This window comes from Ambystoma mexicanum, chromosome 8, assembly GCF_040938575.1.
Source record: "Ambystoma mexicanum isolate Mex_15411 chromosome 8, UKY_AmexF1_1, whole genome shotgun sequence".
NCBI classification, from domain to species: Eukaryota; Metazoa; Chordata; class Amphibia; order Caudata; family Ambystomatidae; genus Ambystoma; species Ambystoma mexicanum.
Window position 1 is genome coordinate 566,589,732 of NC_090929.1, and position 72,089 is coordinate 566,661,820.

General features: G+C 45.6%; 1 pseudogene; it reads left to right on the forward strand.

The window, feature by feature from the left end:
* Nucleotides 1-3,230: 3,230 nt before the first annotated feature.
* On the forward strand, nt 3,231-54,787 carry LOC138472209 (RAD51-associated protein 1-like; annotated as a pseudogene).
* The last annotated feature ends 17,302 nt before the right edge of the window (nt 54,788-72,089 follow it).

The window sequence follows — 72,089 nt, forward strand, 5'->3', positions numbered from 1 at the left end:
TGCTTCTGACCTGCCCCTCAACGACAGACATTCGACGCATCTACTTGAAAGACATTTTTACAAACTTTACCCTGCTAGACGAAGAATCGTGCTGGAACAAACTGATAGACGGTGACAAACAGTCATGGCAGCTCGCAACAATAAATATTATGACCCACATTTTCAACGTGCTTCTTCCGCTGCAGGCTTCACGAAACGCTCCACCAACCTGATCGCCAAATACGTAGGGCAGTTTTCGTTGCCGTTTCTAGACGACTTAGACGTTCTAGAAGTTTTAAGAGACATCACCTCGAAATCTTTGTTAAAAAATCTTTTAGATTAAAATAAATAAATAAATAAATAAATAAATAAATAAATAAATAAATAAATAAATAAATACCTGCTCTCTCCGCCTATATCTTTACATTACCCATTGGGGGTTGAGGGGTGTGCAGGGGGAACCTCTAACCACAGTGCTATTTTATCTGAACCAACACAAAAGTATTATTTTCTGTGCTGAATTGTTTTGCTCATTACTTACCCCTCGTGTATTAAAGAGATTGCTCAGTGTTAACTCACCCCATTGGTGATTGTTGTGTACCTCTTAAGACATATTGTGATTAATTTTTAATTACATAAATACATATTTACCTTTGCAAACTAGCCTGATTCCTGGTTCAGTGTGACTGGGGGGTTTCCAGGAGAAGGGCGTGATGTGAGTGGTATATAGTTCAGAATAAAGAACTTTTAGACAAAAATAAATAAGGATTTCAGTTGTGCACCACATGCTAGGCATTGACTTGGGTGTGTGCCGGATTGAAATCACTTATATGGGTTGCCAATAAATGTTTGCCACCATTAGATGTACCTGAGTACAGCCAATTAGAACATCAACTACTTAACCTCAAACCAAGTCCATGTGTCTGTTTCCAAACCAGCACCATTCTGAATCGCAATTATCAACCCACTCGATGGACGCCCGCAGTGCCATTTTTGTAGCAGCTTGAAACACTACCTGATAGCCATCAAAAACTGGGCAGGATATCAACCACCCTTCCTGTAAGAGTGGAAGGGTGTGTGCACTCAAGAAAACACATAGCGTGTAATTTTTCACCAGCTCACTAAAACCCCTCCCATTCCACGAGATGCAACTAAGGAAAGATGGTATGCTAAATACGCTGCCTCCGTTCTTTGATTTGGGAGATTGATTCCTTTAACACCATAACCAGCCATAACCAATCAGGCACATAACTAACATCTGACTCCCAACAAACCATCTCAACCCCTTCATTGGAGGCAATCAATTGACAGCAGGCTACATCTCCACCCATTTGTGCGGGCTCTTTCTTTGGGTCACAGGGTACCCCATTTGATGTAAATTGTTTACTCTCTTTAGCAACACCTCATATATTATCTTTGAAGGGATGGCTAATGTAACTTGGTCGTCTCTTACCATATCTATGAACTCTACCAACTCAATATCTTTGGTTGTAATAAATCTAAGACTATGTAACTCATAAAATAGTGCAAGTACAGCTGATCGTTTCAGGATTCCCAACCCTCCCATTTCAAACAAATACTCCAAGAGCAGTTTACAAACATCCTGCAACCCCCAGGTGACTGGGTCAGCCCCCTTAGTCTTTGTACATAAACCACCTATGCTATTCTTCGAGGCAAGTGAAGCTTTCATAGGCTGCAAACTCATTCTTATCATTGGAAAGCCCTGGGGAAGCAACAGGGCAATAGGTTGGGCCGCTTCCTGGATGGATATAGCTGGAGGATATGGAAGCCTCCCCAAGGGCAAGCCCGGAGACAGCCTGTGGACATCAGTCTGGGTCTATGCATTTGTCTAGGGACTAAATTAATGTCAAATTCAGAGGCACCATTTCCTTGGGAGCTTGTCCCATGTCTGAGCCACAAACCACACACCCACTTTAAAGTCAAATGTGCCCTATTTAGCACCAGTTCTGGCCCACACCACTCCCCCCACCCACAGTCCATTTTGGGGTCGAGGTGTTTCTTGTCTTACTCCTTAGGGGCTTATTTGATAGTTTCTTCCCCAATTGTTAAGATAGTGCTGTTATCTTCAGAACCCCAACTCACATTCCTCGTCTCACTGTCATGACAGATCTTCTTCGCCTTTCTATTAGGATGTATGCCAGATTGTGTTACTATCCCTGACTCCTTGAAGTTCACGGACTGGAAGAATTTCCTCACTGATTCATTCCCAGGCTTTTTCTCCCTGTTCTTCACTTTTTTATTTTTATATTTCTTCCACCCTGCTTTCATGGTGTCTGTAGTTTCCTTCAGTTGCATTTCTTCTGTTGGACCATGCTCCCAGTACTCCGGGACCATTTCTCTCAGCTCCACAGGGTGTGAGCCTTCCCCAATAGAAACCTGAGAACGCTCACTCTGGATAGCTTTTACCTTACCAGAAGCTGAGACTGCTGCTTTGGGTGGCCCCTCATCCTGGTCTATTCCTCCTCAAAAATAGACAATCGGGAAGAAATATTGGTAAGGTGAAGAGTCTGCCCTACCAATTTGCTTTGAATGGATTCACAGAGATTCACAAGTGATTTAAATACTTCATGAGAGATCGACCAGGGTGACTCTTTAGTCACTTCCTTTGTATTAACACACAAAAAAAGGTCCCTCAGTGTTGATTTCATTCAATACAGAATTTGAGATTTCAAACCCACTTATTTCAACATTTGTAAAGATGGGGTGTGTGTTGAGAAGTGATGAATCCATAGGTGGTAGGTCAATAATACCTTTGCTAATGTGGTTTTCTCCCCTCCTCCCCCCGCCCCATTACAATTCCGTAGGATTCGGTTCTTGGCTGAGGCTGGCAAATCATCATACTCACTCTTCTGCTAGCTGACTATAGTTCCTACCTGTTTAAATATGGGCAGGAAGTGGTCTTCTATTCTGGTTTTATTGAACTTCTTTGCTCCTCACGATTTGGACGACGTCCCAATTATCTCAGTAGCCAGTGACAGAGGCAATGGTGTAGCCATCGCTAAGCTCAATCTTTCCTTTTTGCTGGTAAAAACCAGTGGGCCATGGAATATCCATTCTAGAGTATACTTTCCTCTCTCTGTTCTTCAATTCGTACATGATACTTGTATATTGCTTTAAACTTGGCAGCAATGTCACTGATCAAATTATTCCAGAAAGCATCCACTCAGAAGGAAAAAGAAGGGTCCCCACATCCCCAAATCCAAAATGAAGCCTAGCCTGACAGAGTAAGAATGAACACGGCAAAGGAGCAGCACAGGCCAGGAGGCCGAGAACATATTAGACTTCCTTTCCTCTCCTCACCTCATCTCAGCACTATGACCCGTCTCCAATCGTCAGTCACTTGGGTCCAGGTGGTCAGGTAACTCCCTGGTCACCCCCCGTGGCCCGTGGCCCTCAGTCCACACCCAATCTCAGGCCCGGCTCAGAACCCCTCAGAGCCGACTTGAACCAGTCGAAACAGCCAGAACACCAAAGCACCAGCGCTGCAGCAGCGAAAGAGGGAATCCGAGAATCGTACCTCACACTGTGACATACACTAGAACATCAAGCCACGCTGCAACTAGCTGAGAGAGACCACTTCTGACATCCTTGAATATTTCAAGATATTTTACGAAGTACTTGTTCATCATAGAACATCTGTGCTCTCCGGAGAGATGTTGACACTTTCACCCTGATTATATGATTGGCATATGCTTTTTCTTTTATATATGTCCTTTTTTATATTTTATTTGTCGATGACCTTAGAATCCTGCAGATATTGCAATCATGTGTGTTTGAAAGCCATAATGTTATTTTATGTTACCAGCACCTTTAGAAGATGGCCGACGTATACAACGTCACATAAAATGCAACTTGCAGGCACCATTTTGTGCTTAGCAGTATAAAGATATACATTATATTAAGATAAAGTAGAGGCCGTGTTTATTTGACCTCTTCAGCCAGAAGCTCTACCAGAAATTATTTTGTCCCAGTTAAAACTACAAAACCATTCTAAGCTCATCACTGTTCATCAAATTAGTAAACCATTTGTGCATACATGCAACCTTTTTTTTCATTTTATGTGTAGCTGTAACTCTGAAAACAGTAATATGTGAGCCTAGTCAAATAGAATTGCAGGTAACTAAAATAAAAAAGTTTCTCTTCATTTATTAGGTTTTAATAATGTAAGGCTTTCTTTTTAAATGTGTCCATAAAAAGGACCCCCTCAATTTGCAGAGCCATCTACAAACAAAAGCTTGTGTACCAAGTACCCATGTCCACTTTGAGAAACTATATTTATAACATGCACTCAGTAAATGGCCCTTTGCTCTTCTTCCCCAGTAACCATAATTCAAATTAAACACAAAGGGTCCTGTACTGCTTGGGCCCCGAAGAAAATGTGCCTAATATACATGGAGTCGAAATCTTGGGTTTCATAAATGAATACGCATAACAACTATACAAAAACAAAACAAAACAAAAAACTGTTAAGAACTAAGAAAAACATGTTTGTTAGAAACTTTGGGCCTGATTCATGGAAGTGTTTTATAATGGTGCGATCCCATTGGGAAAACGTTCCATGAATCAGGCCCTCTGAGTTCTCCATAAAAGGTAATGATTTGTTATACAAATTATACATTGTTATAAGACCCCTTTATAAGGTGGAATCCACTAGGGTTATACCACATTTGGACCATTGGATTCAAAACCTTGAATTTTAAATGTGTTTTTCTCTTGTACGTGATATATGTGTAGGGCTCAGCATTACTTTTGTTTATATGTGCAAATTCAATAAAACCCGTGTCTGATTAAATGCTTATATTTTTCTCAATTTGTATACACATGATTCAAGGGAAGCTTTCTTGTTTATATCTATGATTATTCCTCTGAGGTTTCCTTATTTTTCAGGTGCTTTTGGCGACCTGACATCTATTGGATTGTGTGTCGTTTGACCGTCTGAACTTGCAGTAATGTGTATGTCTTTTTAACCCATTATTTTTCAAATTCGGCTACAAACGTACAACCTTTATTTTAAAGCCATTTTTCCGTCTGCCCCCCGCCCCCACACTATGCTTGAATGCTCCTGCTTATTATGAATACATATTTGCGCTGTTTAGTGCTATTCCACCACTACATTACGTTACTGATGCACACGCTCATTAATCTAAACGTGCATGTTTTGCATACAGCCACACATTTAGAAATCATGCATTCAAACAATCAAACAATGGTACATAAACATATTTCCCCAACTACACATCCGTGCACACGAATACATGAATCGATACATAACTCAACAGAAACATTTCAGTTAAACCAGCACTATTCTGAATGCCGTTTAAGTATATTGCTGTGCTGTGGGCTGCTCAATGCCCTACTGCAGGTAGATGTGGCAGGTTGTATAAAATAACATTAACGAAACAGTGAAAATGGAAGCCATCTACTCCACACTTCTTTAACGCTGGTTTACACACGCATTCAAAGGGCTTAACACCTTTGTGCATCTCTACAAATCAACAGGAACCGCTATGCATGTTAAAAGGCATCTTCATTTCAAAATCAGAATCTGCTTTAAAATGCAGAAAGAACCCAAATCAGTCCCCATGCATCTGTTTGGAACAAGTGTAGTTGGATGTGCATTGCATCACAGGATGATTGCTGATTCCTTCGTGCATTTTTTTTTAAATTCAATTGGGACAGAATAATATGGAACCACTGCTGTCTCAACCTTATTTCTATTCCTCAAACAGTGGTAGAAATTATGTTTTTCTTTTGCAAACATTTCCCAGTGACAGGCCAGGCCCATGGTGTTTGGTGCCCGCAGCCTGTAACACACTCCTGACACTAATGTATCTAAGGGGCTGGCCAACAGACCTTTGCGTTGCTGTCCAGACCCACTAAAATGTATACCTCACCTTCGAGAAAGTACATCCTCTGAGCATTTTCTCATTAGTTGTTTTGAATCTGGCCCTACGTTTTTTTGCACTAGCAATGATGAACAGTTTCTGTAATATAGCCCTTTCTGTGGAGTCATGTGTACGTATGGAGACGTCTGCTCATTTCCCAATATATCAGGCTATAACGTATTATGCGTCTTCTGAGTTATCCTATCTCCTAGTCAGTGCATTTCATGAATCGAACAAATGCATGCGCTGCTTATATCCGAACACATTTTTTCAGGAGATTCGCTGCAAAAAGGCATTCTACTTTGTTAGAACACGCAGGTCTACGCATTCGTACATGGGGGTTACCCATTTGTTTCAATGAATTTTAATGAGCCACATTGAACTGTTTTCTAAAGTACTGCACTACCTCACAAAGTCATAATAGAACAGTATATTCATCAAAGGGAACACTAACTCTCTGACAAATGCATGCAGACAAAGGTTTTTCTCATCAATGACAAAGGGCTTGGCATTAATCAAAGTTATTGTAGTTTGTTGCTTGAAGGCATCCACCAGCTAATGAAGATGCTTTCGCCCCCATGCTGTTAACTCGATGCTTGAAAGGCTTCTCTGGGAGTTCTCGCTGCAAGAACAAACAGTGGCTTATGGGATTACTACTGGTCCCAGTTGCCATGGAGAATATGTTAGATCGGTTTAATATATCTCTGTAAATTCGTCCCCGGAGTTTTGCCTTGACAAGTACCACTGGAAGGAGTGAGTGAGGAGCACTAATCTTCAAAGCGTGTGAACACAAGATTGATTGACTTCGAGAAGTGCAAACGGCTCGCAGTGGGGCCTGGCAGCACTCGGCACAATAAAATACGATAATCAGTGCACGACAAAGAAAAAATGCGCTCAAGTGATGCTCAAAATGACGTATGCATGTGTCTTTCGGATTAGACCTGTCTGTGGGGGTTTCGATGTCAGGCAGTGAGAGTTCTGCTATGTCAAGCGCCCTCTTCATGAAATCCATGCTCATGAAAAGAAACTTAGAGTAGGTGTTGATTGTGCCGGCGAGCTCACCAGTTCCTCCTGTGTGGCACACATGTTGCTGATTAGAAAGAGCCACCTTCATTTATGTTTTTCTTAATGTGTAAAATGATGGCTTCCTTCCTTGTTTTTCCCATGGTCATTTGTATTTGTCTTTTGTGCACAAAATGAGAACGGTCATAAAGAACTCACATTAAAAGTGGGATTTAGACCGAACCTGAGTAATGCCGAAATGAAACCAATTTGACATACGTGCCATCTAGAATGGTGACAAGGTCACTTGCTGGCAATCCTCATTAGGCTGAATCATGTCTTCCTCGTCCCAGTCATGACACAAGGAGGTACTGCATCTCCCAGTACATATTTGCTGCGTATCATTTAACATGTTAATCCTCTAATTCTGACCATAGTACATTTTGACCCATCCTCTCTCGCCTAACTTCCCCCAATTCTGCCAAAGCAGTACTCGATTGGGCATAAAGATCACAGGACAAGGTCAGAGGCATGGACAAAGGAATGGAATGAGTTTAATAAGAATTACTAGTAAGTAATTCAGGCAGATCCATCTAATTCTTCCCAGTACTGACAACATGTGAATGTAGCAAGCATTACTGCTATGGGTAATTTGTATTGTGCTCATCTGCCCATATAACCGTGAAGGGTGTTGGCCAGTCTGGGTGTGCCAGCTTGATTGGTAGATCTAATTGAGTAGCTCAAACAACCATTGAGAATGTTGACTGTGCAACACACTTAACTATGAAATCATTAACTCATACTACATAGACCGGTGATACGACTTTGAATCCCAAGGTTCCTGATGCATAAACATTCCTTTTTACAGTGAAGTACTCAGGTATTAGAGAAAACCCGTGTAGCTGATCTACAGATCTGTTCAGTAGATCAGTGCTTGGCCTCCACCCACAGGGCTTCTATGCCTATAGTAACTCTAGTGAAACGTTTATGAACAGCTTTTAAAGTTCTAAATGTAGGAATTGAGAGTTTATGTCCTTTCTTTAATTTTGTTTTTACAAGCATTGCTTTAAGCATAGGCGCCATGTTTTTACAAATATAGCTATGCACACAATGTGCCAACAACTTTTCCCATCTCTCTTCAATGGATACAGTTAATAATACAGAAAAACAAACTGTTAAACCTAGTTGATGATCCCCATAGAGTAGAACACAAAACAGTGAGTGCATACACAGTCCAAATAAAATATAAAGAGGTTATGCTCCCAGTGAATCTAACAAACTCTAGGGAATGCATGGTTAGTTAATTTCTGTATTTAGGGGAGGATGGATGAACACTTGCATCCTTTCTGACTTGCTGCACTGTTAATTAATGGTGCTTGACATTTCTGAAAGCTCCAGAGAGGAAGTGTCACCCATTGAAGGGGATGCAACCAATTTGAAACATTGAAACATGAAATGCGTGTACCAAATAAGTGCCGCTTCACAAGACCTTATCCTCTGTATGCATGCACAGGAAAAGTTCAAACCACATAGGTGGCCACAATGCCACCCCATGTCCGGACAGGTGGTGGCCACCAAGGAATAAACTTCAACAAGAGCTTCAATGAGGCTTTGGCCAGAGGTTAGAACGAGTGGTCTAGAATTTCAGGCAATGAAGCTCCAAAAAAGGTGACTTAGATCACAGAGGAAAAAAACAACCAACATTAAGACTAGAAATAAAGAGGTCTGCATCATGATTGTATGGCATGGGAAACGAATAGCCCAGACTGCTGCTAGTTTAGTACCCAAAGGTGACACCACCAGTTCAAGTGGGAAAGAAAAAACATCTTGCAAATAATGAAGGATCTACAAAGCATCATATTATAAGCAATGACCGTTTTTGGCCAGACACGATACACCACAGTGTCTATTCTACAACATCGACAGGTCAAAAGAACAAGAACCCTGCACAGCCTCAGACACTAGCTCCAACAGAGTCAGGTTTACAAGCCCTTCCCTTTCAACAACCAAACTGACAAGCACAGCATACTTAATGTCAGGGTTGAGGTCACAAGAAGAAGAGGGCCTCATTTAAGGGACCACTGTGGCAAGATTGACAAGGGCTTCCATGGGGGAAGCCATCTTAGTCTCCTTAACCATATAAACACTTACATGTTGTTGGTCTGTCCACTCCTGATCTTCATTAGTGAAATGCTATGACTGGAGTCAGATGGTTTGCATAGAGGAGACACATCCAAATAATTCAAACAGTCTTCCTTATCCAGGCATTGTGAGCCTTAACTCTGACTTATCAAAATAAAAGATTAGAATGTTCAGAGAAAACACCCTCAATGAGTGATGGACCCTTTTAATTAGCTGATTCTTAAGGAATATCAAATAAAATAACACTGATCCCTTGTATGGAGCTTAAATTGGGGACTTGATAGGTTGTACAAACTAATTTTCGGAAAATAGTTTTATTAAACGTCTCTTATGACTAGCAAAGGGAACATCAATGATCCCACTACTCCTCGAAACAAGAAAAGATGGCATCAGGTAAACAGCTTGTTTCAAGATCAGGTCCGCCCCCTTCTTTCAAAAGTATAGGGAAACTATATCTGATATGCTTCAATCTCCTGCCACACTTCACATTTGTGTGTTTTTTTTTTGTTCAGTACAATACATTATATTTGTTAAACTTTACCCGTTTTTACGAATTTTGGTTCTACCCTGAATTAATACTGAACGCATATGATTGTAAAATCAAGATATCAGGAGTGAGAAGTTTTGCCAAGAAACGACTAAAACTTGCTTTTTTGACATGAAACCCATAAGTCGCATGGAAGGATAACTTGATCGAATCAAACCCTTTAGATGAAAAAATAAGATATATTAGATTGGGTATTCACTTCACTCACTTACTGATGACATGTCTTCCTGGATGGAATCGTCCTTTGATAATTGTCGGTTTTCTCAAAACAGAACAACTGAGAACTGTTTCCTTTGTCTCCCCCATTTAGTAGTGCCTAGGATTGGTGGCTCATTCCTGTTAATTTGTCAGTGCTTCTAATGTTAAGGAATTCTTGCATTTGTGTTGTCTTACTAGTAGACCCCATGTTGTTTTTGCAATGGGCAAGTAATTTAATACCAGATTGTGCTAGAAGGAGACATGTTATTTCTATTGTGTAGTGACCTTCAAATGTATGATGCTGTTATGCCATGAAATGTCAGTTTTACACGTTTAACTGAAGTGATGTGCCAAAACATGGAATTACGTTTTTTGTATGAATGAAACCACGTGCCAGCATTTGTATGAATTTTTAAGGTTTTTCAATAAATTAGTCTACTATTATTGTGCAAATCCACGGTGTGAAATTTCACACACCAGCCTAGCAATGGCTGCATGTTGCCACCTGCACGTTCTGCAAGCAAAGTCGGCGACTATTAAAATGCTAGAACCAAATTTAGCAATTAATCTCTGCATTCCTATACGAGGAAGCACCCTAGGTTTGTTTAGTTTTTTGGACATCAACAACAGCCTTCTGCTCCCTAGTCACACTACCCCACTGGAGCATGCAGGATCATCAATCCGGTGGCATTGCATTCACCCATTTTCAAATCATAAAACAGTGCGTGTGTCAATGTCAATATGGCAAGAATTATTGGCATCAGGCCCTCCCTATACTCATTTGTAGAATAACCAAGTTATATGCAGCTGCTAGGAATAACAGATCCCCACAGAAATTATGCAGCCAAAGTTTTCCTGTTCTCTGAATTGCACTAGAGCAGTAATATTACTAATACAGTTTATTACATATTAAGTGACATAAAATAGGGTAGAGTTAACACTAGTGGGAAAGAGGCTTGAGTGGCTAAAACAATTCTACTAGTGTATGTGAAAGAGGCAGGGAGTGCGAGGAAGCACAACAAAATGGCGGGGCAGGACAAGCCTACTGCATCATTGATAAAACAAGTTGATGTTGAAAATGCTAGTGAGCTGATGCGATACAAACTCTACAGAACACAGTCCAACTCATTATAAATGAGCCAAGTTAGACCTTGTGATACATTTCAATGAAAATTGCCCACATCCTTAGTAATTCCAAAGGATTTTCCATTGTGAAATTGGCTTTCTCCCGATAAGTAATGCTTGCTCATTTTACTGATGTGGTTTTATAAAATGTGCCAATTTTTGTGACTTTTAGGGTCCGATTCATGGAATATTTTCCCAGTTCAAAGTTAATTTGCACTGCTAAAAAGTGACTTTGCACTGCCGACACAAACCCTGATGCATGGAACCGTGCAAAGTGTATGTTTGTAGTTCAAAGTCGATGCAAAGTAATTTTGTACTTTAAAAATGTCTATGCGCTGACTTTGCAAAATCAAAGAGATGATGGCTAGAAGGTTTAGAGTGAATCTTAACCACTGGCATTGCTCTGGGCAACCCTCCAGACCATTGTTCTTCACCTGCCAAGCCATTACAGAAGGGGAAAGACCATATGCAAATTAGGCTTGGTCCCACCCCAAAAGGGGCAGTCCAGCCTAAACTGCTAGATCACATGGCAGGCTGAAAAAAATGAGGGTTGGTCCTACCCCAAAAGGGGCCGTCCAGCCCGAACCTCTTCTTTCGAGAGAGGGGCACCTGCTACCTTTTTTGTAATTTTGAAAGGAAATTGGGGTTGGTCACCATAGGTTACCTGGGGGCAACCAGACGTGGACTCCCTGCTCACTGTGCTTAGAGAGGCTCAGCTTCACCTCACTGATGATGCCCAACAAGGCTGAAACACGTGTATGGGGTTGCTGATGGTACTCTTGTTCAGAGAGGAATTGCCATAGCATTTCGGTGCTGGACTGCCCTTGTGGACGGGACAAAGACTGATATGCAAATGGATATTTCCAATCTGTGAAGGTACAGTGAGCAAAAAGCAATGGCTGTGAACACTCAATGTGGTTAATAACCACTGAATAGGTTATCATGCCTTGTTCTTTCGAGAGAGGGGCGCCTGCTACCTTTTTTGTAATTTTGAAAGGAACTTGGGGTTGTCACCCTAGGTTACCTGGGGGCAACCAAACGTGGACTCCCTGCTCACTGTGCTTAGAGAGGCTCAGCTTCACCTCACTGATGATGCCCAACAAGGCTGAAACACGTGTATGGGGTTGCTGATGGTACTCTTGTTCAGAGAGGAATTGCCATAGCATTTCGGTGCTGGCCTGCCCTTGTGGGCGGGACAAATACTGATATGCAAATGGATATTTCCAATCTGTGAAGGTACAGTGAGCAAAAAGCAATGGCTGCAAACTCTCAATGTGGTTAATAACCACTGAACAGGTTATCATGCCTTGTTCTTTCGAGAGAGGGGCGCCTGCTACCTTTTTTGTAATCAAAATGTATTATGAAATAAATGAATGAAATGAAATGAATGCATGAAAAATATTTCAAACATGAAATGAAATGCATGTCCAAAATAGAATAAAAAAAATATGAAGAACCAATCCAAAGTAATCCAAAAGAACATTTGTCCAAACTCTCGGTCCACCAAAGCAAATCCAAAGGAAATGAAAATTGCAAAATCCATTGATCCATGGTGAGTAAAAAAATAAAATTCTCTCATAAATCCACTGTTCAACTATGTACAACCCTTTCATCCAGGGTCCATGAGCCCAACGAAAGAAATTAAACCTATCAAAAAAACTATACAAAATTGTGGGGCATAGTCCAATCACCCCAAAATAAAGCAAAAGGAAAATGAAACCTAACACTGCAAACTATATACAATGGCGGCTGGCTAGTCCGACGGCTCACTTTTCAATTTCCCGGGCCAGGGCATCATCGAACTCCTCGTCTATGTTCTGGAGATGGGCTTCTTCCATGGCCCCGAGGTTTCGCAGGGACAATGCCTTGTCCAACTCCAACTCCCTGCGAATTGCCTCGAGGCACTCGGCCCACCTGAGCGCCCTCCGCATGGAGTTCTCCGCCCTGACCATTGTGAGCCATGCCTCTTCCGTCCGCCGCCGCTCCGCATCTATCTGCTGGCCCAAACGATGCCACATGGAAGACACTCCCAATCCAAGGTCCTCCTGCCCTATGGCAATGCCTGCCCCTGTGATGTTGTTGGCCCCGAGACATCATCGCTCCCACCTTCAGCCTGCTGCTGCCGTGCATGTGCCCTGGCCATTGTTGCCTGCATGTCTTCCTCCTGCTGGGGCCCAGTTGTTGGGGTTGCCACCCCTGCTGGACCTCCGACTCCCGACTGTGGCAGGGATGTGTCCTCCACCAGCCTGGCCGCTGGGTCAGGGACAGCTCCACAGGGTGCCCGGGTGACACTTGGGCAGGAAGATGGCACGGAGGACGACTGGCGCATAGGGTGTTCAGTTGAGGAGGAGGTCGGCAGAAGCTCCAGCACATGGAGGAACCCAGCACTGGTAAACCCGCCCAGTAGGTTGACGCGGTCTTCGTGACATTCAAAATGACGTGCACTGTCCTTGCGAAAACCCCGCACGTCATCCCGAATGTCACGAACTAGCAACGCCTCTCCACCCAGGACAGGCTCAAGCCGGTCCCGGATTGCCACGTCCGCAGGGAGAGGAAGGCCAGTTGTTGTACGGCTATCCCCTCCCTGAAAACGGGTCTGGACGAAGGCATCCCTGCTGGTGCCGGATGATGCAGTCACAGGATCGGGAACATGATTATACACATGCACCTCCGCGGTGGCCTGTGCTGCCTCCTGTCCCTGCCCCTGGACTGCACCACTGGCACCAGTGGAATCCCCCCCTCCAGGCCCCGTGTGTGTGACTTCCACGGCCTCCTCCTCAACTAAACCCCCCACAAACCTGGATGACTCCGTGCCATCTTCCTCCGTAGGCCCCTGTGGGGTCTCAGCTGCCCCTTCTGCTGCCGAGGAGTCCATCTCTGACCTCCACCTCTTGGACCTACCCCCGGCAGCTGCGGCACCAGACTCCTCACTCCCCGACGAGATGGCAACCTGGGAGGGGAGCTGGGCCTTGCCTCTCCGGCTGGCGGTGGTATCCATGCCTGTGTGCTCCACAGCACTGTCTCCGCCCTCTTCATCAGTTGATGCTGCAGACAGGGAGAGACAGAAGAGAGGCATCAGGGCACTGTACAATGGTCTAATACACACATGACAGTTGCAGATGAGTGGCAGTCTCAAACTTCACACATGGCCTCACACTCCCCAACACACATATCATTTCAAGCAACACACACGCGCAAATGAACAGGAATGTTGCAGCAGCCAGCACCATCCATATACATACAACACCATGACCATCGGAAGGTTAGCCTGACGTCACATGCAACATGGGATTGGAAAACACATGCACACACACCACCAGACATATATGCATCTGTACATCTACACCACCTGTTGCAGTCAAATCCTCGGCATCCATGTCACATCTGCCAATCAGCCTCCTATATGTCAGTTACAAGCATCCATGGTGTATCACAGTGGCACACATGTCAAATACCCTCACACACACATGTACACCATGCACGTAGATGAAGGTGGAACCCCTATCCATGTGTCACACCCCAACCATGCCATGGTACATACACAGATATGTAAACATGTGTGCACCCCAACATGCATTTGCCCAAAATGCTTTTGTACTCATACACTGTTGATGTGCCTAACACATGACTGGACTCTCATGTGGCAGGCTCATGTCCCTGTACATACACATCCATACATGGGACTTCCAAGACATATGTGCAACCTGCACACACCTGCCACACCTTAACATGCACAGCATCCAATCGGTACACATGCACACTTACTGCTCGACTCGGACGTGTCTGCCTCCCAAGGACCTGGAGGTGGAGCGCTGTGTGTATGCATTCCAGGACCCTCATCTGCATGTTGGTAAGCGGACCCGGCTGAGGGTCCTGGACCTGAAGTCCTCCCAGCGCTTCCAGACATGTTGCAAGTCGCAGGCTGCCACCTCCTCCACGTTGATGGCAGCCACGATGTCCGTCCAGATCCTCTTCTGTCCTTCATTGTTGGCGCGTGAACTTCCAAAGAGAGCATCATAATGCCCCAGAACTTGCTCCACCAGGATACCAACGTCTGCAGCACTGAAGCTGGTAGCCCTCTGCCTCTCTGGCTGGGGGTTGCCAGTGGTGCCAGATGGGGTTGTGTCCGACATGGCAACACCCGAGGCAGGTGTGGGTGGGCAACTGGGTCCTGGGGCTGGGCTGTGGAGCAAGATGTTACTCCAGTCAAGAGTCTTCTGTTCCAGCAGGGGTGGTCAGAGCAACTGGGCCCCTGCAGATGGCTGAAGTGCAGGCACCAAATAGCAAGGCACGTGGCCAGCAGGCAGGCAGGCAGCAGCAAATGGCAGGTGGGAGCGTGCTCGGGGCTCTGGGGGGCAGTAATTCAGCCTTCTGGGCAGGAGCGTGGTCTTCTGTGTGTTGTTGCGTGGCCAGCTTGATACGGAGTGATTTGGCACGTGAAAAAACTGCACGTTAGCGTGTAATTCGAGGAAAGGCCCTTAGCGGGTAAGCGCGTCTGTGACGTTACACGCACGGGCATTTCCCACAAAACAGGTGCATACTGAATCAGCACGTGAGAAAACTGCACATCAGCATGCTATTGGAGGAAAGGGCCTTAGCGCATACGTGCGTAAGTGACGTTGCACGTGTGGGCTGGCTCAAAAGGCACGCATATGACGCCATTCTCTCGTCCGTGCTATTTGTGGAGAGCGAGCGGGTGATCCTTGTACATCTTGTCGGTTGACACGCGATTACTTCACAACAGTTCCAGTTCGTACTCCCTGTTTCCTCAGACTGCGTTCATTTCTTCTTTTGGCGGGGGTTTTGCCAACACGCACACGCGCATCTTTTTCATGTTCTTTTACCAGGCAGACAGTGAGTCGCGCACGTATTTTGCAACTGTGGTTGTCCCCGTGTGTCGCATACCCCTTCAGAAGTCATTGTAGGCTGCGTGTATCACGTGTATGCTTATTTTTGTGTTTCTGGGTGCCACAGCGTAGTGCGGGTTCATTTTTCCACGCATGTGGTCTACCAGGGGTTGCATGCATGTTTGATATTGTTTTCGGGGTGACTATGCATTGCGTGACCCGTCATCTTTCCCCAGGGGTCACAGACAGCCTTGCTAGAGCACTAGGGTATGAATTCCATCTAGTACCCTACCCATTTCACCCCAATTGCCCAGGACAATTGTTTACTGAAACTCCCATATGCACAACAACATCAGTGCCATGGTTGGGAGGTGACCAAGCAGTAAGGGAGACAAAGGTGGCCGACCTCCAAAAGGTGGGTGCGGTAGTGAACATGGCCAGGATGTGCAGGGTGGCCCAAGCGGGCAGTGTGTGGAGGACCAATCGGGGCCACCTATGCCCCCCCCCAAATGGTTGTGGGAAATGTAGCTGACACCACCCCAGCTCAGCGCTTGTTAAACCGACCCATATTGTCAACTGAACCGGCGCAGGATGACTCCCAGGCTGACTTCCAGGTCACCAAGTCTAAGTCACGTGTTGCGGTGAAAGTTGCTGTCACCAGGCCACGTGGATCTGGGGCAGCAATGTCATCTGCTGCCCCTAGTAGCCATGGTGAGGAGGCTGCAGGGGCAGCTGTAACTCAATCCACGAAAGCCCTGAGTCTCCAAGCCGGGACAGTGTCAGTCCAAGTCCACCACACTGACGTTGGTCCTGCCAACATCACCCTGCAGCCAATGCCTGCACTGAGACCTTTGGTCATTGTGCCTTCGCAAACTTATAGTACCCAGTCCACCTGCGCTTCTGCCCCTACCAACCAGAGCGGCATAAGCCACTCAGGATACGCACCACCTCTCAAGAGGAAGAAGGGTTCTCTTGCGGTGCAGGCTGGGACCCCAGATACGGCTACACACTCCGGCATGTCAAGGAAGCCTAGCTTCAATTACGCCAAACTAGATGCACTTGTAGCCTATGTGTTGGCACATAGCCGCAAAATGGTGGTGACTGCAGGGTGCAAGACTGTACCTGCTCAACGTAGGGCCCACTGGCAGACCATCGCGGACCACATTAGTGCCCTTGGATTTGTGAGGCGCACAGCTGATGATTGCTACAAGCGGTGGAATGACCTGAAACGCAGAGCAAAGAACAAGCTGGCTTCCAATCATGCCTCTACTCTGTTGACTGGCGGTGGGTCTCCACCAGAGGACTACCAACTCACTGAACATGAGTCTGTCGCTGGAACGTTCGTCACAGAGGAACAGATCTGAGGCGTGGGAGACATACCAGATCTTGAAGCATTGTCCGGTGAGTGCCCATGCATGTGTGTGTAATCCATGTGTATGTTGCTTGGGTGATGTGTTCTGATTGAGTGCCAGGTGAGGGTGTGTAGTCATGACTGGCATGGGTCACGCATGTGGTTCCTCCAAACCTTTCCCCGGCCTTGGGTTTGGGTATGACAGTATCCCTTCTGACCACAGTAGCCAATTTGCACCAGATTACTGCAGTTGCCCTTCAACTGTCATCTTGCAACAACATTGTTCAAAATGTTTTCCTTTTCATTCAGCCTGATTGTTTCAATCCTTGCCATTTGTAAGACGCATTTTTCTGCCCTACTGCCACAAATGTGACATGCTTCTGTCATAGATTACACCAAACAATGGCCCACATTCATTACCTTGTTATAGGAATGATTTAACCATTCAGGCTGATGGAGTAATGGCCTGCACACAATCATTTTTGGGCCCTGTTTGAATGTTGAAAATGACTGTTGTCTTCTGTCATGTTGAAGTGACCAACCATTGATGTATCCATCTGCCTGCCATCACTGTATAATTGAACACTGGATCTGTAGCAGCGTGTGGCACATGCGTGTATTGTCACACTATTTTGCATGTTGTATCTCATGATGTCCATCCCACATGGATGGGTGACAGTACTTATTTCCTACCATATGGCTGTACTTATCAAATGTACCATGGCTATGCTACGTGCCATCTGTGTGCTGGCATGTGTCATGTATGCATATTGGACATGCCACTCACAGGCTAATGTGCGATGCCAGTGCTATCCACTATGCAGCACATGTGTTGCTTTTCCATTTTGGAGTCCTCAGTGTCTGATTCATGCCTCCCCTTCCAACTCATTGACAGTGCATGCATGCCATGGTTATAGTCATGTGGGACATGTGTAATTTATGTACTGGATCTCTGCCTCGTCAGGCCTATGTGTGTGCTATGGTACTCATACCTGTTTCCATTTGTTATCTTTCATGTTTTTGCAGGTGATGAGGCACTTGATGCTGTTGAGGAGGAGGAGATGGTGCAGACCCAGGAGGAATCACAGCCACAACCAAGCACCACTGGAGGACGTGGGGTGGTGGTGGGTGAAAACCCATTTGTCCTTCAAACCATGCTGTCCAGGGGTGTCTCTGGGTACACCTCCGCAGACCTCTATGAATCAGGTGCTGAATCGGACAGTGAGACATATGTGCCGTCGCAGGTGAGTGTTTCTGGCAGGGATGCTGTTCTGTCCAACCCACCTGCACCGGGGTTAGACCCCTCTATGGGGATTTCAGTGTTGGTAAGTCCACCTTTGGCGGTTACTGATGCAGGGTCACACTCCACAATATTTGCTCCTGTTCCTGGGCCAGCAGATCAAAGGAGAAATATAGTCCTGCATCCTCAGGCAGTGCCAGCACAGCAAGGTGCAGATCGCCCTGCCCCAAATAGGTGTGGTGCCTGTCAACGCGGTGGCCGTGCGCCACCATGCAATACAGTGTGGGAGAACTCCATGTACAGTATTGCAGCACAGAGGGAGCATGGTGTGAAATGATGGCTCAGGCAATGGATAGGGTGGCCACTTCCATTCTTCCACATGAAAGGCAGATGGAGCTCCAGCAGCAGGCAACAGACTTCATTTGCCACTCACACTGGGAGGACATGTTGGCGTCCAACAGGGACCGACGAGCTGGACTGGAGGCTCTGCGCGAAGCCATATCTGTAGAGTCACAGACCCACAGGGAAGCCCTGAGGTTAGAACGCGTGTTCCTCAGAGATACTCTGGGTGAACTTGAGGCTTCCCGGAATTTTAGGTCAGAACAGAAGCTGGAGCAGCTCACACGTTCACTCTCGGCTGAGCTCCAGGCAAACTGTGCAGAGATCCGGGCATCTTGCGAGGCCATGCAGGCAGAAATGCGGGCAACCCGTGAGGTGCTGCCTGGGGATCTCCGTACCATCATCCTGCAGAACCAAAGTTCCATACCTGCATGCTTGCTGCCATGGAGGACCATACCAGGGCTTTGCTGCCTCCCATATAATGGCCATCTCCTGATGTAGCAGCAGAGGGTGAGGAGAGCGACGGCAGTTCTCCCACTGTAGCGTAGCCGTGCAGGCCATGAGCCCATGGAGGTATTTTTTTTTCTCAACATCCACGCCTGTGGGTGTTGGGGTGCACCCTGTACCTCGAACCTCCTGGGTGCCCCCCCCCAGTCCACACGTGGCCATTTTTGATTTTTGTTTTTTTTATATATTTTTTTTTACAGTTTGTTGCTTTGTGTGGCTCCCGTGGGCATCCACTGCGTATTCCAGCTGGGCACATGCAGGCTTGTCCTGTCTTTGGGTTAGATGCTTGGTTTCCTGACACACACAACCCTCCTGCTTCCCCTGTCCATGGGCTTGCAAAGGGTGTGACCAAGTGACTGTAACTTACACAGTTACATTGGGCTCCCATGAGTTGTGTGGGCAGTCTGTAGTCAAAACTGTGTGTACATCCCTAGTGGGTATTGTTGTTGGCTTCTACACTGCATGGTATATTGATATGTGCTTGTGCATCCATGTCTTTCTCCTTATTTCCATGTAGGTTCTTCATGTCTTCACAAGGCTGTCTCCTTTGCAGATGCAGTTCATGTGGTATGCAGTACACTGAGACATTTGCCTGACAGCAACACTCTACAGTTGGAAGGGGTCGATGTGCTGCCTTAGTCAGGTTGTGAGACTTGCACTACTTAAATTTTTTACTGTCATATATTTACACGGTTTCATCCTGAACTGATGTTTTGTGTTGCTGGTAAGTATTTCTTGATGTGTGCTGTTTCCTATTGATTGTTGAGCGCATATTGTCTGTGGCCTGTTTACATTATCGACAGTGCACTTTGTGACACTTGTGTCATGTGTTGTGCATTCATTTGGTTGCTTTCACATTGCATGCCATGGCATGGTGTGTTGGGTCGCTGAGATGGGGAGGGAAGGGGTTGGGTGACATGGTACTATTTTTATGTAGTATTTTGCAAGGGGGTAGTCATTCCTGCTGCATGAATGTGTGTCTTTTTGTGACACAGCATTGGGTATTTTAAGTAGGTAGGGATGCACACACTGTAACGCTTCCAGGTGAACAATCCCATGCTGGTATGGTTGTGACAGTTGACTGTCCCTTTTGTCATCATCAATGATTGTCAGCTGGTATGTGCCAGGCCTGTGTGCACTCCGCAGGGGTGGGATTTTAGGTGAAGTAATTTGCCACAAGCTGGGTACGTGCTGCCTCACCACGTGCCCTTTCACCTCCCATGCGCAGTGGCCGTGCATGTGGTTGGGGATGTGGGGGCACCACCATGTCCACCGGCACGCCCCGGTGGGTTGCAACGTTGTGCAGGACACATGCTGCCACTATGATCCTGCACACTACTGGGGGCGCATATAGCAGCTGCCCACCAGAGCGGTCAAGGGAGCGAAAACGTGACTTCAGCACTCTGAATGTGTGCTCCACTATGCCCTGGGTTGCAATATTGGCTGTGTTGTATCTTACCTTGGGTGGTGTGGTGGGGTTCCGAATTGGTGTCATCATGTAGGTGCTCAGAGGGTAGGCACTGTTCCCTGGGGAGGTGATAATGGTTTCATTAGTGGGGTTTTAACATTTCTCAGTTTCTGACATGCATGCATGTGCAGAGGCATTTATACTCACCAATTAGCCATGTGTCACCATGCCGGCCAGCTTCCAGGTCCCGGTTTAGGGGTGACATTCTGAATATGAAACTATTATGGCTGGACCCTGGATATTTGGCTTATACTGAGGTGATGATTCCCTTGGCATCACATACAACCTGCATGTTGATGGAATGCCAGTGCTTGCGGTTCCGATAGATGTGCTCAGTGGCCCTGGGTGGACGTAGAGCCACATGGGTGCAATTAATGGCACCTAGGACTTTGGGGAAGTGTGCCACCTCGTAAAATTGCTGGACAACAGCCTGCCTTTCTGCAGGTGTTCTGGGCATGTATATGTTCCTGCGGAATGAGAGACACGCAGTGAGGATTGCCAACACCTGGTGTAGGCAGTGTGACTGCGTGGCCTGTGAGACCCACCTCCCACTATGGCACTTGTCCACTGAAATGAACCATTAGCCAAGAAGTGCAGTACATTCAGCACCTTTTCCAAGGGGCTTAGTGCTTGCGACCACAGGGTAGGTGATGTGAGGTCATCCTCTCACTCCCTCACCAGGTCTAGGATTATGTTTGGTGGAAACCTGTACCTCCCATACACCTGGTCATCAGGCATCCCAAAAAGGCTGGTACTGGGTAAAAAAATGCAGGGCCTGGCTATCCTCCTCCTCCTGTGGTGTCCCACGAGCACTGCTGCAAGGAACGGTATATTCATCGTAGCCTCTGAGATTGTTTGTTGTTTGCATGCACTTTTATGCTGCGCGGGCCGCTTACGCCTGCTTCCTGCTGGCATACGTGTTTCCGGATTAGCGCTTCTTTTTTAGCGCACGCCTTTCCCTCGTTCAATTCCATGAATATGTGTTGTTGGTGCGAGTGTGGGCATTGCGAGCATTATCCTCCTGTACTTTGCCCGTAACGCCCACATTTTCACACGTTGTTCCCCATTCCGTGTGTTATATCCCGTGTTCCGCCCACTTTTGTTTTGTGCGCTGCGTTATGTGCGCTTTCACTGTGTGCGTAGCGCATGCCGTTTAATGACGTGTGCACCCGTGTGCGCCACCCACGAATTTAGCGCACATCCCAGGATTTACACGCGCACTGAATTCCATGAATCGATGTGCGTGGCTATGACACGCATGCGCTGCGATTTTCATGCTGTGCTGCGATTTTCACGCTTGCGCTCCCCTTTCCGGCGCACATTTATTCTATGAATCGCCCCGCTAGTGGTCAAGCCTTTTGCATCTATCATGCATCATGGACTTTTGAGATTCTAGTTTTTGATGAACTAGAAGAGTAATTAGACAGGTGTCTCCTACCCCTACTGCCTTTTCTCCCTTTTTCCCCATTTCCCAAACTGATTGTCTTCTGGTTCCTATGTCATATTTGTTGTTGCTTGTTTTTTTCCTGACTCAGAAGCTTTTTCCTCACTTTTTGACTACTAACATGTAGTCCTTGGTCTGGTTTCCCTTTCCTCTCCCTTCATCTGTGTGTATTTTTCATTTATGTTTGGTCCCAGTAATGGGGCATCCTGATTTTATTTTTACTTCATTGATTCATGTTGCGCAGGCACTGCCCATTTGATTCTGGTTTGCTTTTATTTTATGCATATTACAGGCCTATATTTTGCTTCTACATCAGTTTAACTGTTTCCTTGATATTTAAATGTGTAACTTGGAACATTAAGGGATGCAATAAACCAACTAAGCGGCACAAAATAATATCACATCTCAATAAATGTAAGTCATCAGTAGCATTTGGTGTCGGCAATTGGATGGACCAGAACTGCCTCAAGCTCAACAGTGACAAGACCGAGGTACTGCTGGTGGGCTGTCCCCTGGATCCCTCGCTCTGGACTACTGCCTTCTGGCCCGCTTACCTGGGCCCTCTCGCCAGCCCAGTAAGTAAGGAAAAAGAACTGGGTGTCATTCTCTCTGCTTCCCTTCCATGTCTAATCAAGTGACGGCTGTGTGCCAAGCCGGTCAGTATCAACTCAGGGTCTTGAAGAAGGTTCTACCCATGATACCTGAACCAATGCGCCCTACTGTAGTCGCAGCACTAGTTCTTTCTCACTTGGATTATTGTCATTCGCTGTACCTGTCACAGCCTATTAGCTTCACACAGCGGCTACAGCGCATACATACTCTGGTGGCTAAACTGGCCACGGGCACCCCGTATGGAGCTCACAACTCCCCAGTGCTGCGTTCACTCCACTGGCTCCCGGTCGGCCACCGTGTTCATTTCAAGGCCCTGTGCATAGTTCTCCGGGCTATCCATGGTCAAGGGGCTGAGTTTCTGCAGGCCAAATTTTCTTGCTATCTCCCCGAGCGGGATTTACGTCTTCACCACAAACCTTCTTGTTGTTCCAAGATTTCATCATACCAGGGTCAGTGGTAGGGCTTTTTCTATAGCCACAGCTAACCTCTGGAACGGTCTTCCTCCTCTCATGAGGAAAATTCCCAACCACTTTAGTTTTAGAAGAGCAATTAAGACTGTCCTCTTCTAGCTCTGTTCTCTGTGGCTTTCTCTCCTACCTGAGCAGTCCTCCTCTTCAGCGCCATGATGCCTTCGGGCGACCGTGCACTCTACAAATGCAGATAACATAACATAACATGTATACAAGAGACTCACCTATTGAGTGCTAAAGTCATATAACAAAAAATCCTTTTGGATAAAAGATGTCATTGCAAGTCTTGAGGTGGGCAAGAACAATGGAGTGGCTTTTCTTCTCAACAAAAAACTATCATTCAAGATTCTAGGCCAAGATGCTGACTCTAATGGTTGATGGGTATGGGTCAAACTTCTGATTGGGACAGATCATATTTCCATTTTGAACATCTATGGTCCTATCCTTCCTGATCCAGGCTTTTGGGTTTGTATGAAACAAATGATTCTCAAAAATGGTCTCACCAATCTTATGATGTGTGGAGATGTTAATCAAGTCCTTGACCCTTTCTTAGATTGGAAATCTAAATGTGTGTTCAAAATCTCTAAGACCCACAAATCATTTGCAAGCTGTCTTGGTGAGACCAACCTAGTGGATTCATGGAGGGTTTCTCATCCAAAACAGTTAGATTAGACATTTCACTCATCTCCGCATGACACACTCTCCCACCTAGATTATATCTTTTCTTCTAAATCTCTCACTGACACTATCATTGACTCTACAATCTCTAATATTATTATTTCTGGCCATGCCCCTGTTTGCACCTCCTTCAACTTTGAAGATATAAAAAAAGCTGCTGTCTAGATGGAGATTCAATAAATAACTGCTTGTTTCATGATCAAGAGTTTATCCGATGTGTTCAATTATTTCAACAACAATCTTTTTGCTGAAAACCTAGATTGTGATACCTCAGTAGCTACCAATTGGGATGCTTTTAAGGCTGCTTTCAGGGGCCATATTATGACTTATTTGGGCAGAACTTTATCTCCAACTTTCTAATGCTGAAAAACGTTTCTATCGAGATTCCAATGAAATGGACCTCTGCTTGGTCATGGCCTTGCGTTTCCAAATTAATAAGGAGCTCACTCAGTTAGCTGCTGGGACAATACTAACATATAAAACTAAGATCTGCCATTCTTCCAACAAAGCTGGGAAGACACTTGCCTCTTATCGTAAGGCTAGGGGGGAAAAATCATATACCTCCCACATTAAAGATACATCTGGTACCTCCCTTAATGCCCATTCCCTTACCGCTAGACTTAAATTGTTATATTCCTACTTCATCTCCCAGAAATCCTCATCTGGCTCCTTCTCTGAGGTTTTAGTCAACCTATTTCCCAAAGCTGATAATGATCCCACACTTCCCAGCAACTATAGACACATCTCTCTCATTAATGTTGAAAACAAGATTTTTGCTAAAATTCTCGCTAACTGAATTGAATATTCTCTTTCTGCTTTGATCAAACCCGATCAAGTTGGCTATGTGAAGGGGCAGAACATCTCTGAATATGCTAGATTACTGCATCATGCCTTTCATGTAGTTGCTAAGGACAAGAAAGATAAACAGGGCTATTCTGTAGTTGCCATTGATGCAAAAAAGCTTTTGATCGGGTTAACTGGGACTTTATGTTTCAATCTCTCTGATAGCATGGCTGTGGCGTGCAGTTTATCTCCCTCATCAAACTTCTCTACTCATGTCCAAATCGTCTATTAGCATTAATGGTCAATGCTAATCTTTCTTTTCTGTACGTAGAGGAACTAGACAGGGCTGTCCCCTCACCCCTATTCTTTACATCCGCTCTCTAGAACCTTTGTTAGAACTCATAAGATCAGACAGCAACATTACTGGAATACCCTATGGGATATCGACTAGTATACTTGCTGCATATGCTGATGATATCCTTATCCTTATTAAGAATCCCAAACTTCACCTGCCTCATCTGCTCAATATACTTCATCAATTTTCCCTTGTATCTGACCATAAACTTAACAAAGATACATCTGAGATTTTACCCTTTAACTCTTTCTGTATAAAACATGACTTAGATGTATTAGGGTCTAAATGGTCCAATGATTAAATTAAATGTATTGGTATTCGTTTTGCCTCCTCAGTATGCAATACCGTCAAACTTAACATGTAGATATTGTTAGACAGACTAAAGAAATTAAACTCTATATCGTCTCTCCGCTACCTCTCCTGGTGTGGTCGGCTTGACACCATTAAAATGATGCTGTCTCCCATTGTTTTATATTTTTTGCAACTCCTCCCGGTCCCCTTGTCTCCCTCGTTTTTTAAGTCTATAAATTCAACTTTTCTCAGTTTCTTATGGGGCTCAGGAAAATGTAAGAGGATTGCACTTGCCAAGTTAAAAGCCTCATATGAAATGGGGGGGCTTAGGTTTCCAGACTTAAAATGATATAATTCAGCGTTTCATTTTAAGCAATCCCACTGCTGGTTTGCCCCTCCTATTTCCTCGGAGATTCCCTTCAGGTGTGAGTTAGAAAAACACCTAGTACTCCCCTTTGATTTAGCAGACCTTATCTATGCTTTAGTCACTTCTCTGTGGCCTTGTCCGATCCTATAAAGGCCTCTATTTCTGCTCTATGATTGTTCCTCTTCCCTCATACTAAAACATCACCCAAGAACCTCTCTCAGTTTCTGTGGCATAATAAACATATTACTATCAACAACAGAGATTTATATCGTAAATCCTGGTTAAACAAAGCCATCAGATTCATTCAGCAAATTGTCAATGGTTCCCTCATTCTCTCCTTCCAACAAATGAGAAGCCTCTTTTCCATCCCTGTTTCTGACTTTAACTTTTATGATAACTTGGTTAATGCATGTTTTGATGCACTCCATCATTTCTCGAATACCATCCTGTAACTTGATCCCTCCAGACTTTTGCTGCTAACCATGGTTTCCGATACCAAGGCTTCCAAATGTTATAACATTTCGACTTCTCTGATTGTTGCTTGGGCTTTGCGCTTAAAATCGGAACATGCCATTGGTTCTGCCCTCTGTGACCACACCTGGTCTCTTTTGTACAATAGGATCACGGGCATCTCAGCTTCTGCCAACATAACACAGCATCTGTTCTTCTTCATTCACAGAGCATTTATTACCCCCTTGAAATCATCCAAATATACGGATGGCGCAGATGATAAATGTTGCTTGTGTGGTGGTACCCCCTGCCTCCTATAAACAAATGTTTTTTGACTGTCCATATGTATTCAAATTCTAGCAGGAGGATTGGAAATTCCTTAATCTCATCTTTACGGTTGATGTTCCACTATCTTTTTTGAATATTTTCTTAGGTAGCCTAGCTGTCACTAACATCAAATTACGTGCCTCCGCCAAGCTATATGACTTGTTTATAGTCCTTGCTCTTAAGCTCATCACTACCACTGGAAAGATTCACACAATTTATCCACTAAGGTTTGGTGGAACAACATTTGTCATATGCAAAGAATTGAATTATATATGGCCACTTGCCTTGATATTATACCCAAGTATAATGCCAAATGGGCTTTTTAATTCATTATCTAGACTGCTTTAATGTGTCAACACATAGGTCCTTAGCTTTTGGGATTTGATATATTTCTCCTTTCCTTTTTATTTTGTCATTTGCCTTCCATAGTGCTTTGGGCATTGCCCGATCCCTTTTATTCTACCATTAGATTTTTCTAATGCTATGAATCAAATCATCTGAGTATTATATTCTTATTTGTTCCTTCCCTCCCCTCCTCACCTCTGTACTCTTTTTGTCCTTTGTCTGTCACTTTGTTTGTTCCCCATATCAGTCTTCTACTTATGAACCTCAATTCGATTGCAGTTATCATTGTTTTTGTACTTTTCTCATTACTATTCTCATATCCTTACTCATTATGCTACTAGTTTTTCGAATGTTCTACCATGTTGCCTTTGATTATATTGTGATTAATGCTGAATGTCTGATGTGTTATTACTATATATTGCCTTAACCTCAGACGTGTGGGGCCAAGTAATACAAATATGCATTGCTCACTCTCTAAGTGATATGGGTGCAATAGTTCTTCCCTTCACTTACGGCAATAGAGTTTTGTAAAACAAAAGAGAATATTACTGGGTGTATGGGCAGCATTCCAACTCATCCCAAAGTATTTACTGCATTCAATATTTTTCCATGACTATCATGTACAGTGACTTTTGCACAGAGTACCAACCCATGAGTGTGCAGGCCTCTGGAGAGGGCTATTAAATGTGGTTGGGGTGTGAGCTGAAAGAGCGGTAAGTACAAGAGGGTGTGGGAGAATAAATGAGGGGTGCAAAAGAGGAAAGTTAAAGGAGGAAATGTAAAGAATATTTATAAAAAAAGGAAGGAGGGTAGAGACATTTGTGGGGATGGCATTGGGGTAGTATACACAGGGAGGGAATGGCCTTCAGGTAAACACCCCTAGACCATATGTGAAACAAGTTGCCCCGATATTACAATAAAATACTAAACAACATTTTCAGTGGGTTTGGGACACTGTAGGGCAGTGGTTCCGTGAATGGCCCGGGGAAGGAACATTGCATAGTGGAACAATAGAACACATGTTTTCGTACTTGCTAGCAACATATCAGGGATCGAAACTCGAGAGTTAAAAAACTATACTAGGGTTTGTGAAGCTCTATGAAGAGACATTGAAAGAGCCTGACAAGAAGGGCACGCTAGACAGTGACACAAAAGAACCATCCAGCGCTCCTCCCCCTCCCAATGGGCTGTTTCCAACATTAAAGCCTGTTGCAGGGCACACAAACCCATAGCGCATTTCCCCGAGGAGAAGGAAAGTGGGGTGTGGGACTCTAAATAGGAGGGTGACCAAAAGTACATGGAAGACATAGAAAAGAGCATTCAGTGACAGTTGGACAAAATGGAAGCAGAGACAGTGATAGAAAAAGTAGTGCAGAGAAAGGATGAGGAGAAGGGGGATGATGGGTGGACATATGGAAAGATAAAATTCAAACTGGACAATGAGGCATCTGACAAGGGGGGGGTGGAAGGGATGCACATATTCAATAAAGACCAAGAGAATTCAGAGGAGTAGGAGGAGGAGGCAGACATGAGTACAGGATATGAGGATTCCAGGGTGATGGATAGGGAGTATGAAAGGGGGCAGATACAAAGAAAGAAGGGGGTGACAGGGAAGAAAGTAGAGATTGATCAACAAACCTCTGCCGTAGAAAGGCAAGGATAGGGATGGCAAAATTCAGAAGGAGAAGACCGGACATAGGTTCGTGGACAACTTTAACACCCCTGTTACAGAAGGGAAGGGGGGGACGCACACTATGTTCCATGGCAGACTATGGACAGAGACAATTTGATATACAGCTTGCTCTCCTTCAAGTCTGGGGCCAGCAAAAGTATATACACTCTTTAAAAAGAGACAGCAAGGGTTACTCTGGTGATCGGGACATGAAGAGCCTGTTCACAGCAATAACAGGAGAGCGAGGGGATAAAATATGGGAACAAGCGGGATACAGCAGGTTTAAACTAAGTATGAATGTACACGACAGAGAGCCCTTCAACAACTGCCACACACACGTGTGGAAAATACTGTGAAGCATGTATTCTGGCAACTCAGATCGGTGGGAAGTAATGGCCTGCACAAAGAAGCCAGATGAGGACCCTGCAGAGTTTATATGACAGGCACAGGAGCACTGGACATTAGAGACATGGAAATAAAGGTACAAATACATACATCTTTTCTGACATATACTGGTCGAGTGGCTCCTATTAGATGTGCAGGCTAAACTAGACAAAGGAATTGGGGATAGAGGCAAAAGGGTGGCATGAAATGCAGGCAACTATCGTGAACTATTGCAAGAGGAAACAAGAGAAAGAGAGGGAGACAACAGATAACACCAAAAAGGCAGATAATACATTGGTACAAAGAAGCTGGCAATGTTATCAATGCAATCAATGCTCATCCCAGACTCTGCAGCGATGGTTGCAGCCCAACAGGGAGTGCGCTCCAACAAGGGGGGTATATGCAACCATATTATGTCCCACAATGGCAAATCCAGCAGCAAATGTTTTGCCCACAAGGGGGAGCGTATCAGCAAATGGGATACTACCCATGGGGAGAGGATACTCACAGCGGGGCTTCGGGCCGGGTACAGAGGTGTGGGGAATAGGTTTATCTATGACCCATAGATAAAATTTATATCAGGGTACTAAGGACATTTTGGATGAATGTGTCCCTTTGTACAGCTAGCTCAACAACCTTCCACACCACACAGCATGTGCTGTCCCAGCAGTTCCAACCTCAGCAGATTCAGCTCCAACAGCTCCCAAAACACCAGGTGCCACCTCTGCCTCAGCAGACGCAGACTTGGCCCAAGCAGCACCCTCATGTGTCCCAGGGATGCACACACTGGCTTGGAAGTACCAGCGAAAAAAACCTCCGCAAAGGGACGGTACACTGTGGGCCAGAATGTAGTACCCCACTACACAGAGTGACTGTTCTGGGAAACAACAAAGGATGATGTCTGGGTTGGGATTACCCAGGTACCTGGAAGGACCTGACATCAATTTCACAGATAGTTCATTTATTTATTTATTTCATTTGGTAATACGCCCAAACCCTTAGGTGTCACGGCATAGGTTACAATCATTTTAGGCATCTTGAACATTTACATAGGCATACGAAAAGCAATTTAGTTACACATATTGACAGAAAGAAGAACACAGGTGAACTTGGATAAGTTTGAAGCATAAAGGCTAGGGTGGTATGACTAGGTGAGTAGGTAATGAAGTGAATTGGTATTGAGGTGTTAGAATTTATTGAACAGCCAAGTTTTTAATAACTTCTTGAATTTTGGAAAGAAGGTTTTGGTGCGTAGGTAGGTGGGTAGTGAGTTCCAAATACGCGAGGCTACTATGGGGAAGCTAGCATTCCCTGATCTGGAGGTAGTAAAGCGTGGGATGTTGAGGTGTGTGTTGGCGCTGTATATGAGTCTTCTGGCCATGGTTTTGCGTGAGATGGTTTGGCAGAGGTAGATAGGGGCATAATCTGAGATGCATTTATAGGTAATAGTGAGAGTTTTATGGAGTATTTCTGTTTGTACTGGAAGCCAGTGAGCTTCTCTTCTGTGTTGTAATATGTGTTCTCTTCTGTTAATGCCCCATGCTGCTCTGAGGGCTTTATTTTGGAGGAGTTGCAATTTGTTTAATTTCTTTTTTGAGGTGCCTAGTAGGAGGATATTGCAGTAGTCTATCTTTGTTAAGATAAGGGCTCGGGCAAGTGTGAGGCAGTTTTCTGCGGAGAGAAGGGGTCTGCTTAGTGTGATAAGTTTGGCTGTGTGTGCCGTAGAGGATGCAAGTGCACACATATGTTTATTCAGTGAGACTGGAGACAAGGTATACTCCAAGTGTTTTGACTTTGTGATATATGATGATAGGGGTACCATCTATAAATATGGTTGTGTATTCTGGGTGGAGCTTGCTAAGGTGGGCTGGAGAGTCGACTATGAGGATCTCTGTTTTTTCTCCATTGAGGCAGAGACTATTGTTGGCCATCCATTTTTGGATAAGAGGGTAGATATTGTTAATACATTCTGTGTCCTATTTGAGCTTACCTGTAATAGGTATAAGTATTTGTGTGTCATCAGTGAAGTTTGTTTAAATTACTCCCATGGGATCTAAGACCGCGAAGAGTAACTTTGTGTAAGCATTGTAGAGTGTGGGGGAGAGACAGGATCCTTGCGGTACTCCCAGTGGTACTGGGATGGGGTCAGCTGCTACGTCATCTATGGTGACTCTGGAAGTGTGGTCAGAGAGGAAGGATTTTATCCAAGTATTGGCTTTCTTAGAGAAGTGGAAGTTCGTCATTAGAGTTTGGCATAATTTGTCATGGTTGACTAAATCGAAGGCCACAAAGATGTCTAAAAGCAGTAGAACACTTAGTTTACCAGAGTCCCTGATGGAGTCCTTCTGCTTTTTTAGGTGCAGAAGGGCTGCCTCAGTACTGTGTCTGGGACGTAAACCTGATTGTTTGTCCCCTAGTAGGAGTTTTTTTTTCTAGGTGGGTTTGTACTTGGGTGTATGCTATTTTGTCAATGATTTTAAGGAGGAATGCCACCGTTGTAATAGGCCTATAATTGGTGGGGATAGTAGGGTCTAATGAAGTTTTTCTGAGTAGGGGTGTAACCCACGCTACTTTTATGGATGCTGGGATTTCACTAGAGTTGAAAGACACATTGGGCCTCGTTACAAGTATGGTGGTAAGGCAACAATGGTGCCGGTATCGCTACCGTCACCATTGCTACCGTACCGCCATACTACGAGTTCTGCTCCTGGGGTCCCTTGCAGCCACCAGGTCTGACTTGGTGGCCATACCAGCATCCGCAAGCAGAACATGATGGTAGCACCAGTACCATTATTAACGGTACGGGTTCTACCACCCTCCCCAATTCCATTGAGCCCTGTGGGGCTAAAATGGGAATGGGGATGTACCAGGCCCAGCACCCATGAAAGGGCAATAACCGGGTCTTACTGGGCCAGAATAGCCTGGTAATTGCCCATTTGCGGGTGCCGGACCCGGATCCGGGTTAGAAAGTAGCCTTGCTGGTTTTATCGGCAAGGCTACCTCCAACCGCGTAATGAGGCCCATTAACACATTTGGTAATGATAGGTGCTAGGGTTGTGGCTCAGTCTTTGACCATTTTGGCAGGGAAACTGCGGCCTTTGCAGTTGTATGGTTTGAGTGATGCTATTGTTTTGAGAACCTGGTCATTGGTAACTTTGGTCGAATTGGAATTCGGTTACATAAGACCTCGTAACTGTGCCTGGTGTGTGTGGAAGATTGGCTGTAAGCTCTAAGAGCTTTTTTTGCGAGGCTATTTTGTTTTGGAGTGTATTCACTTTAGAGGAAAGAGCATATTGAAGAGTGCTACACCAGGCTTTACTAGTGATGACTGGGCAGGTGGGTAAAATAGGGGACTCAAGTTATCTGATGATAGTGAATAATTCTTTAGTATTTGAAGCCACATTGGAGATACATTGGTTAAGTGGATTGGTTTTATGGGAGAGTACTCTATGTTTGTAGGTTTTGGAGAGTTGTTGGAGTTTGATTTGGAGTTCTGGGGAGTGGTTTTTCCTAGATAAATGTTCTAAGGCTCTTTTTTTTTCTTCTAAGTTCTATGAGTTTGTCATTAAACCAGGCGGTGCTGCGTTTTGGAATGGGCAGCTTGGTTTTGAGAGGGGCTACTTCATTTATTGCTGTTTTCAAGCAGTGGTGGTAATGATCTGAACTACAGTCAGGATTAACATTGTCTATCGATTTGGAGTTGAGAAGGTTGCTAAGAAGAGGATTCAGATTCTCAGGATTGAGTTTACATGTATTTCTGACCAGTATGTGTGCAGCGATACATTTTTTTGTTATTGGGTCGGTGGCTAGGTTGATGTTGAATCTGATTAAACAGTGGTCTGTCCATGGCACCTTGAGAATGTTTACTATAGATACTGCAGTATTCAGGGTGAGTATACAATCAAAGATTCTACCTTTTGAGTGGGTAGGGGCTTTCACAATTTGCGTTAATTGCATTTCTAGAAATGCATTGTGAAAGGCTATGGCTTTATTGTCCATTAGGTCATTGTAACCTATATTGAGGTCTCCTAGGAGGATGTATTTAGTTTTGGGTTTGAGAAGAGGTGTGATTAATAGAGGCAGGTCTATGTCAGGATTGTTGGAGGTGCTCAGTGCTCTATACAATATTAGGACACTAATTGTTACCTTAGGGTTAATGGTTATTTTAAGTGAAAGGAGTTTGTAACCTGGTAGAGTTTCCATTTTACACTCCCTGAATTGGAGTGTGGTTTTAAAGATGATTGCCACCCCACCGCCTATGGCATCTTGACGGTCTGCTCTGAGTAGGGTATACTCAGGAGGGATAGCTAGTGTGATCTGTGGACCTGAGGCTGTATGTAGCCACGTTTCAGTGAGCACTAAAAAGTCTAAATTTAATTATATTATACCATCATGTATATCAATGGCATGGGTGCCAAGGGATCTTACATTTAGCTCCTTATAGGGGCTGACTGGTTTCAGGAGAGCTGGGGGTATGAGTCGAGTTGGCCTGATGGTGGATTGCTGTGATGTTTGGTGTTTTTTGCGGGGTGTCGGTGGGGGTGGTGATCTGCTGGGTGATGATGTCAGGCTTATCCTGTGTCACATGAGGTTTAATCATTGCTATCGTATTAGATTGAGGAGAGGCCTGCTGGTTTTTGGTATTAGGGTGCTGGTGATGGGTGCGTGCTGAGAGTGTAGTGTTTCTTGTAGAAGCAGCGGTGGGTCTCGATAGGGTGATGTTATGAACAGTTCTGAAGGAGAGGCGTGAGTGGCGTGCTCTGCCTAGTAAAGACAAGGTTTGGATGTGGGGGTGTGGTGTGGTTGGAAAGGCTGGTGTGCTGAGGAGGAATGGTGTGGGGCAAGCCAAGGGGTGGGCAGTGTAGCCGGGCAAGGCCTGTGTTAAAGTGAATAAATAAATCCCTAGAGGAAGCTGTGTTGTAGGTGGTCATGGCTTCTGGGTGAACAGGCATTGTTTTGTAAAGGCTGGTGTTGTTGACACTAGCGGTGAGAATTTGATGTTGTGAATTACTGTGAAGCATGAGGATACAGATGAAGATAGATAGAGCTGTGCAGCTTAGGGTGGCGCCTCTAGCGAGTGTGTTCCCTGACCTGTTGCTAGGTGGCTCCTTGGTGTGAGAAGGACATGCACGGTCGCTAGGAGAGGTGTGTGTTTGTATTGGAGCTGATGCTCTGGTAGGGTGCATGAAGTGTGGAATTGTCACAGTGTTGGCGCAGTGAAAACGGCCTGGATGGAGTGGCTAATAATTATGATGGTGTGTTGGTAGGTGGACTGAGGGATAAACAGTTACAGAAAACGTAATAAGTAATACACAGTTTAGTAAAAAAAGAACAATCTGGGATAAGAACACAATATAGAGATTGCAATCTGGACAGAATGAAAGTCTGCGTGAGGAAGCAGTTATATGGATTACTGTAGGCATACACAATGCAATATGCTGAGCAGTTATCTAAATGTTATTAGGACAAGGTACATATGCACCAAATATGATTATAATGCATAGGAATAGCTCTGTCACTACTGGCTACTTGGATGCACAATGGACAACCATGAAGTTATTTGCTGGGTCAGTTGTACATTTTCAAATATGTAGGTGATTTTCGAATGTGTAGGTTATCTGAACGATTCATAGAAAAAACATTCACTTCTAGCGGGTATCCGGCGAGGGTGGCTGCGAACCTACGGGTCCACTATGCCCACAGCACATTATGAGGGCAGCCACTACACCCCGAAGTGTTCATGTGGGGGTCTATATTCTATTGGGTTGGGTGTTGGATAAAGGTAAAAATATTCAGATTATCTTAAGAATTTCTATTGAGGCCCCCATGGCACAAAGACATGCCAATCTTATGCGGGACAGATGAAGATGACATGGAATGGTGTACAGCACTCAGTATCAACCCCACATTAACATTGACTGACATAGCTGATGTACATCTCTTTGCAGATGGGGAAGAGGAAGATGAGAAAAAGTGGTGTTTCAACTAAACATCCCATGCCTCATGAAAGTGATAGAAAGGTTGATACTGGAGATAACACAGCTTGTCAAAAAACAGATGCATTCAATCCGAAAAGACTTTTAAAAGGCATGCCGGCTCTTACTAGAGTGAAGAGGAGTTATTGGCTTTAGAAACTCTGGAGGATGGTTTTACAGCTGGCTTTTACAAATCGATTTTGGTCTTCTTCTCCCCGTACTTTGTAAAACTGTCTAATCAAATTTGAAGACTGGAAGGACTCACAAGTACTTTTGGTGGGCCCGGATATCAGTGATTCCCAAGGGGGGAGGCATCCTAAATCCTGTCGGGGATAGGGACCGATTCCCTAATAAATGTAGTTGCAAAGATGTTCTCAAGGGTGCCGGCCTCGAGACTCAAGAGTTTGATGCCGCAGTTGGTTCACACTGATCAGGTGGGTTTTATTAAGGGGAGACAAGGGCCCTTGCAGAAGACTCTGAACCTGATGGATATGGCTTGCGGTAAGGGGGGTAATTCAGCACTTTTAGCCTTGGATGCAAAGAAGGCCTTCGATCAGGTCAACTGGGTCGTTTGTATGGGGTCTTGGGGAAATATGGGTTTGGAGAGAACATGATCGAAGGTATTCAGGTTTCGTGCTCTACACCGTCTTCTAGGGTGGTGGTTAATGGTCAGTATTCCAGGGCTTTTAGGTTGCATACGGGGAACAGACAAGGGTGCCTGCTCTCACTCTTCTTTCTTGCGTTATAAATGGAGCCACTGGCGGAGCTGCTCATAAACAACACCTCAGGTTGAGGAAATCCAGGTGGTTGGCATTGAGTTCAAGTTGGGACTTTATGCGGGTGACATGCTACTCCACATGTGCAATCCAAATGCCTTACAGCTGCCTCCTGATTCGGGAGGACTGTGTTCTCTCATCAAACTTCATAGCCCTGCCCTTGTAGTGCCACACGCAGACTTGATACCTTTCAGTGACCGCCCAGCACTCATAAAAATCAAGATGATGGAAGAACAGCAGGCACAAGCAGAGTGGGGGCACACGATGAACAGAATGAAGCATAGTAGTATTACTGGTCTGAGGTCTTCTCACAGAGTTTTCAAAAAAATCTAATAACATTTGTCTCTTCTCAAGGGCTTCTGTTTTTTCATGTCACTATTGCTTCCTGCAGTTGAAGCAGCCACAGACACAAAGTGGTTGCAGGTCACACACTACAAAATGTTGCAGCCAGCAAATTCAACTGAAAAGGGGTCACTGCAGTGTGCGAAAAACTCCATGCTTTACGATTGGTGGCACTGCAGAATAGGTACATTTTAGACATGTTGACAGCAATGGAGGGTGGCATTTGCAACAAAATTGGCAGTACCTGCTGCACAGTGGTGTCTGCCTATGATGCCCCCAATGGGACACTCACTGAAGCAATAGAGGAGATTTGTGCTCTCCATGAGAAAATGATGAAATAAAAACAGACTGTGGAAGTAGCCTCGTGGTTTGACTAATTCTTCTGCCTTTCCTCGCTTCTCTCCTGATGAGGTTTCTATACAAATCCGATCTATGAAAACCTCTTCTAAGCAGGTTCTTCCCTGGGTTTCCAAAACAATCAAGGATCACATTGACACACTTGTCCCAGCCTTGGTTGATTTCTGCAACTTTTACCTCTGAAACCTTCCTTAATCACTCATTTATGCACCCTCTCCTCAAGAAACCCCCTGCCTACCCCACCCTTCTGGCTAATTATCACCTGATCTCTATCCCTCCTTTCCTGGAAAAACTCCTGAAAAAGCTAGCTATCTCCCAGCTTAATCTTCACACAGAATCTGTTGGTTGTCTTCATGACCATCAATCTGGCTTCAGGGCAGCCAGAAGCATGGAAACTGCTCTCCTGAACATCCATGGCGACCTGCTCTCCAACCTTGATTCTAACCTCCCCTCTGTCCTCATCCTATTGTATCTCTGTCCTACCTTTGTCACAGTCAACCATGCCATCCTGCTCAACCGGCACGGTAACAATCTGGGTATCACTGATCAGGCATTGGCCTGGCTGACTTCTTTCCTCTCTGACCGACCCTCCCAGGTCCAACTTGGGTCCTTCCTCTCCTCTGTCTCCCTCTCCACTTGTGGTGTACCCCAGGGGCCTAACCTCTCTCCCTGGTTGTTCAACCAATATCTTGTACCTCTGGCCCTCCGCATTGCTGCTCTCTGCTCTAACTTTCAGTGTTATGCAGATGACACCCAGCTTTCCTTTAGGCTCCCCCCTGCCACCTCTTCTCCTTCTTGTATAACTATTATACCCTGCACTTGAAATTGGTAAATTGAGTTGTATTTTTTTTAATAATGTAACTGATTAAAGAAAATGTGTTTTTAAATCATGTATCAGGTGCAGGGGAGAAAACGACAACCTTGGCATATAGGGTGTAACAAAGGGACACTTTGTGGAACTCACGTCCCCTGCACACTATCAATGTCTCAAAATAAGACCAACTTTAGGATGCAAAGCTTACCCTACTATTAAGTAGCTTTTGTGATTAATGATTTAAATGCAATTATTCAATACAATAATTATTTTTCATTTTTAGAAATCAAACAAAAGTTCAGGTAACAAAAAAGTGTGTTTCTTCATTAGAAGCTTTTTATTCTTTTTACCCAATGTGTTTTGAGATCTGTATTCCTTTCTTCAGGGGCTTTATGCATATGAACATTTCTCTAAAAAAATCAAATAGTACCATCTTAGTCCAATCAGTTTTCTTTTGGTCAGATCATTTAGATTTTACTGTTTCATTACTGCTTGTACTTGTACAATATCTAAATTCAATATATGTACAGATTCAAGCCTAGTATTAGTATAGTGGTATTCCTACCCTTCATAGAACCAACAATCTGTATTCCATCTATACCATATTATATCTCATCTTCTCCTTCAGATTTCATAAACCATTGTTCCTATACAAGTTATTCTTCGAAAACCTGCCAGATATTCAAGATAAACTTGAAATCGATGTTTTGTAAATGAAGGGAAAAAGCATGTTCCATCCACAGATGAACCGCAGGGGAAGCATCCAATCATTCATAGATAGGTTTAAACTTAAAACCACAAGATATTTGAGACGTCTAAACTACTATAAACAACAGAAGGGGAATACAAGAAAACACCAACTGAAACTAATAAAGAAACTAGCTGAGGATAGCACAATTATCATGAAACCGGTGGACAAAGGAGCAGCTCTTGTCATTATGGACACAACTTTGTACAATGTAGGCTGCATGAAATTATTGGAAGATCCAAGGACATACCTAAAGTTAGACAGTGATATTTTAATGCAAATAAGGGAACTAGTGACAGACACTTTAAAAAAAGCTCTAAATCTCGACTGGATCGTGGAACGTACCAGCAAATTCCTCATTTATTTAACACCCATCACACCAGTCTTTTACGCTTTGCCAAAGATCCACAAGAACCAGAGAGGTGAAGAGTTTTGATCTCCTGTGGGTGCAACAGTGTATTTTTTCCTTCCCGATGTCAGCAGGGCTCTCATTGTTTGGATGCCGTGTGAATATATCTTCATTGCCAAACCCACGGTGCATTGCGTTTCTCATGAAAACTGGCAACCGGCAGATTAATAAAGGTCCAGTGGGCAGCACAACTATGTCATGAAAATACTGTCATTGTGGGTTGGTTGGGAAGGTTTGTGATATCACTGAGAGTTGCTGTGGGCAGTGGGGGTCAAGTGTACTTGGTCCAATCATGTTTGACAAATGTATGCCTAGCTGTAGGGACTGTCGTAGGCCCACCAATAAGCTTTGTAGGATGATTAAACAGTGGTGCTAACGTTTTTATGTTAACAATGTTCAACTCAATAAAAGGTTCAGCCAGGTAGGCTGTACCAAAAGCTCCCTTCATTCAGTTTAATTCCACTTTGCTGATTGAATTGTGCTCTCCCAGCTCTGACCTCACGGGTAATAAACAGTGTTACCACTTGGTTGGTGTATGTTCCTTTTTGGACTACTTTGGTGTTCTTAACATTACCTGCCTGAAAGGACCCCTGATACACTAACACAGGTATTTGTCTTTTTTCTTGAAGTGCAGAGATACACTAAATAGCTATAGCTTTAGTAACAAGTGAATTTGCAAAAGAAATGTTACATTTGTCTGTGTTCAAAGATTTTTTTCAAAGGCTAGCCACAGTATCTTAAAATAGTTTATTTCACTGCCTAGCAAGGATGAGATGGTTTCTCTAGTTAGCACTGCTTTCTGATTCAACCACATCCTTAGCTATAGCTCGCATGGCTCTAATCTCAACGTATTTTCAATTAGAGACATGTTTTGATTTGTTAAGAACTGCCTAGTTTAGTGCAGAGAAGGGTAGGCTTAGGATGTATTTAAAGAAGGAATTCTCCACGACTGATTATGGTGTATAAATTCCAAAACCACATACACTAGACCCATAAAGAGCTAAAGTTTTGTGTTATATATGTTTAGCATGATGGGGATTTGTTGGGTCTCATAGCTGTTAGAAAATATTTGTATGGCCCCTATTGCCTGGGTCATCTTGAACACCTCTTTAATCTGATGTCCCTCCCGTTATGGTTACTAGAAAAGGTAACACCTAAATAATCGTATGATTCAGTTGAGGGAAGACGATTACCATTTACACGGAAATACAGGCTCTTTTGCTTCTATTGGGTTACCTATTAGGGCTGTAGATTTCAAAACATTAATCTGTAGGTCTAACCCTTTCTTGAACTTAGTATAGGCACCCAAGAGTTGATGCAATGCTCAGGGGGTCTTTGCCAATAAAGCCATTGAAGTGGGAGAATGGGAGAAAAGACTCCCCCCAATCTCCTCGCGACCCTGGCCCAGAGAATCTCGGCCCAGACACCCGCCACGAGGTGAATTCGTCTATCTACCAGACGACCAAATACCCTGGTTCAAGAACATACGGATGTGCCCACCAGCCTGCTCACCAGCCTGCCCTACTCATGCAGACACATGCGGTATGGATGAACTCGACTAAGACCTCAACAACAAGCACCCACATCGTTAGAGATGCCATGACGACCTCGCCAACTGCCAAGAACACACGTGCCACCATGCACACTGGACACTCCCACACCAACCCACACGAAGAATATAATCAGTGCTATGACATAGGTGACGGATACACCCACTGACGCGCATCTTTATTATTTTTCACATAGGTTTTCCGAAATGCAGAAATGCAAGACGCACAAAGCACTCGCTTACACGCTCGCTGACGCTTCTCCCGACCCTTGCATCGTGATGAAAATATAACGAAGAAATGATACTACCTATGAAGCCATGTCACACCGCAACACAAGTGCCGTGCATTACACATCCCCACCTATGAACCAGGCCCAAGTAGGCCGCAAGCAAGAGCCGCCATGAACACTGAACGAGCAAGAGTACAAGTGCTGACCATGCAGAACGAGCCCAGTGAGAGCTGACAGTCAAGGGAGCGATGTTGCAACTCGTATGCTACCAGCCGACGCCAAGGTCACACCTGTAAGCAAAGCCAAGCACGCAGAAGCAAATACAACTCTTAATGTGCAGAATTCTGCCTCAGCCACGGTCTCTCCTCACGTGACCAAGCCAACCTGACAAGGTGCCAGACCCACGAGGGAGAAGTCGCCTGGGTCCCACGTCTGGGACACAGGCTGCAACAACAAAATGACCCAATGGACACCTACAGCGATGGGAATGGTCTGCTCTCAGGCCTATGAGCAAATCCGCGCATTGTCTGCACGAACACATAGTTACATATTGTTGCAAGTGACAGGTACACCGCGAGCTGGGAACAACGATGGTCCCAGGCTGGGGGGCTCGCGAGTGGACCAATCAGAACATGGGGGCACTCATCACTGACGCCACTAACATTAGCCAATCATTAGGGGTCTTCGTGTAACAATTTTCAAGTATCTAATAGAAGGGACAACCCAAGTATACCACCTGACTGACCCTCAACCACTTATAATGTTCTCTATATGTATGCTATACTAACCCTACCACTCGAGGAATCAATCCAGAGTGGCGATAGGTTTTTCGCTAACTTTCCCAGGTGACGCAAGTAGCGCGTCATACTGAGGCAAAAAGGGGCCTGTGACCCCCACGAACTTTGAGAGTCTGGACGGACGCATACGATCCTAGACCCATCCCTGCCGTTGTTCAATAAACAGCAGCACCACCTTGCTCCTTGCGTGTGTCTCATACTAATTTTTGGGGAACACGGGAGGAGTTGGGCCTCCCAGCCGGAGGTCCGCGGACGGCCCAGCCAACCCCGGGAGAAACACCCCGACAAGTTGGAGGCACTGCTGAGATCTGGTTACGATCTACCTTTTATTTTTCAGAGTACTCTTGTTGCGAGGAGGCCCGGCGGCGCGGCCCCTTCTGCCGCTGCCCCCTTTTTTGAGGACTACAGGACCATTGCGGAACTGCGAGAAGACCGGACAGCGCAATCTGGATATTGGCCCTCGGGAGCCGGTTGAGAAGTATCCCGCCCGCGGTTGGCGAGTGTCCAGACGTGGTCCAGACGAGGGAAGGTGGCGAGCCGCTTGGAGGGGTGCACGCGGTCGAGCGGCCCCACATCAAGAGAACTTGGTGAGTATGTCACACCCAACGAGCAATGTGAAATTGTGAGGGAGGGGGGAGGAGTGAAATAAGGGCGGTGGGAGGTGTTACTAAGGTGTGCGTCGAAGATTTGATAAATTAGTGTTGACGGTGAAATGAATGGTAGCTGGACAGGCGCGAGAGCCGTCCGCTACGTTACGGAGAAGAGTGGGCGGAGCAAGAAAACATCACGTGCTGCTGCTCATAGACACTGATTGGCCTAGGTCGTGACCACCTGTAAGGGGGTGTGTGTGTGTGTGTGTGTGGCTACCTACGAATTGGCGGTTATTGATCAATGAATAGATGAGGATACCTATTGATCGAGCAGCAAAACTCGATAAATAGATGACTTTTTCGGTGTGCAGTCATAATGTCGACATCAATAATGTCGACAGTCAAAATGTCGACAAATTAATGTCGAAAAACAATAATGTCGACAAACAAAAATGTCGACATTATTCGATATTTTTTCGACATTAATTTAGTGTATGCATAAATACATACATAAATATATATATGATGTGTTGAGTATGAGGGGTGGTTGGGGGGGTGTGGGGGGGTGGCAGGGGGGTGTTGGGTGAGGGGGGGTTGGGGGGGGGCCCCCCCATAGTAAATACAATTTTTATTTATTTAATTATTGAATAAATAAATAAATAAATAAATAAATAATTGGTATGTGTTGAGTATGAGGGGTGAAAGGGTGGTTGGGGGGGTGTGGGGGGGCGGCAGGGGGGTGTTGGGTGAGGGGGGGTTGGGGGGGACCCCCCCTATAGTAAATGATCATTTTTTAGGTTATTTATTTATTGAATAAATAAATAAATAAATAAATAAATAAATAAATAAATAAATAATTGGTATGTGTTGAGTATGAGGGGTGAAAGGGTGGTTGGGGGGTGTGGGGGCGGGTGGCAGGGGGGTGTTGGGTGAGGTGTTGATAGTTTTAAGGGTTTATAGTCATAATGTCAAAAAAAAAAATGTCGACATTTTTTTTTCGAAAAAATGACTTTTTACATTATAAGTATAGGATGTCGACATTATTGTTTTCGACATTTTTTTTTCGACATTTTTGTCTGTCGACATTTTTTTTTGACATTATGACTATAAACCGACTTTTTCCTGTAGGCGGTAGCTAACTGGTTGCCTAATACGGAAGGTAATTGGCTGGTTAAGCCCTCCTGTTGAGGGGCGTATCACACGCGAGGCAACGCAGTGTGCGCAGTCTGATTATATTATTGATTACCTTGTTCCAGGCGTGACAAGAGGACAGCTGTGGGGTTAACGGGGACAAATAGCAAAACTTATTTCGAGCTTTCTGAAGTGTAAAAGATCTTACCGATAGTTTTGAAAGAGGTCGGTGACGTCACCCGTAGGGCTTTCATAGGATACCTTGACCACACAGCATTGTTGAAGAGTGGTGGGGAAGTGAATAGTGGTGAGGGGGTGGGCACGGAGGTTGACAGCCACGTTAAATCCGGGACAGGTGGAGAGGTGGAAGTGACCGTGCACGGAGAACGCCAGCCACGACGAGTGAGGAAGGAGGAGGAGGGGTGGAGAAAAGTGGGACGGCTGTATAAGCACGTCACACAGGGCACGCAGCCACAGGGGGCTACGTGCGCCTTGGCCGTAGGGGGCCGTAACGGTATTAAGGAAGAGAAACAAAGACAGAGAAAACACTACATACTTGCAAGCGTTATATTTGGCTATTTTTCTTTTAGCAGACGGTCACAAGTCCCCAAACTACGGGGCCAGGTAACACATCTGCAATTGTCATATTTGACTGAGTTTATTTTAGCGGACGGTCGCAAGTCCCCAAACTACGGGGCCAGGTAACGACTACTATACTGAAGGGAGCTAACAACACAGTGCAACCATGTCATACGGGTTAGGATCGGGAGGGTGGGGGAACACCCTCACTACCCCACTACAGCATATATGTAAAACACTATCACCCCAAAGGGAGAAACTGATTAAATACAGCAAGATGGACACAAGGGACGGACAACAAAATGACAACACCCTGGCCGCCTAACGGCAGTTTCGACCCGTACGTCCAACACTCGCTACTGACACATATACATAACACATACAAGGGGAAGACGTTGACGCACCATTTGGAGGTGTTTAACTTATGGAGGATGTTCCAGGGGTCCCGATCAGGACCAACCGGAATGTTCTCTGTGGAGGAAATGAAGGAGGAGAAGATTAAGGAGGAAGAAGGAAATGGGGAAAAGGAGGTTGAAAGCGCGCAGTGCGCGGGAAGAGGCCGAGAGGGGGAGGAAAAGCTTAGCAACGTAAATGAAACAGAAATAAAAAAGGAACGGACCGACGACATGCCTTTAGCGAAAGTAGTGAAAAAGGTGGAAGGAGGCTTATATCCTGTAACGGAACTACGAGAAGTGGTAAGGCAACAACTAACGGCGGCTGAGGGGTATTCGAACACAGCATACAGCCAACCACCATATACAGCTACAGGTGGCTACACAGGGGGGAGGTGACAAGTGCGGTAGGGCCAACTTATACGAAGATGCACGCAAGGGAAGGGAAGAGTAGTGAAGAATCAATCCCAGCCATAGGACACCACGAGTGGGTAGCTGCGCAGGTGCTGCTAAAATTGCGAGGGACATTAACGGGAGAAGGAAGGAGGTAGTAAGGAAAATGAAAGAGGACGATGAGAGTAGCAGTGAAATAAAAGGGGAAGAAGGTAAAAAGAAAGAAGGGGAGCTGTTACGAGCAGAGGAGGAGATTTTGGAGGAACGATTGGCGGAGTTAAGGAATGAGCAAAACGCCCTGATCAAACAGCTCGAGAGAGAAGGAGGGAAAGGAAGGAAAATAAGGATGAGTTAGAAAAAATGAGGGAACGAACTGAAGAACGGAAGAGGGAAGCTGAAAGGATGAAGGCGATAGCAGAAAGGGTATCTCGAGCAGCGCAGCGCGACAGGAAAAGAGAGGAAGAAGAGAAAGAAAAGGAAATGGAAATATGGAAGAGAAAAATACTATCAGAAACCACCAAGAAATACGAGGAAAGGAAAGTAATAGAAAGCATATTAGAAAAGGAAAGAGAGAGATGGGAAAGGAGGAGAGAGGAAGAAAGGGTATTAGAGAAGGTGAGTTGTGAGGTGATGGAGGAATTAAAAAAGAAAAGGGAGGAAATAGGTGGTGAAATAGTAGAGAAACGGGAAGGGGAAAGAGGTGGGACATAATGAGCAGGCTAAATATGATAATCTCATTCACGGAGGATGGCATAATTTGTTCCACTCCAGGAATAAACATGCTCACTGCACGGCAAATACTGCAAGCATACTGTGGACAGACAGTAACTCGGGCTGAGCCAGTGGATGGCGAACTGTTCCAGTACGGAACGGACATGGCATTCGCCTGGATGCCAGGAATAGAGGGAAAGATCTGGAGGAGGCCAGCAGCATATTTGTTCAGAGCTGAGACACCAGCCAATGAACCAGAAGGTAAGGTGATTTCGGTGAGCATCGAGAGTATTATAGCAACTGCTGATTATATCGCAGTACATGCCCAAGACCGGGAAGGGAGAGCATGGAGGGCAGTGATAGCCCTGGCTGAGTGATGCAGGCTCACCCAGGTGTCCGATGAGGGGCTCTTTTCAGAAGACAAAGAAGAAGGTGAAATGGTATTCATGATGAGTGTAGATATATGGCTAAGAGTGACATATAAGCAAGTGGCACAGAAAATGGCCATGGCACTTGAAGCACCCGCATCTAACCCAGTTCCCTTTTACGAGGAAGATATGGCAAAAGTTCCAACATCACTGTGGACCACCAGTCCCTATGACGTGGGCTGCATAAAGAGTATCGGGGGAGTAAAAATAAAGCTGAAAAAGGGTGCAATACTACCTAGAGTGAAACAATACCCACTATCAAAAGAGGCAGATGAGGGCATATACGAAACCATAACGGCCCTAATAAATAATGGCATATTGGTACCATCAGAATCACCATGTAACAAGGCCGTGTACCCAGTGCGCAAAGCTAAAGGAGGGTCTTGGCTTTTTATCCAGGACCTCAGACCCTTCAACAACATTGTAGAAGCAGAATACCCCATAGCAGCAAACCCGGCCACAATATTATGTGGAATTCCGGCAGAGGCCTCACGGTTCACAGTGATTGACCTCAAAAATGCCTTTTTTTCAATACCTCTGCACCCAGATTCACAAGACTTGACAAGCTTCACGTACAGAAACACAAAATGGAAACACACCAGGTTACCACAAGGGTACTGCGAGTCACCCTCAATTTTCAACCGAGTAATACAGATGGACTTGGGAAACGTTGAAGTGGAAAGTATGGTTCTGCAATATGTTGACGATATAATAATTTGCAGCACAAGCGAGAAAAGGTGCAGGGAGGACTCATTGAAAATGCTGACAGTATTGGCTGAAAAAGGTTACAAGGTAGACAAAGAAAAGTTACAGTACTGTCAGGAACAGGTATTATACATTGGTCAACTAATATCCCAACATGGAAGAAAGATTGCACCACAAAGAGCACAAGCTATATCAAACACGCCACTACCACAAACGGTGAGGGAGCTGCAGCAGTTCCTGGGATTGTGCAACTACTGTAGAGCATGGGTTTTTGACAACAGCTCATACATAGGACCCTACTTGAAGCATTGAGAGAAGCACACAAAGGGGAAAAAACATTGGGGTGGACAAGGGAAATGAAGGAGGCATTTGACGAGTTGAAGAACACCATATCCACTGCTCCGGTACTAGCCACCCCAGATTATGAACGGCAGTTCTTTATCTTTTCACATTGCAACTCAGCAGTAATGAAAGCAGTATTGACTCAGAAAACCAGCATGGGACACAAGCCAATAGCGTTCTACAGCGGTCATTTGGACCCTGTCATGTTAGGTCATTTCCCTTGCGAACAGAGTCTCGCCGCAGCTGGATTTGCTGTAGAGAAATCATCATTGATTACAATGGGGTGCCCAACCACACTATTTGTGGAGCATGCGCTGTTTGCAATATTGAATAAGCCTAAGTCCACACTAACCACGCAGAGGGCGTCAGGTTATGAGATCATTTTGTCTAGACCTGAACTGTCAATTGTCAGATGTAGTACAGTTAACCCAGCAAGGTTTATAGCGGAAGTTATTGAGGAAGGTGATTATGCTCACGATTGTACACAGACTATCGAAATGTATTCATGCACTAGAAAAGTTGAAGAGGATGCACTCAAAGGTGGAGACATTTTGTTTATTGATGGGTTATCAACAATAGACCAAAGTGATGGGATAAGGAGAACTGGGGCAGCAGTTGTAAAAATGACAGAAGATTTGATGTATGTCCCGATGAAATGTGTGCAGTTACCACAGCATTATTTGGCTCAAGCATCAGAATTGGTTGCACTGATCTTGGCGTTGAAGGAAAGCGTTGACAAAAGAGTTACTGTATATTCTGATAGCGCATATGTCACGTCAACTGTCCACTCGGGGTTGATAATATGGCAGAGAAGGGGGTTTAGGAGAGCTGATGGCACCCCAGTGCAACATGCTCTCTTGTTAGCAGAACTAATTGAAGTAATTAATGATCCCCAAGAAATAGCTTTGGTTAAATGCCCGGCACACACTAATGGAGACGACCATATCTCGAAAGGGAATGAAACAGCAGACGCACATGCCAAACATGCGGCGTACTTTGGTGAAATATGGAACCCCCCAGAGTCAGAGAGAGGGAGAGGGAGGGGGGTGGCCAAACAAATGTTGATGACGGAAGGGTACACACATCTTCCAGCCACACAGATAATGGAATTACAGGCAGCCGCACCAATGGCAGAAAAGGAATTATGGGTAAAAAGAGGATGTACGATGTCCCCAACTGACGCACTGTGGCGTCAAAATAACAGCGGAAAGGTGGTCATGCCGTTGGCACTGTTGAACACGTCCCTGGCCCAGCTCCATCACCCAGCTCATACAGGAAAGGAAGTAATTGCAGCACGAATTTGGGAAAACTGGTTCTGCCCCGAGTTAAATTGTCATGTAACAAATTTCATCAGCAATTGCCTCACATGCAAACAGTTTACGGCCGGTCACATGCTGCAAGTGATAAAAGGTACTATACCCCGGCCAGAGGGACCCTTCCTGCACATTCATATTGACTATGTTGATATGATCAATGTATGTCAAGGAAATAGGTATATGATTGTAGCGGTGTGCCCATTCTCCAGATGGATCAAGGCTGGACCCTGCTCACATGCAGATGCGTTCAGAGCAGCTAAATTTCTAGTGAGAGAGGTTTTCCCCAGGTGGGGTGTGTGCGAAGTGCTGCGGTCAGATAACGGCCCACACTTTGCTAATGAAATGTTTCAGCACATCACGTCCTTGCTGGGTATTAAGCACAAATTTGCATGTGCATATCACCCACAGGCCAACGGTATATGTGAACGCCTGAATGGCCTATTGAAAGAAGAAATAGCAAAAATACAGCAAACAACCAAGAAGAGCTGGTTGTACTGTCTTCCACCAGCTCTATTCGAGCTAAGGAATAGGCCAGGGTCTGATCACCACCTCACTCCTCACGAGGTGGTGACAGGGCGTCAAATGCGCCTTCCTCTAACGCCTACATCAAGAGCATTCACAGACTATGAAAATACTGCAACTGTTCTTGGTGACAAAATGTATCAATATGTGTCTTCTTTGATTACTAGTGTAGCGTTTGTATCTCAACAGCTTGAGCGCACGCGGGGAGGGTCGAAGAGTTCTCAACAAGAAGACACCGACAAGGAACTGGAAAAGGAAGGGCTAAGCAAAATTGCTAAAGGTGACCATGTGCTACTCCGCAACTTCAATAGAAAGTGGAACGGCCCACGCTTTACTGGTCCTCATTTGGTAGAAGAGGTAGCTACAAGAGCGGTGAAATTGCAGGAGAAGCGTGCCTGGAATCACCTACACGACATGAAGATCTACAAACTCCAGACCCGCCCTAGCTTTAACGACAGGGCCATTGGAAGAGCAACGACAGCAACGGAATTAGCTACGGAGAAGGAAACGTCGACTACAGCTGATGACAGTAGTGTCACTACACGTGATCACACCCCAGATTCCCCAGAGGCAACTACTGAAATAGACACTGGACACTTGCCCACAGCCCATCCCATGGTCACGAGATCGAAAAGTAAACAAACTTCCGCCAATTGAGCCCCAAACCCCCCCCCTCTCTAAGGTCACCCCAAATTGAAGGACATTGTTTTGCGCACACACACACATGTAACACACTTGTATGCTTTCTCTTTTTCTTCTCTCGCACATGCAGGTACCGTGTATAATTGTTTTGTTAGGAAAATAGGTAACTAACAGTGTACTGTGCCCAGGAGTAGATGCTGCCCACGGATGATAGCACCCTTGAAGCGCTATCACAGCAATTTGTATATCACATACAAAGACCGAAGTACCTGAAAAGAAGAAGGGTACTTGTATATTACACCGCATTTATTTTGGCCATAGAACAATCATTTCCCCATCTTCACCAGCACTTACCTGTGCTAAGGGATAGATCACTAAGGTTAGCGTGGGAACAGCTCTTCGCCTGGGCACTGAACGATTACTTGATAGGGAGAGCTTGATAACGACAACTAACAATAATAACAAGCATATTGAGGATTTTCAGGCGGGCACCTTTAACGTCGCAAGAATAAGCTGCCGGACTGCAGCAAGGTAAGAGCAAATGCCAGTGAGACTAGCTTTTGTAATAAAAATGATAGGAGTATTGGTCATCACTGGTCTATTGGCTGCCTCTGTATGGCAGAAAAGTTATGCTATCAATATTATGGCTGCACCCAAACCTAACATACCCCCTCCCACGGCTGAAACAGGTGCGACGTCAGGTGGTACTAGCAACCCTCCGCATAAGGGAAGTAGAGTTAAACGCAGCACATACTCAGATAACAAGGGTATTGATAATTACATAACAGATTCAGCACACGTCTCAAACGACATGTGGTACCAGCACATGACCCAAATAGGTAAGCAGACAACAGAAGATAGCTGTTATGTTTGCTCATTGATCCCATGTGCCATGAGCGCTTCTTGAACATTCGTCGCAACAGAAATAGAAGAAAAGATGGCACGATGTATAGTATATCTGGCAGTATTCCAAACGAGAGGGCGATTTCAAGGAATGGTGATGAGAATGGAATGGAAAACAAGAGACACATACCCATACGAAAACAATTTCCTCAAGTCATATTTGAGTTACCATAAGAGCAGTTTGCATGCTGAAGCATTCAGATACATGACAAGTGGCCCTGAAAAGGGAGAAACGAAGAAAGTAACACTACAATACCTACCATGTGATTGGTACGCCACTGAAGTTCCTGGTATACAAGGCTGTTGGGAAAGGCCACTGGTAACAATAACAGGGAAGGTATACATGAACAATGAATGGGACATAGGAGTGGTCGGTAGCAACATGGTAACAAGAGAAAATATTACCACCACAAAGGAACACAATGACAGATGTTGGACGACATGGGGCAAGTACGTACCAATGCTGACATGGATGGAGAAGGATGAAGACCCAATGAGCATACTACCGCTGACCGCGCCCAAGTTATGCTACCAACACAGAGGAGATGTGGAGGTGGGATACAACACCAACTGTGGAAGCGTGTTAGAATTACCAGAGGGGGGTGCTGGAACGGCAGTGATAATGGATCACTACTGGGCCTGTGGAAATAAGGCATATCACACCCTGCCCCCGTTGTGGAATGATATATGCACAATGGTTCACATCAATGTACCATCGCTAGTGGTGCCCCAGAAACATGTGAATATGGCCAACATCCCCAAAATGGATGAAGGGAACAAGAGGAAAAAGAGATTTGTACAATCACAGGAGAGAGAGAACAACAACAACAACAACAATAATGTCCTAAACAGAAAAAAAACACAAGGAGAACCCCTGACAGGAAACTACTTGTGGGGAAGGTCGGAAACAGCACTCACTTCTATCCCACCAGAACACAGGTTATTTAGCAGGGCTGCTATGTTCTTCTCGTCAATAATACACCCTGGACTACAAGCTTATGCAAACGCTAAATGGCTCCAGATAACACGATGGGAACTAATGATGACGATTAATTCGACAGTAAACGGATTCAATGCAATAAAAGAGGAACTGCGAGCGGTGAGAATGGTAGCACTACAGAACAGATATGTATTGGATCTCCTCACAGCGATGGAGGGAGGAGTTTGCGCAAAGATAGGACAATCATGCTGCACATTTATTCCCGCTAACGATGCTGATAATGGTACACTTACCGAAGCAGTATCACAACTGACCCAGATGCACTCCAAGATGATGGAAGAAAGTAAAGGAGTAAAGCAGGATGATAGCTGGTTTTCATTGTTATGGTCATGGATGCCATCCTGGCTGTCGGATGGACTGAAGATTATAGTTGGATGCATAATACTGGCTGGAGCTCTATTGATTATAATAAGGTTTTGGAAGGCCAAGAAGGCACGCACTACAGACGAAATGATCAAAATGGTCGGCATGCACCCCTTGACGCCAATTGACGATGACCAGCACACAGACGTGATAATAAAGGAAAGAGAGAAACTGCGCAGACAGATCATCGCCAATCACTTAGAACCACCATTCGTAAAGCTTGAGAACCCAAGAAACCCGAGGAGCTATATCGGAAGATGGGTATACTGCAAACTGGGAGGGAGCTGTGTATACATGTACTGGTCATTTGAAGACCATGTCAACCACTATGGACACCTGGGAGGAGTGACTAAAATATGGAGAGTAAGAGGAGATAAAGAAAAAGATATGTTTGTGGTCGGCAAGTCGACCAGAGGGGGGACGAAGTGGGAGAAGGGGAGAAAAGACTCCCCCCAATCTCCTCGCGACCCTGGCCCAGAGGATCGCGGCCCAGACACCCGCCACGAGATGAATTTGTCTATCTACCAGACGACCAAATACCCTGGTTCAAAAACATACGGATGTGCCCACCAGCCTGCCCACCAGCCTGCCCTACTCAAGCCGACACCTGCGGCATGGATGAACTCGACTAAGACCTCAACAACAAGCACCCACATCGTTAGAGATGCCAAGACGACCTAGCCAACTGCCAAGAACACACGTGCCACCATGCACACTGGACACTCCCACACCAACCCACATGAAGAATATAATCAGTGCTATGACGTAGGTGATGGATACACCCACTGACGCGCATCTTTATTATTTTTCACATAGGTTTTCCGAAATGCAGAAACGCAAGACGCACAAAGCACTCGCTTACACGCTTGCTGACGCTTCTCCCGACCCTTGCATTGTGATGAAAATATAACGAAGAAATGATACTACCTATGAAGCCATGTCACACCGCAACACAAGTGCCGTGCATTACACATCCCCACCTATGAACCAGGCCCAAGTAGGCCGCAAGCAAGAGCCGCCATGAACACTGAACGAGCAAGAGTACAAGTGCTGACCATGCAGAACGAGCCCAGCGAGAGCTGACAGTCAAGGGAACGATGTTGCAACTCGTATGCTACCAGCCGACGCCAAGGTCACACCTGTAAACAAAGCCAAGCACGCAGAAGTGTGTGCAGAATTCTGCCTCAGCCACGGTCTCTCCTCACGTGACCAAGCCAACCTGACAAGGTGCCAGACCCACGAGGGAGAAGTCGCCTGGATCCCACGTCTGGGACACAGGCTGCAACAACGAAATGACCCACTGGACACCTACAGTGATGGGAATGGTCTGCTCTCAGGCCTATGAGCAAATCCGCGCATTGTCTGCACGAACACATAGTTACATATTATTGCGAGTGACAGGTACACCGCAAGCTGGGAACAAGGATGGTCCCAGGCTGGGGGGCTCGCGAGTGGACCAATCAGAACATGGGGGCACTCATCACTGACGCCACTAACATTAGCCAATCATTAGGGGTCTTCGTGTAACAATTTTCAAGTATCTAATAGAAGGGACAACCCAAGAATAGCACCTGACTGACCCTCAACCACTAATAATGTTCTCTATATGTATGCTATACTAACCCTACCACTCGAGGAACCAATCCAGAGTGGCGATAAGTTTTTCGCTAACTTTCCCAGGTGACGCAAGTAGCGCGTCATACTGAGGCAAAAAGGGGCCTGCGAGCCCCACGAACTTTGAGAGTCTGGAGGGACACGTACGATCCTAGACCCATCCCTGCCATTGTTCAATAAACAGCAGCACTACCTTGCTCCTTGCGTGTGTCTCATACTCATTTTTGGGGAACACAGGAGGAGTTGGAGCCTCCCAGCCCGGAGGTCCGCGGACGGCCCAGCCGACCCCGGGAGAAACACCCCGACACCATGTTGTCCGCATATATGCTAAAACTGGGATGTAACTTGGTCAGAATTCCAGGACACCAGCATTAGTCCTTAAGAGAGTATTAGTGAGGCCATTTGTATATAATGAAAACAATAAAGGGGCAAGGACACAACCATGGTGTACTCCAGGCGCCACAGGAAACCAGGGTGTACAATGCCCGTTTGTCCCTTGAGGGAACTCATGCCATATTGGATGCATGTAGACTTCAAAGGATACTAACCATTTCTGGCGGGCAGTTCAGGGATCTGTGGCATTGCCATAATATTGTCCTATTGACCTTATCAAATGCAGTTCCATGAATGCCATCGATATTGGCTCTCTTTTTATGCATGTCTTATTCACTACAAATCAGAAGCTGTTCAGGGCTATCACATTGGTTCCAAAGGCCTCACGTAAACCCAACTGGTTATCTTCAAAAATATGGTTCTCTTAAACCCACTTCAATAGGTGAGGAATCACCACCCTATCAAATATTCTTTGCTGCAAATCTAACAAAGAAATTGGTCTGTACGGTGTTGGAGCGTCTCAGGTGCCCTTCTTGTAAATTGGGACTATAATGCCTTGCTTCCAAGAGACTGGTTAAGCCTGTCATTCCAATATACAGTTAAAAATAATTTTGAGTAGCGTGGCCCAGAATATATCATATGAACGATATACATTGAGAAGATATCATCTGGTCCTGAACTCTTCCCCATGCCCGTGCGCATATATCATTTAAGACTTATTTATATTCAACCTGTGCCATGCTGGGTTCACCCATTTTCTGGTTCCAACAAGCCAACACTATATTTTTACTATTTGCCATCTCCATTTGTTTCAAACCTTGGACATTATCCATTGATGAGTTACTTTGGGAATGATGATTTGGACTGTGATTCACTTTTTCCCAAAAGCATCTTGAGTTGGCAACCATTGACAGCTCTTCCTAAGCTTCATTGTTGAGCTCTCATTTTCCAGTTAAAGTTGCTCTTTTAAAAGCAGAGCATGCTATTATTACTTGTTGTTTGTCTAGAAGAGATGTTTTTAGCACGTTCATCAAGACATCTTTTGCTTCCTTCTATTCTTCATTTAACAACCGATATGTCCTCCTACCCCTATGTCCCTTGCAATCTGCTACAAAGCTGGGCTTAAATTTCATTTCAACATTAGATGATGGTAATATTGCAGGACTATGGTTCCGGGTGCGCAGTTTGAAGGCACTTCGGGTGCGAAAAGCTTATGGACACCAGACTGTGATGCCACCAAGCTTTGCCCTGATTATTGAACTAAGTGGGTTCAAGGGCTGCGATGATCATGCCAATTTCTTCACTTGTTCAGTGGACCTCCTCTTCTCCAGCTTGTGCTTGCTTTGATATCATCTTGTTACAGCTGCTGATCTGCAACATCTGCCAGTGACTGGCAGCGTATTCTGTCTTGGCGCAGCGAGCAGAGTACGATTTCCAGCGCTGGATCTATACAGTCTTTACAAGCCTCTGCTATGGACAGGCGTGGCAGATGAATATTTTATATTAGCGACTGCACCTCTAACCAAAAACCAAGAACGAAAGATGTCCAACCAAAGAAGGAGAAAAAAGAATAGCAACCTAAAAAGAAAGCTGTCAATGAAAGGATACCTTTAGATAACAAACTTTATCAGAGAGATTTAGAAGTTGCCTTAGCTTTATCAGTGCAGGAAATGTCCATAGAAGTTCATGCATCACCAAGTGCGGAAACGTGTACAGAAACCGACACCAATGGTGTGGACTGTGTTCCTTTCCCCTCCAACTGCAGTGTGGAGAGCAATCTTCTTGAATTGGATCAGATCACAGATTTTAAAGAAAATGATCTTGGTGCCAGATGCCACAGACGGGTGGCAGTGAAAGCTACAGATGTGCAGTGAAAGTGAAAGATGCTGACAGATGGCATTGATGAAGAAGAAAAAGTCGATGACTGTAAGTCAGATTTTGCTTCCAATGAAGAATCTGGCAATGATTCAAATTGTAGCGATGAAGAGGAGATATAGTTTTCATTGAAAAAACAACCCAAATCTGAAGAGAAAAGAAGGAAGAAAAGCCAAAGGTGTTACCTCGCAAGGAGAAGAAATCTCCGAAGTCCAGTCCAATGGCCATAACAAAACCAAATATTATCGAATAAGACACTCAAAATAATATTGCAGCCAGTTTTAAAGAAGTCTGTTTCTCCAAAACTTGTTGGAAGTCCACCACAAATAGATGGCTCTTTTGTGGGTGTGAGAAGACCAAGTTGGACCCCACCAAGTCAATCAGGAAACATCAACAATGCGCTGGGAGGAGTTTCTGTTAAGTCACACAAAACTCCTTAATGAGTTTACAGGACATTAATGGATACATATATAATTTATTGTTGTCAAGGGTTTTGACCAATGTTGAATCAATAGACTGGGTGGATGTGGGGATGAGCTATCACCGCCCACATTCACGCCAGAATAGGAGAACTGCGCAGTTGGCACGAGACCACTCCAAAGATACAAGCTTCTTGTGGGGGGTTCCACATTACCACTCTACTGTAAGGATGCCATCAAAACAATGTTAAGCAAGGGTCCTATACTATCAAGCAAAAGACCACTCTATTGAAATGCAGTAAATCAAGACAACTCAAAAATGGATGCAGTACCGACAAATTCCCCAAGATGGCGCTAGCGGTCTAAACTCTGACAGGGAAACTGTATTTAGGAGTTGCAAGAGGGGCAGGGACTTCAAAGCTTGTTGGTTAATTGAAAATCTTAGCCACCTGCTGTTCCCAGAGGCCAAGAGGCTGGAAACCTTAACACCTCAGAGATTCTCACACCAGGAGGCAGGATATCACATGACCATGTTGATTGATTGAGGAGAGACTTCCAGGCAGCCTGCTGGAACCCACACAAAGGCTCTTTCTGTTGAATGGGGTATGTCAATTTTGAGTGTTTCCTGTCAACAGCCCTCTGCCAGCAAGGAGAGACATGTGATCACTGACCCACCCAGACTTCTGGAGGCGGACCCAAACACTTTGGGGAGTTGAATTGCAACAAATATATATTTTTTAGAAATAGTGATAACTTATTGTAACCAAATGACAGGAATGTACAACTTTGAGAGTCTTAGTTTGAAAAATGCCCTCACGATTTGAGTCCAAACTCCAATTTGTACCATGTTCTGGGGCAAAACCCCGCTAATTATGAATATTGTAGACAATGTGTTTAAGCTAGAGACATGGAAAGTTACTGGGATATATGTGGAAGGGAAATGTCCCTTTGTATAATTTTTGATGAAAATCCCATATTGCACAACCCACTAAAATCGAAAATAAGTTGCCATTTTTGAATGCAAGCTCCTAGAAATGCCAGTGGTGGAACAGAGACTACCTTAAGCAAGGTGCCATATATACATGTAATGTCAACCACTTGTGTACCTGGGAAATATGTATTTGAATCAAATATTGATTTGTGGGCAAATTGACCAGGGAAGGATCCTCTGACCCATAAACAGACCTCATTACTCTGACTCACAACCCAATTCCCCCAATCATGGGAGAGGGGAGAATTGGGCCAATGACAAGTAGAGAGGTGCAGGTTCAGTTATGCCACGCACACACCCACTTCCAAAACACATAAAAAGAGACTGCGGGGACAGGTAGAGACATTCAATTCCATTTGCTGGGAAGCATGCTGACCGACGACTTCACATCCAGAGATCCAACACTTAGACTTCCAAGCCAAATATAGACTACAGAAGTTTGAACCTAGAAGGCCCACTGCAAGCAAAAGTATTCACAGCAGGCCTTCAGAATCCAGCAAACCTAACCAAACTATTCAACAGCCGGGCGAGCTGTTTGAATTCTTTGCCAAGAACTGTTGCCAGAACCGCAGACCAGACCCAGACCGCTGTGAGCATAACCGGTACCTGATTGACCCGCCGTATCCAGAGAGGCTAGACCAGCCGCAGAGCTGACCCAGACACTGTGAGCAGAACCGGCCAGTCCAGTCCTGTTGACCAGATCCGTGACGAGGCCCATTCATTTCAAAATTAGGAGTGAGTATCCGCCAGAACTGTGCAGAACCCAATCTCTTAGTTAAAATAATCTAATCCAAACTATTTTAACCTAATTAGAACAGCCTCCTAGAAATCGTGTCATCTGTCATTTTTAAAGCTGCACAACTGTCACCTGTCAATTCTGAAGCTGCAAGCTGTCACCTGTCATTTTGAGTTTTACTTAAATCCGAAAATCTACCTTTATTAAATCATCCGTATCTCTTGAACCGTTTGGGCTAGAACCGACTTCCTACTCCTTATACTTTTACCGCAATCGTGATTCACGCACTCGCAAAATTTACCGCGATTTGTGATTTGGCTCAATTTCTCCACTTGTCAAAATAGCAGCTCCATTCTTTCCTTTGTTAAAATCCGTTTGCCACCTGGTAATAACTCATAGAGCATTGCTAAAGTGAGCCCGAACTAATACCAACAAGCATCTCTCACTCACCCTGAATATCTAGAGGGAATTAAAAGCATTTTTAGCACATTTCTCACTTCATTGTCATCACATTCAAAGCATTTTTGGGCCTGTGTTTCAAACCTCTACCTGTTTTCCTCTAAGCTTGCTGGGGGGGAACTGCATTTCGTATTGCATTTTGTTGGGATTCTTGAAGACTGTGTGCTCTCCTTCCATTTCTTACATTGCATAGGGGGGGAGTGAATTGTCAAGGAAAAGTGATTACATTGTCTTTTGTTGAAGCCATATCAAGTTATTTTCTGTACTGCATTTCATTCATCATTGCGTTTCCTTGAACCATATAAAGCATTCTTTCCCACCTTATTCTCCTATTCCTATTCATAAGTTACCTCTTGCTGATTACTGCTCATATTCACAAGTGTAACATCCATTATCAATTTATTTATAGAAGTGTGATATATATATATTGTTTACATTTTCAAATAAACCTTTTAATTTGCAAAACAAACCTACTTCTTGGCTCAGTGGGGTCAGGGGGATTCTAAGAGGGGGGTGTTATACAAGGGTTGTCATCCAGACTACTGAACTGGACATAAAAATACATCAATAAGGGTTTTCCTCAGCATCCCAGACTAGGCATTGACTTAGCTGTAGTGTTGATTGAATATCGCTTACATTTTCCTAATGTGCACATGAATGATTATTTCCCCAGAATAACGTTCTTATAGCGACCATTGTTTGATCTAAAATCCCACCCTTTATGCCAAGTATAGAGTTTAAGGGCACTGGAGCAGGTGCGGGTATCTACCCTACACAGGGAGGAGATTCTAAAAATGGTGTCCTCGATATTGACTAGGAAGTACTCAAGAGATCCACTTCCTGGTTTTAAATTAACCTGCCCTCCTCCAAACTGAGGGAAGGATTCTGCATGTCTGGCTCTGTCACAAGATAGTCTATATTTTGTTTCAGATTAGTTAATGTGGATTCCCCTCCCCCTTTGTCCATATGGTTATACAAATGTGCACTAGAGTGTGAATCCCTCCTTGGACGTTTCGATTGAGATGAGTTGAAGAGTCGATGAGTGTTGTTGTAATACCAATGCTGTAATTTCCCAGCAAACTTATATTGCTAGACTTCTATATGGCCCCCCTCTACCTTTTTAGTCTCATTGATCTGGAAGGTGGTGAAGCCATTCAAACCTATGGGAATGATAACTCTAATCATATACTATTCTAAGCTAGTTATATCATTGTTTCCCTGTTCACATAACTACTTTCTCTACATTTTACACTTTCATGCCCTTAGACAATCTTACTTGGATTCTTCCCATTAGGTTAGTAAATGATGCCTGTGAGTAACACGCTATGATAGTAGATTTGACCTATATACAGATGGAATTTACTGTTCAGCTGGACTCTTGAGGGAGAGCCTCACGTTTTCCAAAAGACTGCAATTTTAAATTATTTCTCATTAATTACGAGTGTTCTTGTCATGTTCAGGGTGCATAGGGGTTTTTCTTCCACAGTTTAACGGTCTTGGTGGAACATCAAGAGGATAATGTCCAGGTTCATATCCAATGTGGAGCACGATTAGGGAATACATTCTGGGCGAGGGTAAAAGATCATTCTGTTTGAGAGGCTGTGAAATTGAAGGAGTGCCTAATTCCCCAACTAGTGTAGCTGAGATAATCACCCCAAGTAAAGCCAACTTCCAGGGTAGGAACCTAAGGCCTACCTCTTCCAAAGGTACATTGTACCATCTGCAGCTGATGGATCTCCAATGACAAGCTCACAGTGGTTCAAGACTGTGCGTGGAGGTTCTGAAGCGTGCTAAAAATAAGAAAGTGATTGAGATATGGGACTATATCTGAAAGAGGAAAATATGGATCGTGACGGAATCACATCTTATTGGGAATGTAGGATTGTTGGAGGAAGTCCCAGCCTAAAAAACATAATCTGGGAAGTATATCATTCACCATTGGCTCCAGTACACTTGTTAAAGTCTGTGAGATGAAATCAGGCAATTAATAGTGAGCAGTCATCTTAGTCGGACATCTTATTGAGATCTCCTATCGATTGTTTAATTCCAAATCTCCAGGCACATTCACAGAATAGTTGAACAAAGAATAATTAGGAATATGACTGCTTGAGCATGCACTGTGAATACCGACAACAGTTCTTACACAAGTTGTTGCAAAAGAGCAGCATCAGGTCTTCATGTCCATAGTATTCTGGACCCAACAGGAAAGGAGGGAATGAGAAAGAAGCAGGTCTCCTGCCCAGGAGCCGCAATGGACATCCTGCATTCACACTGACAATCTCAGTTTCAGAGCACAACACAATGGAAGTAGTGCAATGTTCACCATTGTGAATGGTTCAAGACAGGATTGACATCACTTCTGAGTCAATATTTTGAAGGCTTGAGGTATTTGGTGATAGCTGACAGATGATGGGCATTTCCAATTGAGTCTGTCTTCTAAATGATTCTCTTTGTCCGAAATGTAGATTACTACCAGAGACTGTAGAGATGTATCCACCCATCTTCCTAATGAAGTTTCTGCTCCTACGTGGGATTTGATTGGTTTCTATCCTGTTTGTTGAGGTGTGCCCTTGTCACGTGATTGTCCTTACAAAGCAATGCTCTTCTCTGCAGTATCCAGATTTTAATTTACTTATTTATTTGCAAAATTGTTTATCTTAAACCTCTGCTGAAGCCTATTGCAAATGTCATAACATTGGGAAGAAGAGAGTGGATGCATCATGCTTTGACCATAGCTATTGACATGCCCATCTGGTCGAGAGCCTTTTTTGTCATGAGTATTCTGCGCTCTGCAGCATGGGCATTGTCATCCCTACTCAGAAAGTGACAGGGCATGGGAACACTTGCTGCAAAGTAGACAGCAACAGTGTGAAAACTGCACAGAAGCATACATTTCTTCAGCACTGAAAGCCCATCATTGGTTGTGAGGGAGGAGGAACGGCAGTGTGAGCAGATGCCCCACGTGACTCACCACAAAGCCAGTGTGTGGTCCATGATAGCTTGACCCAAATCACTGGATAAGAAGGCAAGAGGCTGAGAGTAAATCTGCAATAGCAAGATTGTACCACCGACTTAGTTAAGTTTTGAATTGCAGCAGCACCTCCATTAGAAATAGCTCATGAGCCTGTCCTCTTGCCCGCAACAGTTCTAGTCATAGCAGTGTTGCTGGCATCAACACGTCATGCAATTCCAAATGTCTTGCCTTCCACAGAAAACAAACAAGAAGTGCCATGCATAGGGAAGGGACTTGTAGAGGGAGATTGGTGCTGGGATGAAATGATATTTTACAAAATGGGGAGTCGTTCTTTCTAAGGACAGGGAACCTTTCTTCATGAAAGGACGGTGGCGAGGTGGGTGGCTGGGAGGTAATGGTGATAGGGAAAATATTGCAGTGATGACATAGTGTAGTGGATCATACTTTCTACGAGATCGTGTTGTAAACTCGAGTTGGAAATACACTAATTGTTCACTTCTTCTTTTGTTCTTGTACAAAAGCATCTGTTTATCATCAGGTATACTGGCTGCTTTCATTGATAATCACACTTCTATTTGTTGCACAAGTACATCTAAACTGCTGTTTCCGCGACCTCTTAAGGTATAGCAGACTAACAGTGTTTGTATCATAATCTCTCGATCACGTCGTTTACCGATAAATCTATGAAAGCAAACGTTTGTGAATAGACTCATATGATCCTGTATGTACTTGCTCTGCTGTTCATCAACTGTTTTCCATAGTCCTTTTCTCCTAGTTCAAGATGGTTTACATCTGTCTGGGAAGGTGTTACCTCACAATTGTTTCTGGCAAAAGAAGGCTTTCATCCTCATTAGCTTTCAATGCAATGAGTTGCTTTCCTGGTGACTGCCATGTGCTCTTCCTTTCTCTCTAATGAACTTTCTCGTGAACATTCTCGGTCTGCCTGCCACCTTCCTGTTGACTCTGTTGCTTGATAAAAGTATATTTGAAAGTCACCTAAAAAGTCACTATGCAAGCAAAATTCCTCCTGACTTCTGCTAATATTGGGCAAGAGCTGCCCAGTAATTAAAACAGCTTTCTCCGATAGTAACTGCATGGGGCTCAGGAGATCTCTTACAAAACAGACTTGCTCCTACCTACATAATAAAGAATACAATTGAACACCTTCGGCAAAATGAGAAACTGAATGAAAACACAGAGTAATCATCACATCAAAGTCAATAATGCTTTAAAAATGAATCAGAGCTATGTATTCAATTATTGATTTTAAATGGTTTGAGGAAAGTGTACTTTCAGCCCCAGGTTATGCCTAATCATATTTTACAAAATTCAATTCTGAATACAGTTTTCTTTTCCCAGATTATTCCCAGGTCACAGATCTGCACTTCATATAAGTGAACACGAATTGTATTCCATACTGCGCAATAAACTGTAAAATTCTCACATGTGACATACACTGCATCCCTGCGCAACTGAAAGTGATTTTGAAAGGTTTTCCTGAAGCAAGATCCAGTATGTTCTGTGTTATGGGATAAAGTAACCAATATCCCTAAGAGGTAATGCAAAATCACCCTTAAGAAGATATACTTTTGGCCGCAGTAATGGCAAATTAAATAATGAAACCGTTCTTCATTATGAGTTGGTTACATTTTTTCTTTGGAATACTGCTGAAAGAAATTATCACGCTTATCGACAGGATTTATTAAACATTCAACACATTCAGAGTTCACTAGTACGTGCAGTATTCCATCAATACCACTTCGTATGAGTGTGAATAGGTGCATATATATGTGCATATATGTGTCTATATGTACATATATATGTATATATCAAAAAGCAACAATGTACAAAAGTACACGAGAGCAAATTGCACTCCAGAGAGCAGCAGCCCACTGAAATAGGCAGGCTGCAAAGAAAGGCACCATTGAATCTCAAGAACCGGAAACTATAGAGGCAGATTCATGGAATAATTGCATGCCGAAATCGGTGGCACAAGTGAGAAAAATCCAGCGCACGCGGGCGAATTGCACGCAAGCTATCATGGAAGTCTGTGCGCGTGTTTTTCCAGGGAGCTGCGCTGAAACCGCGCGTGGCGCACACAGGTGCACATGTCACTGCGACATCCGAAAGCTGTGCGCAACGTGCACAGCGAAAGCGCACAACGTGTAGCACATACACCAAAAAGGGGGCAGAACATACGGAATGGGGAACAACACGTGAAAATGAGGGCGTAACTGGGGAAGTACTGCTGGGAAATACATGCAACGGCCACAAGCTTGCGAACAACACGTATTCATGGAATTGAATAGGGGAAACCCACACACACCAAAAGACACGCACAGGCGTAAACACGTCTGCCACAAGAAGGCAGGAGGAAGCATCCCTGTGCAGTATAAATGTGCGCACAAACAACAAACACGTATATACAGCTACGATGAATGTCCCATTTCTCGCAGCAGTGATCGTTGGACACTGCAGGAGAAGAATAGCCAGGCCCTGCATTTTGTTGCCCAGGACCAGCCTTTTTTGGGATGCCTGATGACGAGGTCTATGGCAGGTTTAGGTTTCCACCTCATATCATCCTAGACCTGGTCACTGAATGGGAGGATGAGCTCACATCACCCACCTTGTGCTCCCAAACACTGAGCCCCTTGGAAAAGGTGCTTAATGTCCTGCATTTTTTGGCAACTGGGTCATTTCAGCAGACAACTGCCATTGTTGGGGGTGTCTCACAGGCCACGTAGTCACACTGCCTACACCAGGTGTTGGCAATCATGACTGAGCACCCCTCAATCCGCAGGCACATTTACATGCCCAGAACACCCGCAGAAAGGCAGGCCGTGATCCAGGACTTTTACAGGGTGGCACACTTCCCCAAAGTACTTGGTGCCATAGATTGCACCCATGTGGCCCTACGTCGACCTAGGGCCACTGAGAACATCTACCGCAACTGCAAGCACTGGCATTCCATCAACGTACAGGTTGTATGCGATGCCCATGGAATCATCACCTCTGTCTATGCAAACTATCCTGAGTCTACCCATGACAGTTTCATATACAGAATGTCCGCCCTGTGCTGGGACCTGGAAGCTGGGAAGCATGGCAACACATTGCTCATTGGTGAGTACAAATGTCTGTGCACATGTATGCATGTCACACAAAGACAAATACACAAACCCAACTAATGACAACCATCATCACCTCCCCAGGGGACAGTGCCTACCCTCTGAGCACCCACATGATGACGCCATACGGAACCCCACCACACCACCCCAGGTAAGATACAACGCAGCCTATATTGCAACCAGGGGCATAGTGGAGCACACATTCGGAGTGCTCAAGTCATGCTTCCGCTCCCTTGACCGCACTGGCGGGAAGCTACTATATGCACCCCCAGTAGTGTGCAGGATCATTGTGGCAGCATGTGACCTGCACAATGTTGCAACACGGCGGTGCGTACTGGTGGACATGGTGGTGCCCCCACATCCCCAACCACAGGCGCAGGCACTGCTCATGGGAGGGGAAAGGGCACGTGGCGAGGCAGCCAGGACCCAGCTTGTGGCCACATTATTCACCTAAACTCCCACCGCTGCGGAGTGCACACAGACCTGGCACATACCAGTTGACAATTGATGATGACAAAGAGACAGTCAACTGTCACAACCTTACCACCCTGAGAATGTTGCCACTGAAGTGCTACATTGTGTGCATCCCTAGCTACTTAAAAATAACCAATCCGGTGTGACCAAAAGGAACACATGCAAGGTGCATATCACACCACCCCCCCAGCAAAACAGGCCATGAAAATCACTGGTATGTCACCCAAACCCTCCCAACCCCCATCACCCTCGTCGGCCACACCTTGTCATGGCACGCAACAGCAAAAGAGCAAACCAAAAGTACAACACATGACAAATTAGATACTAAGTGCCACGTGATAAATGGAAAGAGGGCTGAGACAATCACACCTGACATGGAATCAGATGAAATGACTGACCAACAACCTCCCACACATACAAAAGCCATACACAAATGCATGCCACCAGCAGTACTATCAACAAAAGACAGAATGCCTGGTGGCATGCATATTGGCCAATCCAAATCCGCAAATACCAAAACCATGTGCTGTCTGTGTCCCCTGCAACACACTGCTCAGCACACGGCACAGTGAGCGTTCATTGTGTTGGTGATACACCTTGAGCGTCATATGAAAAAGGACAAGCAAAGAAAATGGCCCAGTGACGCATGTAGACGATCCCAAAATGGTAAGTGATCATGCGCTGCAGGGACACAGCATGGCAGAAAAGACAATCTGTGTGCACGTGTGGGCATGGATGGGTGGTTGGATGTGTGGTGGCGCATTGTATAAGTGTGTGTGTCAGTAAGGACATGCACTCAATACATGCATGTGAAATGAAGGGGCCATCAGTGTCCTGTACACATCACATGTGAACATTGCCCATGTGGCGACCCCAGTGTGTTAAACCACACCAATCCCCTGACAACTGAAAGGTAAACCCAAGCGTACTGTCCGACAACAAAAGCCCCTCCGTCATATCCTCATCACCTTGACCTTCAGAAGCACTGTCTCTAGGGTCCATCGGCTTCTTCCTTCTAGTCTACCTGGCTTCAGGATCTACCTTCCCCTTGGTTTCCTTGTTCTTCCTTACGTTTAAATAGGTTCTAGCCCACTCAGAGGCCACCTTGACCGGTAAAATACCAAATCGCAGAGAACTCCAAGGAGCCAAACCCCCAAACCAGGGAAAAAGACTCAAGGCACCAAAAAACCCTGGAAGAGTCTCCAGTAGGTGACTTGAAGGCATAGAATGTGGCCAAGTACATGTCCAAGCTGAATGAGAGAATAACTTCCAAGGTTGCACAGTTGTACAATGGTTCAACAGGATAGGTAGGAATTTGAGTACACAATAATCAATGAGGATGCCACAACTGATAGGTAGAGGTGAAACTTGAGTACAAAATAACCAAGGAGGCTGGCACAACTGGATGGTTGAGCTGAAACCCAATCAATCCTTGATAGCGTGAACAAAGAAAGGCAGAGACAGCACAAGTCTGGAAAGGCACAGCGAATGTGAAATAGCCGGAAACAGCTGACTGCAAGTTAAGAGCCAGAACAGTTGAATAGCATTAGTAAAAGGCCAACGTCCACATAAAGGTATGGCTGTAATAGATGAAAGACAGTGGGAGTGAGAGAGAGAGAGATGCTGTGGTACAGAAGTGTACAGAGGAAAACCGAGGCAGTGTAAGAGTACATGGTAATAACTGCCCGAGAGAAGGGCGGACAGATCTGCAACAAGGACAGTAGCAGGAACAAAAACAGGGACTAAAGGCACCAGAGTGTGAAAAATGAGTAAAATAGCTGTAGTCCTGTAGGAAAACTGTTCCATCACACAGCAGCGAAGTCCAAGAGCGCAGACAGATACAATGTGCCGTCCAAATGGAACGGAGGAGAGAAGTAGTCTAGGCGGACATCTCAGGTGAGGACTGGACTGTGAGTTGTGCTTTTTGGGTCACATTCCTAATGCTTCCTCTTTTGCCACAATCCCCAGGGGCTGTACTTAACACGTACAAACTTGACATTGTCACCACCCAGCCCCCTCCCACCATCAGTGTGACTTTGACAGCTAAAGGGTGCAGGCTACCGTCTACAGCATGAAGTGCATCAAGAACTTATACAGGCAAGAAATGAAAAAAACATCACAATCAACTTCAATAAAAGCACAGTTCAAAAATGTACTCACCAAAATTGATTGCAGACATGCCGTGGAGAAAACATCCGTAATCCCAACTAGGGGTGTAAACACAAGTAGTACAGCAGCAGACTGGTCACAGATATGACGAAAGTCCAATGCCGTTGTTTAAATTGCTGTCACACCGAACCATCCTTGCAAGCCCATGGAAAGGGGAAGCAGAAGTGGCATATGTGTCTGGACCCCAAGCCACAAACACATGCACGAGACAAGCTTGAATGGTTCCAGCTGGAATAGACAGTGGATGCTTTGAAAAGCCACAAAGCACCACACCGTCACATGAATGCACAATAGACAAACAATATTATATGAAAAAAGTAATGGCAACATATGACCCAAGGGTCTGGGGGGCACCCAGGAGGGGGGAGGTACAGGGTGCACCACAACACCCACATGTGATGATGAGATAAAAAAAACTCCATAGGATCAACGCATGCACAGCCCGAACTGTGTGGGAGATAAATCGGCATCCTGCTCACCCACTGGATGGAAATCGGAAGGTGGACTTGGCACAGTTCCCTGACATTGCCTATGTACAGCTTGCCCCTAGACAGCAGAAAGCCTGTGGGTCTGGTAAGCCTGGTCCTGTGTGGTGATGGCACGTAGGTCAGCATGCAGCACTTCACGTGATACACGTGCTTCCTCTTGCAAGGTAGCACGTGTAACACAGAGTTCTTCCTGCATGGCCTCACATGTCATCCGGAGCACCTCCCGGCATGCACGAAGCTCAGCCGAGATGGTATTCTCAAGCTGCTCCAACCACTCAGCTGACCGCTGCCTCTGGGACATGTTGAGCACACGCAGAGTAGACCTGAGGGTTTTATGGTTATCATACCTCAGGGCCTCCATGTGTGCCTCTGCATGAGCAGTAAGTGCTTTATGCAGAGACACAATTTCAGTCCGGCGTGCCCTGTCTGAGGATGCCATGCCCATCCTGAGTGAGCGACCCATGGACTGTGCAGCCCGCTTCTGGAGCTCCACCTGCCTAGCAGGGGGGAACACGGATTGGGCCACAAGTTCCATGCTCTGAGTGATCTTTTCAATAGTTGCCCCCTGTTGATCTGAACTGGCATATAGGGATTGCTCCCACTCAGTATACCCCGGTGGAGCACGGTCCCAGCGTTGCCGGACATGACACCCGCGGGGCCCAAGGAGCCGTGGTCCTCGCTGGATTGGCACCACCCGAGGCTGCAGGACTACATCTCTCCATTGACATGATGCCTCAGGCACATCAGCAACTGGTGTGGAGTGTGACCGTGAGTCCTGAACCACCACAGGCGGAGATTCCAACACTGTCTGGCCCCTCAGTGCAGGTGTCACGGACATAAGATCGTCCACATCAGGATCACTCAACGGTGACGAATGGACAAGATGCGCAGCCAACTCAACATTGTGCTCAGAGTGATCATCAGAGCTTGACTGATTGCCAGCCCTAGACACGATGGTCTGGAGCACAAGTGGGTTCTCGTGGTCTACCACCCCATGACACCCAGTTGTGCCGTGTTGATGATGTAATAGCAACCCTGTGTCTGGAATGACATTGCCATTCCCTGGCTCCATTGCATCATCACCTGTAATGTGAAAAAAGCAAACATGAGTACACATGTAAGAAGCACATAACCAACACACACATAGACATCACATCAACAGCCAACACATGAAGCAGACATGTCAGACACAACTGCAAATCTGGCATACATCCAGTGGCATTGATATGCAATGGCATCCCAAAAGCACAAATGGATGCGTGTAAATTGCGAAGCCTACAGATGTACTGAATGTAGTATATCACCTCCATTACACACCACCTCTGTCAGGCACATATCACAGGCAGAAATGACAGATGGCAACAAAAAGATGGCACGTACCATAAGCATGTCTGAACAGCCAAATGCCACTGCTGCAAGTGAATCAAAACACACCATGACACACATAATATGCATGTACACATGCATCACTAAATCATCAGCACCAATATAGCTTCAATCATCTGCAGCTCGACCCGTACCGGGCGTCATAGACCAAGTAGATATAGTGAATGTCCCGAGCAAAGCGAGGGCCTGCAACATGGTTTGAGGGACCATAACGCCAAGTACGGTCCAAACTGCCGGTCCATGAAGCCTCCATAACACCACTCAGGGACTGATTCAGCCCATTGTGCATTGAATGTGCCACAAAACATTATTCAGTGTGTCAAATCATCACGCCCAGGCTCCACCAGATTTGCTAAGCATACTGCACAACAGTGCACCTTCAAGATTGTGCCAGTTGAACATAACGGGCGCAATGCTGAAATCTCAGCAGCATTTACGTTAATTAACAACATATTAGTCATTCAACAAAAAAGCTGCAGAGAACACATGTGTAAATAAACGCTTTCACACACACATAATTGAGTAGCTGCAATGTTGCACTACACAACATTGAAGCTGCTTGCATATGTATATGTGAAAGTGTTCAAATACACCCGTGTTCATATATACCCGTATGGTGAATATGAACAGCATCCTATACAGCAAAACAAGCAGCTACAACACTGCTTGCTTTGATGTATGTGCAAGTGTATACATACACACGTGCAGGCTGCTCCACAGTCTTTACAACCCGACTGGCAGCCTATAGTCAATCTGCGGCCTATACCAGTTAGTATAGGCTGCAGATTGATCAATCAACTTTGCTAAACACTCGCTAGTGTGTTCCAATACAGAGTACATGTGTCACAGGATGCACCTGTGCCCGTGTGTTTCATGACAGTGAAGGGATGACAATCTGAACATATATGCCAGGTCACTTTGACATTGCAGCAGTGAGTAGGCATGTAGAATGGTGTAACATGGCTGAGAAGTGGGTGGGTGCAGTGCAGAACATGTTTACGTTACCAACTATCTACATCAACAAGTACGTTACGATGTCAATCAATAAACATGAAGGCAGTGTAAGGGCAAGTTCAGCCATCATGTGCAATGTGCATGCAATGGGTTCCATGGCTACAGGCAACCCCCCCTCCCCTTAGTGAAAATACAGGGAGGCATTGAATGGTAATGAAAGTTTGACCAGAGAACTGTGCATTGGCAGACAGTGTTGAGTAGCGTCAATTGCATAATCTGAGTCAACTGACACCACAGCAGATGAGAATGGGACAGTAAGCAGGACACATGATGAACCCTCAGTAGTACACCCATTTGTGCAGAAGGCACTACACCAGTTGAACAGAGTCAGGGGGCCTGCAACAGGGGGGAGGCATGTGCCCCACACAGACTATGACACCCTAAACATCTGCGTGATGCAGGACTGAGCCAGACTGAGCATGGAATGGATGACCAAATGCCATGATACGTATGTCATCCTGGACATGTACTACAATGATCATCCTGCCAAGGACACATAGGGACATGCATTGAAGGCACATGGAGCATGAACGGGCACTCATGTCCCCGGGGAGCATCTGCAATCTGCACATTTCGAGTGAGACACCCTGCATCAAGGACAAAGGATGTACCCCACAGTATGTGTCTGGCAAGTTGGCAGGGGTAAGTGTGCATGTTCACAGGAGCGTGAAACAGGCCATTGCAGTAGTCCAACATGTTACCCACCAGTGCCATGGTGAAATCGAGGTGCAGGGGGGTGGAGGGGCAATGTGGAGTACCTGCATGCAGGCTGAACACACATGCACGTCAGTCATGCAATGCCATAGTTCGAGTGCTGAGTGGAAAGACACCCCAGGCTACATGAAGAATGGTCAGTGAGCTGGAACATGGACCAGAGGGGCAGCCGGGTGACTAGCATGTGAGTAGGGTGCATGTGTGGCAATGAGGACTGTCCCGTCTGCTCTACATGTCCAGCATTCAGCACAACAGGTACGCATTAGTGAAGCATTGCATGACTCGCAAATGAGAACCATGTACACATAGCATGTAGTGGCAGTCAAGCACAACACATCACACAAGCAAACCACACATGGGCTGGACAAACAGGCAACAACACTCTTCAGACGGGCCATCATAATCCAGCATCTCTCCCACTCCCTCGACCAATTGTGCTGGGATGAACTCTGCAGCGATCACCTCGTGCGGAGTGAGTTCTTCCTCCTCAGGTGCTAGCCCACTGCCAGTCACCAGAGTCATGGCATAATTGGAGGCATGCTTTAGCTTAGCACAGCATCAGAAGTCATCCCAAAGCTTTTTGCAGTCCTTAGCTGTGCACACCTCATGCCTGAATGCACTAACACCCTCTGCAACATGCTTCCAGTGGTCCCAACGCTGGGCAGGTGTAATGTGACAATTTGGGACCACTAGCATATCACGTTCGTGTTCCAACAAGTAGCTCACAAGGAAGTCCAGTTCCTGCTTGCCGAAAGGCTTCTTCCTCAATGTGCCGGAGGCCGGAGCCATGTCTGGGGTCCCAGCCTCTTGTGCAGGAGCAACCTTCCTCCTCTTGGACAGTGGTCTGGACCCTGACTGGCAAATGCCACCCTGATCAGTAGGGGCAGTGGCGCTGGTGGACTGGACCAAGGGAGTGGCAGGTGGAACTAGGACGGAAGCCCTGACTTGTGTCAGTGGCTGCTGGGTGCTTTTGACTGGACCCAGCGTAGCAACAGCCGCTGTTCCAAGGTCTTTGACCGAGACTGTCCTGGCTGGCAGACTCACAGCCGGGTGGTGTTGGCTGCATCTTCCCACGCAGTTGCCAACACCCGGCTGCTCGGGGCAGCAGATGACAACACTGCCCCATGGACATGTCCCTTGGTCAGAGCAGCCCTGCACGCAATTTGGTTGTGCTTCCTGACCACCTGGAATTCAATTCACCAGCGAAATCATGTGAAATGCTCACTCGTGCCCCCGGAATACACGTACCCCGCTCGCCCCAGTGAAATCCTGTGAAATGCTCACTTGCGCCCCCCAGAATACACGTACCCCGCTCGTCCCAGCTCCACGGAATACATGTACCTCGCTCGCCCCAGTGAAATCGCGTGTAATTCTCACTCGTGCCCCCCAGAATATACATACCCCGCTCGCCCTAGCAAAATCATGTGTATAGCTCACTCGCGTACCCCGGAATACACGTACCCTGCTAGAGGCAGCAAAATCGCGTGTAATTCAAACTCGCGTACCCCCGGAATACACGTACCCGCTCTCCCCAGCAAAATTGCGTGAAATGCTCACTCACGCCCCCCGGAATACACGTAACCCGCTCGCCCCAGTGAAATCACGTGTATAGCTCACTCGCGTACCCCGGAATACACATACCCTGCTTGAGGCAGAGAAATCGTGTGTAATTCCCACTCGCGTACCCCAGAATACACATACCCCGCTCGCCCCCGCCAATTTGCTGGAAAGCTCACTCACGTACCCACAGATTCACGCAGCAGTATGGTGAGGAGCCACATGCACCCCCTGCAGGCAGCCCGTCCACCCTGACCATGCCCGCAAGCAGCCCATCACCCCTGGACATGCCCGGCAGGCAGACCATCCACCCAGACCATGAGCCCCAGCCAGCCCATCACCCCTGGACATGCCCCGCAGGCAGCCCATCACCCCTGGACATGCCCCGCAGACAGCCAATCACCCATGGACATGCCCCGTAGGCAGCCCATCTACCCAGACCATGCCCCCCAGCCAGCTCATCCACACTCCCATGCCCTGCAGGCAGCCCATCCACCCAGACCATGCCCCGCAGCCAGCCCATCACCCCTGGACATGCCCCGCAGGCAGCCCATCACCCCCTGGACATGCCCCGCAGGCAGCCCATCACCCCTGGACATGCCCCGCAGGCAGCCCATCACCCCTGGACATGCCCCACAGGCAGCCATCCACCCAGACCATGCCCCCCAGCCAGCCCATCCACCCTCCCCATGCACTGCAGGCAGCCCATCCACCCTGACCATGCCCCCAGGCAGCCCATCACCCCTGGACATGCCCCGTAGGCAGCCCATCTACCCAGACCATGCCCCCCAGCCAGCTCATCCACCCTCCCCATGCCCTGCAGGCAGCCCATCCACCCAGACCATGCCCCGCAGCCAGCCCATCACCCCTGGACATGCCCCGCAGGCAGCCCATCACCCCCTGGACATGCCCCGCAGG